Below are 72,089 nucleotides of genomic sequence, written 5' to 3' on the forward strand. Positions count from 1 at the left end.
CCTAGGTCTGTGCCTTATTTTGCAAGGTCTATGTCCTCTGCCTCCTGTCCTGTAGACAATTCCTATCCCTCCTCTGCCTGCGTTTTTGTGGCCCCTATTGTCTACACTATTGCTACTACTTCGGCAGCCTTTGCCTGCTCCGTGGCTGCCTGTGTTGCCTTGCGGATTGCCCTTACCTCTGCTACTGCTTTTTCAATGCGCCTCTTCTCAGCTAGCTATGTGATGTGCAGCTTGGCCTCATCCTTTCTTTTCTATGCTGATGTCCTATCCAACTACGCCAAATCCAGGGCGCACCACTTAGGAGGTCATGATTCTAACATTGTAAAAATTGCATCATCAGTGGCGATGAAGGGGAGATTGGTCCATTGCTGCACCGAATCCTTTCGTGCCTTGATGTAAATATTGTGCATGTCTTCCTAGAAGTCTGTAAAGCTCCGCAGATTGTTGTGCACTGTGGGGGATAGGCACGGCCTCCTATTAATCCACATCTGGATGATCGCCTCCATGAGCACCCAGAAGATCTTTGTATCACGAATCTGCTTCACATCCTTGGTAGTTCACAACGACGCATACTTTGTAGCCTCTGGTAATTCATGCTCAATGCTCAAGAACTGACTGTCCTTCAGCAGTTCTCCCGCTACTAGCAAAATGGACAAGAGCAACCACGCGTAGTGGAAGGTCTTACCCTGTTCCTAGGCTTCCTTGCAGTTGATAAAGAATTCCTCGCAAAGGAACTCGGCCCAGTTGAATTGGACCCTTTCTGCGCATTGTTCAGCCAATGCCACTACCGGCGTTGGTACTTCATCACCATGGAATTTTCTCATTACCTTCCCAGGAGTTGGGTGGCTACGCGCACCCCTTTATCCTTGATATTGCTGATGGCGTAACCCCTCTTTTTCTTCTCGAGCTTATATTTTTCTTCATGGCTTCTGTGAGAGCCAAATCACTGCTCTTTCCTGTTATCGTCACGGGGTCCTTTCCCTTACAAGGAAGCCAAGAAATTTTGTGGATGAGATCCCCCGTGATGGGAATAGGCTTCTCTAGCCATAAGTACCCATCATGCACCAAGAAAAGTAGCTACCTGATGACGAAAATAGTGATGGGCGCACGGTGAAATTGTGGTATCCATAGTAGATGAAGCAATCCAGTCTTCTCCACACTGCGCAGCCATTTTTCGTTGTTGTAATGTGATCACTAGCCCCTCCGTAGTCTGTTTCATTAGGCTCTCCATCTCTAAGTGTGGGAACTTTTTGCTATTCATGAGGTCCCAATATTTGAACTTCATTATGGGCATGCAACCTAGGTGTGAGCCCTAAAACACAATTCCATCAAGGAGGAGTAGGGTATGGAGTGCACTCTTTGTGGCATCCAGATCATTTGGTATCTCAGTTTTCCCTTTTTGCGGAGGGACGTACTTGGGAAATTTCACTGCAAAGCACACCGGCTGGATATCCTCTTCCATGTCCTTTGCTTCCTCTACCTTAGCAATGAGAGCCTGTAGGTCCTCCTCCTTGTCATCTGTCTCAATGGTGATAGCCTTACCCTTTTCTTCCATTGAGAGCTTATCGAACTGCTGATTCCTCGGGGACATGCGGACTGGTCCCACTGCCTGCTTATGTTTTTTCGGTCTTGGCGTCTAAGATGATTTCAGGATTTCTGGCATGACCCCAGTATATTTGGGATCATCGTGTACCGTGGCGTTCTGTGCAGCCTCATCGGCGGTTCCTTTTGCAAAGCCCAAACCTCTCCTGGTAGCCATCATCTTTTTTGAACTGTATGGGGTTTTTCATGAACTTAGGGGATTGAATATCGCTCGGCACTTAACACGCTGTGCTCTAATCAACTACTCAAATCTCAAGTGAACAATTGTTGTCTTGTGTCTAGCCCCTGGAGTTTTATCGTGCCTTTTGAATTCAAATTCGACCGTTCCCCCCATTTCTAGGCCATCAATGCTTTCTTGGTGGCGGATTGTCCCAAATCTTGCCCCTAATTCGCATCTTAAATGCCCACCACCCACTCCATTTGGCCTCAAATCAGACATCCCATCATGAACAGTGACACCAACAGTCACTTCCCAGCCTACCCACGTGGCAGCATAGCCCACCGTGCACGGGCACGAACCTTGTGACATGCTGATTCTGTGCGCACCTCCCTTATCACGCAACTCCAAAATAGGATTTTTATAGTCCCGCACTCTCTTTCAACTACCTGGAGCGCTGAGACTGTGCTTCCTACAGCTAGTCAGGTGGTCGCACCACCTATGTGAGGCTTCAACTCGCCTTCCAGTATAGTCCGCGGAAAATCCCCAATTGCCCTCGCGACAGCCGGCGCCGCGCGTTCTATCGTATGTAGTGCGCTCCCCTGGTTACTACGTTTGGTGAGATGTGGTCATAGCCATGGTAGCAGAGTCATAAATTCTCAGCGACAGTCTTCTAATTCAGTGGTATGATCATCCACACCTTGCCTTGTCATCCTTGGTTTATTGACGAGACATGCTTGCTTGATCTCATTTTCCAGCCTCTTGATCTCTGCATCCATCAAAATGCTTTTCTTCCTCAGTCGTACCCAGTATTTTTCGAGTTTGCGAAGTCTAAGGTTCCCTCACCGAATGTGTTCTTGAAGCCTTATGTGTTCAACCTCACATCACTGGGTGATTTCTTCGTCCTGGGCAGCATGCAATATCACATCTGCGGGCGTTATTATGTGTGGATTCCTCTGTGCATTCTCTTTAGAAATTATGGTCCCTACTCTGTTCTGCCCCTTTGGAATCATTTCCGTGGTTAGGGTTTTGCGCATGGTCCTATAGGCCCATTAAACCGTTGGTACACGCAGGTCCCAATAAGTGCGTCTCGCCTGGTGAACCTTGTTCAATACTTCACACACCCTATCTAATTCTTCTCCGTGGATAATTGGTAGCACACGTCTCCTTTCCTGCTACTGCGTTTTGTTCCGATTCTCTATTATGGGAGTGGTGTGCGCTTGTGCGGGCTGTACAGGATATGTCCATACCCATCGGGAAAGGTGGGTGCGCAAGTTGTTCCACCCCTAGTGACTGGCTCTCATTCTAAGATGGGGTTTTCCAAAGTGTAGGTGCATCATCCTTCTTCATCTGCGCCAGTCCTCAAAACTTCCTTGATGCATACCCCACCATCGTGCAGGTGTTGCGCGCAATGCCCACTTCAGAGCATCGAACCATTGTTGTTCCGGAACTGCGTCTTCAAATTTGTTTAGGAATTCATCCACCGTTGTCAACACATCATATTTGAGCAACTCCTTTGCTTTTGTTGTCACGCAGTGCAGTTATCTAACCATCATGTTGCAATCAAGTGTTGTTACTTCGTGCAGCCGAATTTTCCATCGCTCTATCTCTTTGTCTACATCCAAAGTGCAGGAGCTTTCACACTCCCACGAAATCCTTCCATTTGTAGTCGAATTTACCCAATCCTCTTCTCATGTGGTTATTTTGTAAATACAATCGAGATTTTCATCACTATCATCGTCGCGCATCGGTTCAGTGTATCGTGCTCCTTCAGCTAGATCTAGTGGTACTACTACACGTAGGGATTTTTTTTCAAAGATCATTTTGCCCTTGTTCAGATTTATGACTCCATTCATATCGGTGGACCAATCTATTCCTAGTAGCTCGGGATAGGGATTATTGTCATCAACAATCCCTATCACTTAAAAATCTGCCTATGCACTCGCACCTTCAATATCTATTGTTACCCCTTGCAATCTTCCCATGGGAAAGATCTGTTGTTGGTTCGCCATTCGTAACTGAATAGGAGACCATTGTAGCACGGGTCTACCCATGCATTCCCATGTTTGTTTTGGCAGTACGTTCATGTCCGATCCAAGATCCAAGATTACCTGATCCATTTCATACCCATTGATTTGCACAATCAACCTCATTTTCCTTCCTGTGCGCAATGCATGCTTTCCAATTTTTTGGACCACGTGTGGTTCTCCTGACCCCACGCACCTAGTGATAAGTTCATGTAGTCCTTTTACTGCCTTACTATTGCGTATCAGTTTCATGCATGTCTCTAGAAAGGTAGTGAGCATTGAAGGATCCATCCCTAGTTCTAGTTGATCCTTACGACCTGAAATGGAGGCCTCCGTGAAGCTCTTCTTAGCTTCCATGAATGTTTCCTTCGCGCATTCTAAATCAAATTCGGGTTCCTTTGTAGGAGCCTTGTGAACCCACACACTTTCTTCTGACTGCTTCCCTTTATCATCGCCAGTGGTCATACCACTCCTAAGCATCATGTTTACATTCAGGGCTTCTTCGTGTGGCTCGGACCTCATTATCCACAAATTCTGAGTCGGAGGGGGCTGAAGTACCCCTTTTCCATGCAGTCTCGCTATCAATGTAGGTCAGTATTTTTCCTCATGATCAAATTGAGTATATTACAAACATGGTGTCCTTGTCGTGTTTGTGCAATCACGGGCATAGTGCGCTGGCCATCTGCAATTATAACAAATTAGTTGTCTACAACGCCTTCTTGGTCCCATTCTACCTCGACCTTGACCATGCCCCTAAAATCCAGTGTGTGTCATTCCTGCATTTGGGTCAAGGGCTTGTGTTTCGATCTACACCCTGTAGGCAGGAATCTAATCCATCATTAGTTCGTAGCTTCTACAAGTGCGTTCATCATGGCCTACTGACCTATAGAAATTACAAAACAATTGATGGGACGTCTGCGTATACTTTTGTAATAGATGACAATTATCCGTAGTGTGATTTCCTCCTATCTAACAGATCACACACCATAATGCAGGCATCGTGCTTGGTCCTGCCTGTGCCTCAAGTATTAATGGCATCGACCCTCCTCCTGCCAAGTAATTCGCAAACACTAGACATTGGTCTTTGTCATGTCCTTGGCCTTTGCATTTTATGCACCATACCTCCTTCCGCGCCTTTAGCCGAGGTGTCCTGTCCTATTTCAAGCTCTGCATCTCCAGACACAGATTTTGTAGTTGTGTGTGGATTTGTTGGACTCCTAAACCAGAGTATTGTATAGGGGTCTCTGCACTCTCATTGCCATCTCCAAAGCTTCGGCTTGGGTACAAAGTTTTTGCTGTCACAGTTCCATCCTTAAGTGTGGTGTTAGTGATGCTACAAACCATGCATAGTGTCGTCCATCTGTCAATGTCATATTAGCTTCGTGAATCATGCACTTTATTTTTTGATCGAGATCCCATGGGGTCTTGCCTAGGAGCATCGCGATCTCCTTAAACCTGATGATTGATTGTGTTTCTGACTTTGGCCTACTAAATTCCCTATTCAGCGCAGTCTAGATTTTTGTGATTCCTACGTTTGGATGGTCGTTAGAATTCTTGATGTACCATGTTAATGCGGGATCCTGCAACACACTTACTAGCGTAGCCTTTTTTATATTGTCATCCATGACTCCTTGTGCTTCCCACACCACTCTTACCATAAACCAGAATTGGTTTGGATCTTCGTTCCCTACTCCTCTGAATACTAGTAGATTGATCGCACTCACCATACTAAATTGTGGTGGTGGTGGAGTGGGGTGGGCGGAGATGGAGGTGAGGAGGGCGAGATGGGTGGCGGTGTAGGTGGAGGTGGTAAGCACGGAATTCACTGCCTTATTAAACTGACCACGCTTCTCGAAGAAACTTTCACGAGCTCTTCCTCGCTTTCCTGCGAGGGGGAAATTAAGGGACTGGTTTCCAATTCTTCACTACTTCCACTTCTATAGATATTCCCACTTCACGTAGTCCCAAACATTAATTTATTCACATAACCTGCTTTTCACACAATAGCATCTTAATCCAAGTGTTCAAATATTTTATATAATTACCTCGCAGCCCCTTGAGGAAACATCCCTCCGCCTCACTGTAGCTGACGGTCATGTCTACCGTGAACATAGTGATAAATTCTCCTGTAATTCGGTTGAGCCAATGGTCCACAGCTTGTGCGATATTATCTCCTCACGCTTCTAGTCTAGGCACTACTTATGGAGCCCACATGATTTGTTTGTCGAGCCTACACCTTCCCTGACTGTCTGCTAGCTTCGCGATCCACTCATTGTGCTCAGAAGGAAAGGATGCAAAGAAAATTTCGTGGATTTCCATATACAAGTAGCACTCCAATCATTGTTCCTTAGATACTTGTGGATTTCTGTTTTCTTGTGCCGTGAACTCGTGAATATTCTTGTCCAACCACCCTTCAATTTCTTTCTTTTTTGGATTCTAATGGCGCAACATCATACATCCCTTATGCAGATCCAAATCCCAGCAATGGAACTATTTTTTGGCTTGTATGGGCCTGAACCAGGCTCAGAAGTGATTTAGCCAAATAATTCCCGGTACTACTGGCCCTTTTGACAACAATCCGTAGAGTGTGGACTAAGGTCTCACCCAAAGTAGTATGGGGGGGGTGCTAGAACCAGGTTTTCGCACCCTCGGGATGTCTAATGAGCTCTGGTGATCTACGGTTTGACCTTGTGCGCATGTTGCTATGCACATCTATTAGTCCCTCGTAGCCTGTGATGTTGCCTTCGCACAGCCCTACTCGGGGCGTGATCTGTATCATTACCCAAGTTCCTTACTATTAACCTGTTATTATCCAATTACTTAACCTATCTGTGTAATTCTAGTGATAATTAATAGTATATCAAACATTCATATAAGTGTGCGCGATAAAAAAAACAATATAAATGTATAGAATGCAATATACAAGTAGATGCACAGAAATTGGAATCAACTTCTCTTTATTATTCTTCATTCAAGGTTACAAACTTGACACCACCCTATGCACTCAGCTGCAGGGGTCCGCGCACTCTACCAGGCCTCTGTGCACTCAGCTACAGAGCCTCTTCCTACTACTATGACCCACATACACTTAGATTCTTACTCTATGCTCGAACCATTCATATTCCTCTATATCATTTTCCTCCACTCTTTTTACAACTTAGAGCCTCGCTCTATTTATACAATCCCATGGTCTACGGACCATGGGTAGGCTGACATGACATTACATTAGATTACAAAACTTAGGGCGGAAAACCTTATGACTCAACCTATACTTCGCGCTCCGCGCCCACAATTCGCGGAGTCTTACAATACATTTGACCAAAACCTGGGCTTTGAGCCCTAAAACATGCTATGGGGGGGGATCCGGTGCCCAATAGTGTTTGAGACATAGGGTTTGAGAGTGAAACAGAGGTCAGAAAAATTATTGTAATCAAGCCGAGAGGGCCAAAACTTTGGAAATTCTATTTTGTTGAATAAATGATTAAGTGTGGTGTTGCGTGTTAATCCTGGTGCAGAAATTCATTTGTATCTCTGTATCGGTGTTCTGGAACGTTATCGAGTATTTTTCTATGTTTAAACACTTTATTTATAAATCATAGTTGATTAGTGTTAAGGGTTAATCTTATGCTTAAGCACTAAACCTTTCCTTAAGCATCTTTCTTAAAATTATGAATTAACCACGTGGGTAGTATTCGAAAAGTGGTAAGCAGTATCTCGCGTGCCCTAAAGGCTGGAAATGGTATTTCTCATTTTCATGTGATTAACCTTAGCGGGCGACACGTAGCATGAGAAAACCACTTTTCTCGCATGCTCTCGACCTAATATCGGTCGTGCAAGAATCTGCGTGAGATTGTGCGACAACCGTTCGATTGGACGGGTCACATTGACGGTGGAGATCTTGTGGGTTAGTTGGTGAGATGACGATGTGATATCCATTGGATTTAGATAAGTGAGATCAACGGCACGGATTGAAGCACTTGATAAAAGGATAAGTCAACGAGGGACCGAAAGTGATTGGTCAGATAAGCGGGACCCTCAGGGGGGAAATCCACATACATAATTTGTTTGTGCGCATCTGGTTGGTTACAAAGTTAACCAGTAATCTAATTCTAGACTACCACCCCATTTTCGTCAACCTCATGCGTCACTACCATGGATGGTCACCCAGTAATCATTGGGAGGTCGTGATTGGCGACACTCGATGCTTTAATTGGTCGTAGGTCTAGATAAATGACCATATATAATGGAGTAGCCATGAAAAGGTTGATTCTTAACGTACTGGCCCAACCTATAGTAGAATGACCTCCTTGGGTGAGGGATCCATATGAGGAGGATATTATACATTGTCTCTTAATTATTTAATAGTCTAGATAGTTGAGAGAACCTATTAGGGATAATTTATTGGAGCAATTTATTTCCTTTTCAAACGACACTTAACTATTTGAATTTCTCTCCATTTATGCTCACATTTTGAGTGTTGATTACATTTTACTTTCACTTCTCTTATTTTTTAATAGAATATGTTATGATTTGATTGTGTCTCTATTTAAATGAGTTTGTGCACATGGGGTTAATATGGGAGTGGTTTTGTTTGCACAACTAAATAACCATATTCGCTCAAAAGAACTAATCAATCACACCATAGCAATACTTAACCAGTGCTAAGGAATCCACCTTGAGATTGGCTAGAGAGAGGTTCTAAACTAGAATGAAAGTGTTGTAGGTAGCTAGACAACCTAGTAAAGAAACTTTTGCATAGAAATAGTGTCACTAAGTGAAATAGTGTCGAGCCTCTTAATTGTGTTCATTTCTCACCTACAGTCACTATTGTTGCCCCATTATTTATTTTATATCTCTAGTACATTATACAGGCTTTAAGTAGTATTTTAACTAGTTAGATAAGACCAAAGGTAGTGTGAATGGCCTGACTCCTCTTAGGATAGATTTCCTCTTACTTTATTCTACCTCCATGTATTTCATTTTTCCCTCTTTAGTGAAAGCATGAACACTAACCAGCTCTAGAAAAATATTTCTTATGGATTAGCAATGGTAAATCAACACAAAGAAGGGTTACTTTAGAGTATTTTCATTTTAAATTTTTTCTTGTTGACTATTTGGTTTTGATTGTTAATGATAGACAGTTGATTTTTGGAGCCTATAGCTTAGTTTAAAATTTAGATTATTAGGGTTTTATGTATAGGATCCTTTACCTGCATTGATTGTGCAAATAGTTCACATGACTATGATCCGGGTTGATAAAAGGGAATTTTGATTCTCATTAATTGTCCCAAAAATCTAAATCCTCAAGATGTAACTGAATATTTTTGGTGATGATGATCATGAGAGTCTTATTTTTTCCTTCCACTTGTCCATTAGCCTGCGGATGATATTGTGTGGTAACTTTTTCCTTGATCCCATATTTCTCTAGTAAATCCTTAATGAGATTATATGTAAACCAAGTTCCTCCATATATTAGTAGCTCTTGTGGTATCCCAAATCTAATGAGGATTCTTTCATGGAGAAATTTTGCTACTACTTGGTTAGTTGCAAGTGGAAGAGCATTGGCCTCCATACATTTCATGAAAATTTGTGCATACCAAGTTGTAGGAGTTATGGTGAGAAGGAGGGTTGATTGCCCTAATGAATTCAATGGCACATCTATCAAAGGGTTCCAATACTAGTTATAGTTGTAATGAAATCTCATTGGATCATATAGGTCTTCCCATGCTTTAGTAGTTGTTTCACTTTTTTACATACTCCTTGACATCTTTGAAGATGGTGGGCCAATAGTACCGCCGATGAAGTACCTTGTACCCTATTCCTTTATCAATAAATTGGCCTCCAGAAGGACTATCACGGAAATCTTTGATGATCTCATAGATTTCATCTTCTCTTACTGTTGGGTCCCTATAATACTAGTGATTACCCCATTACTATTGTAGTTATACCCCTTATTTATATTGTTGTGCCCCTATTACCCCCATATTGTTATTTCTGTGCCCCATAGAATCCCTCTATTGTTATTTTTGTGGCTTTATATTATTATTGTTAGGTCGGCTGGATTATATTGTGACTCCTTAGACTCCTATATATAGAAAGGAGGTTTTGTCATTTGTATCATCCAATAATTGTTCATTTATGTAATGTAAAGGAGGTTTCCCCCTCGAAGAGGCTGAATTCTAAGGCGTTGATCTATCTTTTCTATATTTTCTTGAGCTGGTTTCATAACATTTGGTATCAGAGCTTTGGATTCTAGGGTTTCGCTGCTCCAAACAGGTCATCGTGGCATTTTCGCTATAAATTTTTCTTATGACGTTTCAGAAGTCGCAAAAAAAACCCATTTGATAAGAAATCACGCTGAACCTTGAGTCTGAATTTCAGAGCTTTTCGTGCAATATTTGCGGAGATATGATCTAAGGAAGTTGGTCTTTTTTGTAGACTCCTGAATTACATTCAAAACAGGTGACCTGGGGAAAATCGTAATAACTTTCTCTCTGGGGACTGGATTGAAATTTCGTAAAAAGGTACAAAAAGAGGACGGACTGTAGTTTCTTGTATGCATGTTTCAGATCCAAAGGTTGAAACAGTGACACGTGGCACGTCGTACAAGTTCGCTCTACTGAACTAGTCTAAAAGCAAGTCACTGTGGGAGATTTCACATAACTCTTCCTTGGAGAATCCAATTTGGGTCAGACTTGTGGCATTGGAAAGAGGATGCAAAAGGCTACTATAGGTTGCAATTTCAAAACTGGATGATCCGAAATTACAAGATATACATCAGATTCAATATCAGGCTTCTATAAAGTGAAAAAAAGTGTGTAGTTTTTTTTAAATTTTTGTGTAAGCTTGGTTTAACAGAATTCAAAGGGCATAGTAAAACATTATTATCGGTAACTGATGCCCCAAGGAAAGAAAATGCAAACACCTAGTAAGGAACCTGAAAGCTCTAGCATGACTCATGAAGAAGAGGAAGAAATGCTACATGATATATCAAAATTACAAGAACAAGTGCAACAAATGTCACGCTCACAAAAGCTAACAGAAGCTAAGATAAATGGCGTGGAATCTAAGATAAAGGGCATGGAAGCTAAGATGGATGATTCGAAGACAGATTTGAAGAGAGACATGGCAGATTTGAAGATAGATTTGAAGACAGACATGGAAGAATTGAAGAAGTTGCTACAAGAAAGGGTCACTAATGGTGAAAAGGTAGTAAAGGAAACTCATGATGAGAACAAAAGAAATGTTAATCATGATTCCATAGATGCTAATGTTGGATCGAAGAATCACCATATTCCAAAAATCGATATGAGGAAGTTTGATGGCAAGGATCCCGCCACATGGATATTACAGATGGAGCAATTCTTCGATCTCAATAATGTGCAAAACGCACAAAAGGTACGTATGGCAACTTTATATTTGGAACCAAATCAGTTTGTATGGTATCAATGGCTTTGCTCTCGTAAACAATTTATCACTTGGGCAATTTTTACGGAAGAATTGATAGCACATTATGAAGATACAAAAAGCAACACTTTTTTTAGCCAATTGATAAGTCTCAAACAAAAGGGTTCAGTAATGGAGCACATTGAGGAGTTCCAAAAATTGAACATAAGGGTAAAAGATATTCCAGAGGAGCATAGGATTGATGTGTTCATAGGGTCTTTAAAGGATAATATCCAACATGATGTTCGCCTTTGGGAACCTGATTCATTAGAGAAGGCATTCAGGTTAGCAAGAAAAATGGAAAGCAAAATTATGGCAACCAGGAAGCATACCACTCACAACTATAAAGACGGAAGTGTTGTTGCCCCTAGTCTTCCACAACCTATAAGGTTGACACCACAACAATTGGAAGAAAAAAGAGCAAAAGGGCTTTGTTACAGTTGTGATAGCAAATACACTAAAGGTCATAAGTGTGCTGAGAAGAAATTATTCTACATAGATTGTGAAGAGGAAGAAGAAAAGGAGCAAGAAAGGTCAAAAGAAGAAGATATACTCCAGGAACAAAGCCTAGATGAAGAACAAATAAATCCGACCATATCTTGTAATGCATTGGCGGGAATTACCACTCCTCAAACCATCAAGATAGAAGGACAAATCAAGAAGAAAAAGGTAATAGTGTTGATTGATTCAGGAAGCACCCACAATTTTATTCATTGTAGGGTAGCAAAAGAATTGAATTGCTTCCTATATCCAGCACCAGAGTGTCAAGTGATGATTGCAAATGGAGGAACAATAAATTGCTCTGGAAAGTGCCATAATATCAAGCTATCCATGGGAGAATATGTATTGACTAGCCCAATGCTTTCCATTCCAATGGGAGGTGTTGATGTTGTACTAGGAGTCCAATGGCTACAATCCTTGGGTACAATAGCTTTTAATTTTCAAGAACTTTTCATCAAATTTTCTATGGAAGGAAAGGAAGTTGAATTAAGGGGTATTGCAGGGAAACCAGGAAAGATAATCAGCTCTAATGGCATGACAAAGCTTCTAAAAAAGGAGCAAAGAGGTGTAATTGCACAATTATGTTCGCTAGATGTTTCCACATTGGAATCATCTATTTCTCCAGATCTCCAAAAAGTCCTGGACAATCATTCCAAGGTATTTGAGACTCCCAAAGGTCTCCCACCTATGCGTGATCATGATCATGCTATTCATCTGATTCCAGGAAGTGTTCCTCCAAACATCAGGCCGTACAGATATCCCTATGTCCAAAAAAGTGAAATTGAACGTATGGTTGCAGAAATGCTAGAGGCTGGTATAATTCAACCGAGTCAAAGTTCTTTCTCAGCTCCAGTAGTATTGGTGCACAAGAAGGATGGATCATGGCGCATGTGTCCGGATTATAGGGAGCTCAACAAGCTCACTATTAAAGATAAGTTCCCCATTCCTGTTATTGATGAATTACTGGATGAATTGCATGGATCAATTTACTTCACCAAGTTGGATCTTCGTTCGGGATATCATCAAATCAGAATGAAGATTGAAGACATTCCGAAAACGGCATTTAGAACTCATGAGGGTCATTATGAATTTTTGGTCATGCCTTTTGGCCTTACCAATGCACCTTCAACATTTCAAGGTTTGATGAATTCAATTTTCAAACCATTCCTTAGAAAATTTGTGTTAGTATTTTTTGATGATATACTAATCTACAGCAAGTCTTGGAAGGATCATGTTGAACATGTTGACAGGGTGCTACAACTATTGGAGGAGAAACAATTATATGCAAAAAGATCCAAATGTTTCTTTGGAGTCCAGGAGGTGGAATATTTGGGTCATATTGTATCTCATGAAGGAGTTAAGGTAGACCCTAGCAAAATTAAAGCCATTAAGGAATGGAAAATCCCCACATCCATAAAGCATCTGCGAGGATTTCTTGGGTTGACAGGGTATTATCGCAAGTTTGTTAAGAATTATGGGAGAATAGCAGCACCTCTAACAACATTATTGAAGAAAGATTCATTTTCATGGACTCCGGAAGCAACAAAGGCCTTTGAACATCTTAAAGAGGCAATGTGCCAAGCACCGGTCTTAGCTACACCGGACTTCACAAAAACCTTTATTGTGGAATGTGATGCTTCAGGAAATGGAATTGGTGCTGTTCTAATGCAAGATGAAAGACCCATTGCTTTTGAAAGTCGTCCAATCAAGGGAAAGTTTTTAAGCAAAGCTATTTATGAGAAGGAAATGTTGGCAATACTCCATGCACTTAAGAAATGGCGACCCTACCTAATGGGAAGACACTTCAAGGTAAAAACGGATCATGATAGCCTTAAATACTTTTTAGAACAAAGATTATCCTCTGAAGAGCAACAAAAGTGGGTCACAAAGATGTTGGGTTATGACTTTGAAATCATCTACAAAAAAGGGAAGCAAAATGTGGTGGCAGATGCACTCTCAAGAAAGGATGAGGATGTGGAAGCATTGTTGTGTGCCATTTCTATTATCCAACCAGATTGGATAAACGAAGCAAGGGAGGAATGGAAGAATGACGAAGAAGTGTGGGCACTTATTCGAAAGCTACAACAAGATTCCAGTACTTCTGATACATTTAGCTGGAAAAATGATTCGTTATGGTACAAAGATCGCTTATACCTCTGTAAGAATTCCCAGCTAAAACAAAAGATTCTTATGGAATTGCACACTTCTCCCTTAGGAGGGCACTCAGGATTTTTAAAAACTTACCACAGGGTTAAGAAGGAATTTTTTTTGGATGGCCTTAAATCAGATATTCAAAAGTTTGTGGCGGAATGTTTGGTTTTCCAGCAAAATAAAGTTGAAACAATTAAGACACCGAGTCTATTACAACCTTTATCCATTCCAAGCCAACGTTGGGAGGAGGTTTCAATGGATTTTATCACAGGTTTACCCAAGTCTGAGGGAAAGAGTGTCATCATGGTGGTAGTTGACAGACTTACCAAGTATGCACACTTTTGTGCATTATCACATCCATTTAAAGCCAGTACAGTTTCTACTGCATTTATGGAAACAGTTCAAAAGCTACATGGAAACCCAAAGATTATTGTAAGTGACAGAGATCCCATTTTCACTGGAAATTTTTGGACAGAATTATTTTCTTGTCTTGGTACTCAGTTAGCTCATAGCTCATCTTATCATCCTCAATCTGATGGGCAAACTGAGATAGTAAACAAATGTTTGGAAGGATATCTTCGTTGCTTTGTATCTGATAAACAGACACAATGGGTCAAATGGTTGCCTCTGGCTGAATGGTGGTATAACACTTCCTTCCATACAACAACAAAAATGACCCCATTTATGGCACTTTATGGGTATCAACCACCATCCATCACATCATATTTAAGAGAAAATTCTAAGGTTCAGGCAGTGGAACATCACATCGAACATCAACAACAAGTCCTCCAACTCTTAAAGGATAACCTCGTGTTGGCACAAAATAGAATGAAACAACAGGCAGATCAACATCGCAGTGAAAGAAGTTTTGATGTAGGTGATTGGGTATTCCTACGGCTACAACCATATAAGCAAATGTCCCTAAAGCAAGCTAAGAAGGATAATAAATTATCACCAAAGTATTATGGTCCATACAAGGTGTTGCAAAAGATTGGTACTATGGCATACAAATTGGAGCTTCCTGCAGCTTCTCGATTGCACCCAGTTTTCCATGTTTCATGTTTAAAGAAGGTTATAGATGACAAGCTCCCAATTCAAACAATATTTCAAGAACTTGACGAGGAAGGAAAACTTATATTGGAACCAGAAGAAGTCACAAAAACAAGAACTCGACAGCTACGAAATCGATCAATTTCAGAGTGTCTTATCAAGTGGAAGAACTTTTCCGCTGAAGATTCCACATGGGAGGATGAGAATTTTATGCAGAAGTATCTAGAACTACTCAAGCGTTCAGGACAACACTTTTTTGAAGGAGAGGGGCATGTTGGATCCCTATAATACTAGTGATTACCCCATTACTATTGTAGTTATACCCCTTATTTATATTGTTGTGCCCCTATTACCCCCATATTGTTATTTCTGTGCCCCATAGAATCCCTCTATTGTTATTTTTGTGGCTTTATATTATTATTGTTAGGTCAGCTGGATTATATTGTGACTCCTTAGACTCCCATATATAGAAAGGAGGTTTTGTCATTTGTATCATCCAAGAATTGTTCATTTATGTAACGTAAAGGAGGTTGCCCCCTCGAAGAGGCTGAATTCTAAGGCGTTGATCTATCTTTTCTATCTTTTCTTGAGATAGTTTCATAAGTTGTAGGAATTATGGTGAGAAGGAGGGTTGATTTCCCTAATGAATTCAATGGCACATCTATCAAAGGGTTCCAATACTAGTTATAGTTGTAATGGAATCTCATTGGATCATATAGGTCTTCCCATGCATTAGTAGTTGTTTCACTTTTTTACATACTCCTTGACATCTTTGAAGTTGGTGGGCCAATTGTACCCCCGATGAAGTACCTTGTACCCTATTCTTTTATCAATAAATTGGCCTCCACAAGGACTATCACGGAAATCTTTGATGATCTCATAGATTTCATCTTCTCTTACACATCTCTAAATAATGATATTGGGGCATTTCTCTCCTATCTCAGTTCTGCAACATTCAAGGCTGACTTCCATCGAGTTTACATTCAAGCACGAAAGGATCCACAATAGAAATGACATGAATTTCCATATTTGGTGATGGAGACAGATGTATAGGAGGTGATCACGCGATGGCTAGCAGAGAGGCATGCCCCCTAACACTTAGATGCTCGAACAAGTAAGGGCACGAGAAGTTCAGCAACACAGAAGAGAAAGGAAGCAGCTAAGGAGGTTGTGCAGAACCTGGTTGTGCAAAGAAAGAAGGAAGCCATAAAGAAGGCTAGAATGGAGAAAGATCATGCTACCAAGGAGCAGGAAAAACAGGAGGAGTGCGTGTCACAAAGAAGTGGAAAGTCACCTTCGCCAAAGACTGAGGAGGAAAAACTGTCAGAGAAAGGTGGTGGAGGAGATGAGGGGCAGAGCACCCCATTCATTCTAAAAAAGTGTGGCAAGGAATAGTAGGGAAGTTCCAAGAAGAAGCAGAAATTGGACAAGTCGTAGGGTGATCCCATGGTCTTGACCTCGGGCGAAGTCGATCTCGATGCAACATTATTCTCTTACACATCTATGAATAATGATATTGGGGCCTTTCTCAGCATTGAATCCTATGTTTATCTGGTTATCCATTTCCCATTTTTCTTAGGTACAATAACAAGAGAAAAGACCCATTGACTATCATAAATTGGGTAGATAAAATTGGTTGCGATAAATTTATGTAGTTCCTCCTTTACTACATCTTGGGTTGGCGAATGGGCCTAGAGCCTTCCTTAATATATATAATGTGTGCAAAATTCCGGATGGATCCCCTTCATGTATGAGTAATCCAATTTAAGGCATCATTGTACTTATGTAGCACCTTGATCAATCATTCATTTATTTTTCGTTCAATTCTCGTTTGATGTTCAAGGTTCCTCGAGGGCCAACTTCAATCATTTTTATAGTGGAATCTTGATGTTTTTTGGCTAAAGGATCATACTCTATGGGTGAAATGATTGTTTAGGTAAGATAATCTTATGTCTCTGGGTGAAAAATATAAGAGTATGTGTGTGATTTGAGGAATAATAGGAGGCTATCAAATCATTGATTTCATCATCTATTTTCTCATGAATAGCCAAGTATTGGTCCATAGAGAGAGATTGTCAAACTTCTCCCTTTTCATCGCTATCCTTATCTTCAGTCCAAATAGGTATTTTTTAATCTATGTTAGGCTTGGTAGGAGGATAGAGGGTCAACTATTTTGTAGAGGTACCATGTGATATGGTCATGCTTTTGGACCTATATCCAATGTAAGCATCAGCAGTAGCCAACCATGGTCTACCCAGAATCAAAGGATGCTCGCCAAAAGAGGTTTATGGTTACAAAATCATGAAATTTGTAGGGTGCTCCCATGAATCCACTAAAAATACTACATCCTCTAATATCCCTCCTAGTTTGATGGTGGGTCAATCAGTGAGTTGTAACAAAGTGGGGATACGCATGAGATTAAAGAGTCCTAAGGCTTCCATAGTTTCACATGTCATGACATTAATAGAAGCAACCAAATTGATTAATGTCTTAGGAATAATAGTGTTGTTAATATACACATTGACCATTGGATTGTTAGTTTCAATGTACTTTCCCACCAGGAGCCCTCCCATCATTAGTTTTGACAGTTTTTCCATAGCATGGATAGTTTTAGGGTCTTTCTTATTTCTCATGGGTTTCCTCAAACATATTTTCCTAACCATTTTAGAATAAATGGGTACATATTTGATGGCATGAAATAGCCATATTTTTATACACATGTTTCTAATTTCCCCCAAGAAATCAAATTTAGGCTCAGTAATAGGCTTCTCCTAGCTTAATCTTTTAGGTTAAGTTATAATTTAGGGTTTAGGATGTTGAGGTTTAGTGGTTGTATCCTATTATAATTCTTCATTCTAAACCTCTTTGTTTAGATCTCTGATACAAACCCAACATTGGTTTTTTGTTCGGGTCCTCCCTAATCATAGATGAATATCATTGCAACCTATGGATGATATAGAGTAGGTAGGATAGGTGGTTTCAGTCTATGAAATTTGAGTTATCTTCTCATTATTTTGGTTAGGGATCAATTGTGTAGCCTAATTGAGGTCTGAGAGGGTTAGGTGTGGGCACTTGCAATTTTGGAGGAAGGGGTTGTGTAGGTGGTTGTATGACAAATTTTTGGGGTGCTTCATAAGTGGTATTCCTCCACCCTAATTTCCAAAGTTGGTTTGGAGGAGGAGGATCCCATGATTGTGTTCGAAAACTCCATGTTTATGAAGTGTACTATGTAATATCATAAGTCCAACACAACTTATTATAAAATTGAGATTGATCTTGGACCATACCTTCAGGTTTGGGCTGTCATGATTTGTTTGGAGTAATGTGTTGGAAATAATACTGAGAGGGGGGGTGAATCAGTATTATCAAATCAATATAACTTTTTCATTTTCATACTCAGATTCATATACGCTACTTCAGTTAAGACAAACTGCGTGTATACGCAACTGTGTCTAATGCAACAAGCGTATATCAAGTAAACTTATGATTCAGTTAGTTGATCCTTAATGAGTGCATCAGAACATTATTAACCATATGAACTGTAAATAGGAGCAGTATAACAAGAACAAATCATCACACATAAGCAACACACATGAACACCATGATATAAGGTGGAAACCCAATGTGGGTGAAAACCACCTGCTGCAATTCGTCTCTATCTTCTTTTAATTAGAAACTTATTTTTACAATGATTCTGTACTGGTGCACTCTTATACCAGTACGCAAGTTGCTACCTGTAGAAGGCTACAACCTTCTCTCATTCTCCAGACTCTCCTGGAAGGGAGCTACAACCCCCTCAGCTCTTGTACTAGCTGAGGTACTAGTACGTAGGTGTTGACCTACAGAAGGCTACAACCTTCTCTTTTCACTTCCAGGGACCATGTTTCATAAATTTTCAGACTGGATCTATAAATACAAAACAATCACCACTGCAATACAATCATCAACTATACCTACATCATCCATCTCTAAATCACCCAATTCTGAATCACTGAAACCCTGTCATCAAAACACAATTACCAGAACACAGACCAGAGCCCAAAACTCTGCAACAACCACTAGAACCAACAACAACCTAAAACATCAAATCTCATACTATATGCGCTACTTGACTGTGTCAAACCAGCGTGTATGCGCCCTTTCACTAGAGAGAACCCATGTGCAGATCTAAAGATAATTACTTATACCTTCGCTGCAATTTCCAACTTCAGATATACCCAAACAATAAGATATAAAGGATAAAACATGCGACAGTACTCAGATCTACTCATGATCATACCATATACTGATAATACATTTTAGTCTTCAAGATCCCGGTCCATCAACCTTTATCAACCGCATAGGAGCCTCCTTGATTCAGATCGAGCCAAGCATCACAAACCTAGTATATTAGATCTCACACTTCATCAAATATTCAACACACACTTCCACCCCCTTGGCCTAATGATCTTCTCCTTATATAGGTTTAGGCTTCTCTCAATACCATGGTCCAAAACCATGTAGAACCAATACCTTGGACCCAATACCTGGGGTCAACACTTCGGACCAAATACCACAAACCAATACCAAAATACCATGGACCAAATACCACGGACCAAAACTTAGTTTTCCAACATGTACGCGCCTTTCCTTCTGTGAACCTGCGTATGTACGTATACGTGCCTTTTGTTCTTCGCACCCACATGTATACGCACTTTCATCAAGGTTAACCTACATATATCACTATCTTGACCTGTTGTACTAAGATCTATCCTCTGATTGAGTTGCCACCAAGGACATCACCTATATCATACCTCTGAGTGAGTTGCCATCAAGGACAACACCTGTATCATAATGCCAACAATCTCCCCCTTTGGACTTGATGGCAACCACCACACCAAGTCACTCTCCCCCTTTGACATCAAGGGCAAAGGGCAAACTAAGAAGTTCTCTCCCTCTATTGTCCATACCTTGAGTACCTGCTGAAATCTCTGATTAGGCTCCCCCTTTGTATATGCCAAGATGTACCAATCTATTCCTGCTCCCCCTGAGCACATGCAAGGTCTTTATAACAAAGACCAGAAATCCATTCAAGACCATGATAGTCATTAGCCACTATCATACACCATATATGATCTGCACCATAAGCATCAATATCCAATCCTGTAACCTGCAATACCATTCTTTTGATCAGCCAGCAAGATGTATGGTTTATCCACATAAGCATCATCACCAAAGACTTCTAACCATAATGCCAAAAATGCATTATTTGAAGTATATGCTTCCCCTGAGCCTGTGCCAACCATCATATACCATGACCGAACCATTTCCTGAGTCTGTTCTGCTGCCTTTTTCTTCTTAGCTCCATATACGCGACTATGCAGCCTTTAGCTCGCGTATATACGTGACTTATCTTCATTATATCAGTGTATGCAAGATGGAATACTAAAGGTCTACACTTTCAGTTTCCCCTATGTCCGTTATGTCAGCTAACTAAGTTTTGTCACACCTTTCTGTCTCTAATTTTGTCTTCTTCAATTCTGGAATTGTAATGATGTATAATCCTCTTGCTTTGGAGTTTGAATTTTTCTCCTGCATTCCCTTGCTTTATGTCCAAACTTGTTACATGCATAACATCTTACATGTTTCATGTTCCTTCTATTGCAATCAATTGCTTTGTGGCCAAACATATTGCAAGCAAAACAATATCCTTTGAAGTACCTAGAATGTGATGATCTTGTGTGATGGTCTTGAACCATTCTACTTCTACATCTGGCTGCAACATGTCCAAGATTATGACATACATAACATTCAACATTATTCAATGGAGGAAATAATCGTCTATCACTTCCATAGTTAGGAGTAAAGGATTTTCTTTGAGGAATTTCTTTCCTTGGCTATTGATGAGGTTTTCCTCTCATCTCCTTGTTGAGCATTTCAGAATTCTCATTAGAGTTCCTTGCCTCACCTTGTGAGCTAGATTCACCTTCAATAGATTCATAAAAGCCAAGAGCAGTTTTGATAGTAGGGGATCTTTGACTACAAAGAATGTCATCCAAAATCTTAGTACTATCTTGAAATCGTAATAGTTTATCCTTTTCTTCTAATTTACTTCTTAAGATATTTACCTCAACCTGATGTTGTTCTACCTTTTCTAGATACTGCTTCCTTATGTTTTCTTCAAATTTTCTTCCTTCTTCCACTTGTTGCCTTAATTCGATCACTTCATGTTCTTGTTCTTCCAGAGCATCTTCATTCTACTTCTTTGATTCTTTAAGATCTTCTTTTAGAGAGAGGATCTTTGATTCAAGTCTCTGAATTGTTATGCTCTAATCTTTTACTATATCCTGCAATTGCTCCCTTACTCTGGTTACTGATTCCAACTGTTCTTTTAATCTGGTAACTTCTTCTGGTTCTATGTTCTTATTTTCATATGCCATGAGAAGTCTAATGTCTTCATCACTATTGGATGAGTCATTCCTTTTATCATGGATATAATAACTTCTATTAGACATCTTTCCTTTGTTATGAGGGCATCTAGCAGCGTAGTGACCAACTCTACCACATGAAAAGCATTTGAAAGGTAGCTTACCTTTGAACCTTCCAGATCCTCGTTCAAGATTCTTGACAAAATTTACCTCATCTTCTCCTTCTGGATTGTATCTTGATTCATTTGTTGACACTTCGAATGCGCTTCTCTCATATCTGATGGTCCTCCTTTTCTCATCTCAAAAGTAGTTAAGATTCTGTGAAGCCGCGTCATAGTGATTTTCTATAGATCCTCCTTTTCTTCTATGGCAAAAACTTTGGAATCAAATTTAGCAGACAGGGATCTTAAAACCTTTTCAACTAAGTCAACTTCCTTAAATTCTTCACCTAGATTCCTCATACAATTGACAATCTCATCTATACGCAGGAAGTAATTAGTTATGCTTTTATTACTATGCATCTTAAGATTTTCATACCGTATTCTAAGAGTTTGAAGCTTTGCTCATTTTACCTATTCATCTCCTTCGTATCTTAGAATGATTTTGTCCCATATTTCTTTGGCTGATTTGAACTGCATGACCTTGAAAAATTTTGATTGTGACAAACTTCCCAATAAGACAGTAACCTCTTTTGCATTGAGTTCATATTGCTTTCTCTCTGTTGTATCTGCAGGAATTGTTCATGGATATGTGTATCCTTCTTCCTTGATTCCCAAAACATCCATTCCAAGTGACTATAGATATGTTGTGGTTCTTATCTTCCAGTGGACAAAGTTGCTCCCATCAAAGATTGGTGGCCTAATGGATGCCTCTCTTTCTTGATTACCCATTCTGATGGATCTTTCCTTCAAGCGATCAAGCTTCTTCTAAAGGACCTGCACTGATTACAATTGTTGGAAATAATACTGAAAGGGGGGGTGAATTAGTATTATCAAATCAATATAACTTTTTCATTTTCATACTCAGATTCATATACGCTACTTCAGTTAAGACAAACCGCGTGTATATGCAACTGTCTGTAATGCAACAAGCGTATATCAAGTAAACTTATGATTCAGTTAGTTGATCCTTAATGAGTGCATTAGAACATTATTAACCATATGAACTGTAAATAGGAGCATTATAACAAAAATAAATCATCACACATAAGCAACACACATGAACACCATGATATAAGGTGGAAACCCAATGTGGGTGAAAACCACTTGTTGTAATTCGTCTCTATCTTCTTTTAATTAGAAACTTCTTTTTACAATGATTCTGTACTGGTGCAGTCTTATACCAGTACGCAGGCTGCTACCTGCAGAAGGCTACAACCTTCTCTCATTCTCTAGACTCTCCTGGAAGGGAGCTACAACCCCCTCAGCTCTTGTACTAGCTGAGGTACTAGTATGTAGGTGTTAACCTACAGAAGGCTGCACCATTCTCTTTTCACTTCTAGGGACCACGTTTCATAAATTTTCAGACTGGATCCATAAATAAAAAACAATCACCACTGCAATACAATCATCAACTATACCTACATCATCAATCTCTAAATCACCCAATACTAAATCACTGAAACCCTGTCATCAAAACACAGTTACCAGAACACATACTAGAGCCCAGAACTCTGCAACAACCACTAGAACCAACAACAACCTGAAACATCAAATCTCATACTGTATACGCTACTTGACTATGTCAAACCAGCGTGTATATGCCCTTTCACCAGAGAGAACCCGCGTACAGATCTAAAGATAATTACTTATACCTTCGCTGCAATTTCCAACTTCAGATATACCCAGACAATAAGATATAAAGGATAAAACATGCGACAGTACTCAGATCTACTCATGATCATACCATATACTAATAATACATTTTAGTCTTCAAGATCCCGGTCCATCAATATTTATCAACCGCATAGGAGCCTCCTTGATTCAGATGGAGCCAAGCATCACAAACCCAGTATATTAGATCTCACACTTCATCAAATATTCAACACACACTTCCACCCCCTTGGCCTAATGATCTTCTCCTTATATAGGTTTAGGCTTCTCTCAATACCATGGTCCAAAACCATGTAGAACCAATACCTTGGACCCAATACCTGGGGTCAACACTTCGGACCAAATACCACGGTCCAATACCAAAATACTATGGCGAATACCACGAACCAAAACTTAGTTTTCCAACATGTGCGTGCCTTTCCTTTTGTGAACCTGCATGCGTACGTATACGCGCCTTTTGTTCTTCTCACCCACGTGTATACGCACTTTCATCAAGGTTAACCTGTGTATATCTCTCTCTTGACCTATTGTACTAAGATTTGTCCTCTAATTGAGTTTCCACCAAGGACATCACCTATATCATACCTCTGAGTGAGTTGCCATCAAGGACAACACCTGTATCATAATGCCAACATAATGAAATACAATTTCTCTTGCTCCTCTACTTCTTCATATACAATATTTAGATTGGGCATAGATGGAAAGCTATCGATGCAATGGTCCTTCCCACATATGGTGCAAATCTCCACTTAATTTGCATGACATTATTTGAGAAGATGTATTTTTTTGAATTTTTAATAGAAGATATCTAGAGATACTTTTACTTCCTTCTTATTATTTTTAGACTCCAATAAATCCAAATGATAACCTAAGGAACTAAGAAGGTCAAATTTGAAGTTCTCCAATACATTTCCCAACTCATCTTTGGTGACTCCATTTGCAACAGCCTTAATATTTCTTACTCCCAAGTTCCTTTGTGTTAAAATATGTAACTAGGTTTGGTATTGATAATGACATGTAATCATGATTTTATGTATTTGGTGAAGAGAGAAAAATAAATTTATTATTTTCATTCTTGAGGCATTGGTTTCATGCTCAAGGGAGATTTATTTTTAGGTCAAGTACCCATTGAGTGCTTCTAGGGCTTGTCATTGAGTCCACAATTCAATGGAGTAATTTTCATGTATGAAAGACCCTTTTGGGAAGGTTACATATTGTAAAGAAAAATTATTTGAGTCAAAAGAAAGTCGAAAGACCCTCCAAGACCTCGTTAAGGAACAAATATCAAGTTGAACTACATGAAGGGACAAGTCATCCTAAAGATAGAAATTTGTGCCCCCCAAAATCCTATATATAAGAAGGAACTCAACCTCATTTGGTGACACTCTAAAGCAAGCTAAAACTCCTTAAGATAGAAGCCGAAAAAGGAGGAAGAACAAGAACAAGAAAAAGAACAAGATTGAAGTTTTGGGCCTCTCTCTCTCTCTCTTGTGTTATGGTTTCTACAGTTACTGGGAAAGATGAAATTTTGAAGTTGCGTCGAAGTTGTGAAGCTACATCTAGGTCAAAATTGTGAAGTTCCATTGAAGTTGTGAAGTTGCATCAAAGCTTTGAAGATGCATCAAAGCTGTAATGTTGCATTGAAGTTGTGAAGTTGCATCAAAGTTGTGAAGTTGTAGCTAGGTAAAAGTTGTGAAATATCAAAGTTGTGAATCTACTGGAGGGATCGAAGTTACAGTAGAATTTATTGGACGAAGTAGCAAAATAATCTGCTAGAGGGGTTGAAGTTGCAGAAGAATTTGTGGGGCAAAAGATTTTGTTGGAGGTTAAAATTGTAGGAGTTGCTGAGAAACTTCTAGAAGGAAATATCTTAAAGGGACTTGGTATTGGAGGGTCTTGGTCAATGGTTACATGTATTGGAATTCGTCAATTGAATATTCTATAAGAAGAGAAGAATTATTTTGTGTTTTTCTCTCAAGTGGATAGGTTTTGGCCCTGGTTGATCGCCTATATCTTGTGTCCTTTTGTCTCACTATTCTTTATGGTTTGGTAGTTGTTTGGTGAAAATAACACAATAATAATTAAGGTGAAAAAGAGTCTAACTAAGATAAGAAAAAATACATCACAAGCAGTTATCAAAGTAAGATAAATCACATAATCTAGTTTCCCTATATTTCTCAACATGGTATTAGAGCTAATGTGAATATATCAAGGAAAGGCAACTTAAAGAAGGACACTCAAGGGTCGAAGCACTAGAATATCATCAAGAGCATCATTCATCAAGAAGGACCATTCATCTCAAGGATCATAACATCCCAAATAAAGAAGACCTCAAAAACCTAGCTCATCCAAATATGGGTTATACACTTGAAGCATTCTTGAGAAGCTCACATCATCATCACAAAAGTAAGATTTATAGTACCCTGCCTCTACTTAAGGAAAGACTACTCATTGAAGCATCTTGAAGCCTCTGCATTCAAGGGAAGAAAAAAGAGGCATTGTCATCATCATCAAGCAATCAAGTCGATCTCCCTCTCTTTGAAGTATCACTTTTGAAGGAAGACATATTCATCAAGAAGACATATTCTATTATCAACATCATCATCAAAATCAAGAAGGAATCAAGTTGAATATATTTTCATCAAGGAGCATCTTCACTTGAAAAGTAAGTACCTTTATATCTATGAATGAATTTTCTATCAAAATTACTTCATTTTGCAAGGAAAGCATTAAATTGGTTGGGTCATCAAACTTTCTTGCTTGGAAGAAGAGGACAAGTTTGATCCTCAAAGAAAATGAAGTCATTGAACATGTTAAGGGATAAATTACTAAGCCTCCAAAGGAATAAGCTCAAGCTCTAGAAAAGTATATGAAACGGGAAGTAAGGGCTCAAAGGATTCTCATTGATTCCATCAAGGATCCCCTCATACCTTATGTATCAAAGTTGGAGACATCAAAAGAAATATATGGCAAGTTAATAGAATTGTTCTCTGTAAGTGCCGCAGGAGAATTGATATCTTTGAGGAACGAGTTGTACAAAATAAATATCTCAAAGGAAGATGTAATAGCCCCATATTTTATGAAGGTATCATAAATAATAGACCAACTACAATATTTTGGAGAAATAATGTCTGATAAATAAATGACCACCACAGTGCTTAATGCACTTCTAGAGGAATGGGGAAACTTTACATCTAGTGTCTTTGGAAAGAAGGAATCCACCCCAATCATTGTGTAAAATTTAAGAAACCATGTTGAAATCAAAGAGAAATGTGGGACAAGGTGAACAAATTCAAGTATTTTCTTCCATGGCTAATAGAAATGGAAAGTTTCAAAATTCTGGTTCTCATAAAAAGAAGAAGAGTATGTCAAAAGTCCAATATTATGGTTATCAAGAATATGGGCACTACAAGAGAGATTGTCTGAAGTTAAAGAATGAAAACAAGAAGAAAGAAATAAATGAATCTCATATCACAAAAGAAGTGGAAGAACCTGATGAGAAGAAATCCAAAGGGATAGAAATTCACTGTTAGGGTTTCTCCAATGCATAGCAAGGAGAAGTAGGAGGCAAAAAGATCTCCACCATGGAATTCAAGATGAGAAGTATTATGACGAGATGCATATTAGTATAAGATGGCATCATAATAGAAGCATATTGTTAAATAAATAGCTCATGACATCATTAGATAAGCTTGAAAGAACAATTGAAGTAGAAGTCTACAAAGATGTCACAGTTATTTTATCAAGGAAGTAGCTCTTGCAACCTCAATGAAATCATATATAGTAAATATGATTGAAATAAAGTCATATAACATGAAAGAATGAATTCATCATAAATTATCATCATGAGAAATGAGCATTTGTCGGATGAGGATACTCCAGATCCTTTGTTGGAATCTTCATTAGAAGGTTCACCTCTCTTGGAGGAAGCAAGTTTTTCACAGAGAATTTTTCCTTGTATTGGATTCATTGTTTAGAAGGATGATGGTATGTGAAAAAGGAATGTAACATGTTGAGATGGTTGAAGTACTCTCAATCAAGAAAAGGAAGTTTTTGAAGGAATCCTAGATGGCCAAAAGAAGGAAATACGTATGTGTGCATGTATTTAATTGAGTCATGTTGTCATATGGTTGCATGGGTAAATTCTCTATCTCATGAGAATGATCAAAGAAAATGGATCTCCCCCTTTGGAAATATGCATGAAGGCATGGTTCACATATTGGCTAGATGAAATCAACATAGCATGTCCTCATATGGAATATGAGGTGGTTGAAAAATATGAAGGAACTATGGACAGAAGTTCCAGGGGAACAATATGTGAAAAAAGAAAGAATAGATCATGAAAGATGCAACTATGGTCACATAGAAAAGAAAATCAAAATCTGATTGGCCATGACATCTCCATGGAGAAGTCATGAAGACCCTGATAATGTATGTAAAGAAAGGAGACCATTGACATTGAAAGTCTTGGAGATGTGTTTATGAATGTGTAGGATGTTGATATTACAAACAAGATGTCATGATGAAAGGCAATCACAAAAGGTAGCTTTGACTTGATGTTCATTTTTATTTTTATTTTTGAACAACATTTGGATGGATTGATACAGGGCTACCGAAAGAGAATTGTAAATGACACCTAAAACTAGCACTCATGTGGTTGGATGAAATATCATAAAGGAAACATGACTTGGAAGAGGTAGTTGTATGAATAAAAGACATATGTGGATTAGAATATCACTTTCTGATAAAGAAAAGGACGGCATGACTGGCATGGTCTGTGAAGGAAAGTGATGGATGGCTAATTCACTATGAAGAAGTCACAAAATATGGAGGCTCCATAATGTTGAATATAAACTTCATGACATCGAAAGAAGGAGCCCCACAAGTAGTTGATAGTCCCATGATCTCCACCTAGAAAATAAAGTTGTTGGAAGAAATTCCCTGGTTAAGAGGGAGCTTACACATGTCCCTAAATAAGAGGGATCTTGGGTACATTCCTTTTACAGGAATGGGCACATTCCTTTATAGTAATGGGTATATCCTCCCTAGTTGAGATGGAGAAATAGAAACATCATTCCTGTCTTCACTTTGGGAAGAAAGAATGGAGGATTGGGTAATAATATGGCAGTCAATACTCATTCAGAATGAGGTAGGGCATCCAAGGTAAGAGTAGTTTAAGAGGACCGTATTATTTGAGGACTAGGAATCCAAGATAAGAATAGTCCTGGAAGGACATACTCTGTGAACACTCGAGTGGGGTATGTACCTTGAGATACAATGATGATGGTGTCTATAATTCATTACTCACTAGAATTGTGCTCTGATCTTGTGGAGAGATGGAGTTGTTATTCAAGTCCTTATGATGTGACAATACTGGATGATATGATGCTAAACATATGGCTAACCATTCTAACTCTTATTATCATAATTCTTCAGATTGAGAATGTCCAAGTACATTGTATAATTATGAATACCTCCCTAATTAAGAGGGAGTGTTGAAATATGTAACTAGGTTATGTATTCATAATGACATATGTAATCATGATTTGATGTATTTAATGAAAAGAGAGAAATAAATTTATTATTTTTATTCTTGAGGCATGGGTTTCATGCTGAAGGGAAATTTATTTTTAGGTCAAGCACCCATTGAGTGCTTCTATGGATTTTCATTGAGCCTACAAGTCAATTGAGTCATTTTCATGTATGAAAGACCCTTTTGGGCATGTTACATATTGTAAATAAAAATTATTTGAGTCAAAAGACCCTCTAAGACCTCTTGATGGCGCAAATATCAAGTCGGCCTAAAAATAATAGCTCATACCCCTCAAAATCCTATATCTAAGAAAGAAATCAACCTCATTTGGACACACTCTCAAGAAAGTTCGATATCCTCAAGATAGAAGTTGAAAAAGTATGAAGAAGAAGAAGAAGAAGAAAAAGATCAAAGTTTTGGGCCCCTCTCTCTCTTGTGTTAGGGTTTCTGCAATTATTAGGAAACACAAAATTTTGAAGTTTCATCGAAGTTGTGGAGCTACATCTTGGTCGAAACTATGAAGTTGCATCGAAGTTGTGAAGCTGCATCGAAGTTGTGAAGCTACATCGAAGTTTTGAAGTTGCAGCTAGGTCGAAGTTGTGAAAGATCAAAGTTGTGAATCTGCTAGTGAGGTTGAAGTTGCAATAAAATTTGTTGGATGAAGTAGCAAAGGAATCTGTTGGAGGTGTTGATGTTAGAAAAGAATTTGTTGGAGGTCAAAATTGCAAGAGTTACTAAGAAACTACTAGAAGGAATCTCGTCAAGGGACTTGGTCTTGGAGGGTCTTGGTCAAGGGTCAAAGGTCTTGGAATTCGTCAATTGAAGATTCTATAAGAAGAGAATAATTCTTGTGAGTTTTCCTCTCTAGTGGAGAGGTTTTGGCCCTATCTAATTGCCTATATTTTGTGTCCTTTTGTCTCACTATTGTTTATGGTTTTGTAGTTATTTGAAGAAAAGAAAACAATAATAATTAAGGTGAAAATTAATATAAGATAAGAAATAGGACATCAAAAGAAGTTATCAAAGTAAGAGAAATTACACAATCTAGCTTCCCTATATTTCTCAATATGTTTCCTACTTTAGATGCTCCTCGACAATATCTACTATAGATCTCTATGATGTCATCATATTCCAACTAAGAAACATCTCCTCCACCCATCAAGTTGAGGAAATTCATGTACTCATCCTAAATTCCTCTCAACAACAAAACTCAACATGTTTCAAGGGTTAAGTCTTCTAGTCTTGCTTTGTGCAAGTTGAAATTAAATCTCTCGACATAGTCTTGAAGACTCTCATCTTCTTCTTGGGTAATTTTGAAGACTTCCTCCCTTATTTCCTTAGCTTTACAATAATCTTGGTATTTTTCCAAGAATTTATGCTTCATATGTTCCCATGAGCCAATGTTACCTTGGCTAAGGCCCATGAACCAACATGATGCTTCATTTTTCAATGTAGTAGGAAACAATTTCATCCTTTGAGCATCAATTACATAATTTTAGCTTCAATGAGGATGTTGAACTCAAAAAGGAAGGTATCAAGATCCTCCTTAGATAGACCAGGAAATTTCAGCAGTACTGGATGAGGAATATTCTTTATTTTAGCATATGAGTTTATTTCTATGATGGGGAATCCAAAGACATTAGATTCTTCTTTGACAGTCTAATGTGCCATATTTTCTAAAGTATTATCTTCTACTTTTGAGGGTTCCTTCAAAAATTCAAGAGAGATGATGTCTTTAGGGTTGTATTGATCCTCAAAAGGACACCTTTCACTTTCTAAAGGGAGTCTGATCACTAACATTTGGTAACATTTTGGGCTCATTTGGCCTAACTACCCTTGCTCAACCCTTCATTTTTCATAACTTATGCATCATTTTTTAGTATATTTATGTCATTTGTACGAATGAGGGCAGTCACTATTCCTAGGTGGCTAACACGTGCTTATTTCAGGTTTTTTGACATTTAATGGAGCAAAACCATGCAGATGAGGGCTAGGAGACAGCCAAGATGGGATTGAGATTTTGTAGGAAGGTTGTCCACAGCATTGAATGGCCTTCCTCGTGATCTTCACCCCCAACTCCGAGCTCCAACAGCCACCACCACCGAGTTAGAAGGTAGCCAAACGGATTTTGAGGAAGCAGCAGATCACTCTTAGTTTGGTCAGCCAAGCCCCACTGATTTAGGAGGCCAGCTTGGGGCCTCAAGATGTATAAATGATAGGGCTTTAGCCTTCGAAGAGGAATTTTAAAACCTTGTTGCACATACTGAACTACGAGCTGATAGCTCTATTTTTCTCTTTTGTAAGCCATTAGTGGCATGTTATTTGACTTATGCTTGTTATCTTTTAATGGAAAGCAGGCAAATTTGAGTTCAGTTCTGAGTTCTTAAAGGAGCCATAGCTCTCGGGGTTGGGCCCAACCTGAGAGCCTAAGGCCTCCTTCCTTTGTATTGTTATCTTTCTTTCAACATTGTATTTCTTTTCCTTTACATGCATTTGGAAACGCAGTTTGCTGAGTAGATTTCTTGGTTAAGTAGGTTAGTTCTATGAGACAGAGTTGCTTCAGCAGTTTAGAATAGAATAAAGAGATTGGAGTTAATAAGAGTTCCAAAAAAGGGTTGACTGCACACTCATTTTCACCTCTTTCTAGGGGCTGGAATTGCAGACAGTGTGCCCACCAAAAACATTGTTTTACATGTTCATGCAACCTTTGGATGCAACATTTTCGTTTGTACAAGTGTCCATGCATTAAGATCTTGTGGAATAATTCTTTGCTTCAGTACCATGCATGATTTTCCTTAGAAATAACGTTGTTGTTCTTTGGTTTTGTTAAACAGTTAGAATAGGTTAATGAAATTTCGGTTATGTGCAGGACGTGGATGATTTGTTTCGTTTACACTGTGCAGTACTACTCCCTCACTCCCTTATCCTTCTAAGCAGTGCCTAGGCCAACTACTCATCTCCCAAGTAGACCCCTTGTCTCCCAACTCTTCTATTACCCACGTTATTCTACCTTTTCGGCCTTCCATTCCCTCTACCCTCCTTTAGACAAACCAGCTTAGCACACCCCCTCTTCATCTCATCTCTCCGTCCCTAAGTCATTACAAACCCCTCTCCTACCTCCCTATCCATCCATGCAGCCTCTTCCACTCATCCATCACCCAAAAATACGATTGTAGAACATCCTGTAGGAATTACTGAACTTCCTGTAGAAATTCTGAACATCCTGTAGAACCCCTGCAAACTTCCTGTAGAAGCTCATAAACACAGTTGCTTGGCATCCAAACTTTGTGAAACTCTCTGAAAGGATGCTAGGGACTCCTTAGACCCTCTCTGAGCCTTCCTGACCTCTTCCAAGCATTCCTCCCCTTGATCTATCCCTGCACAGTCAAAACCCAGTTAGAAGCACATGCATAATAATTCCAACGACTTGAACAAAAATACAAAAATATTTTTTCCTCAGATCAAAGTAGTCTAGACACATGCATCTCACCTTCCTAGAAGTAATGGCATCTCTTTCAGTAGTTTGCATTCCCACCTTTGCATCAGTAGGTTAGCTGGTAGAATTAGGGTTTGCTAGGGTTTGCATTCCTTGTTGGCTTTCAGTTCTTTCTGCAAGTAGGTTAATTTCCTTTGAGTTAGCTTTCATTCATCAGTTAAGAAGCTTCTTCTAAGAGCTCATAGAAGTTGGCTTGAGCCCCTAGCGGACTTGTGCCAACTGACCAAGTGACAACTGCAACAAGAGCTAGTACTTGTGCATACAGCACCGTCGCTTCCAAGTTTGTTACGAACTACCGGGTTGATAAAATTAGAGAAGGAAGCTCCAGGAGTTGTAAAATTATTGCTACAATACTGGAGCCCACCATCCTTTTTGGCGTCGTTGCTGGGGAAGCGTCAGAGTATTAGTGATTGTTGCTTTTCTTCTACTTTTCCTACTCTCGCCTTCTACTAAGTAGTTTATTTCATTTCCATTCTGCAATTTCCTTTCTGCAAAAGTAGCATAGACATTTCCTGCTTTCATAGATTAACATTTCAATTCCGCAATTTCAATTCTGCAAGCGTAGATTAGCATTTCAATTCTGCAAGCGTAGACTAGCATTTCAATTCCTGCAATTTCATTTGAGCAAAGTAGATTAGTTCTTTCCTGCTTTCATTTCAATTCTGCATTTTCATTTCAGCAAGATAGTTAGTTGTAGATCAATCTGTTTCAGTTTTTGCAAGTACCAAAGAAAAAAAACAAAAGCAATCAAAAGTCTTTCCATTTCATGCCTCGTAGAAACCGAGATAAAATAGGCAAATTCTTACCCAACACCCCCACCACATCACTAAGTCACCCTTCTCTCTTCTTTGGTGATAGTGATCCAGAAGAACCTATAGGTGAACCTCCTGAGATATACGAAGATCCTATAGCAGAAGAAGAGTTAGAGACCACTCCATCTGAAGCTATGGCTAACAATAGGGGAGAAGATGAGAGAATTGAAGGTGCCTTCCCCATCCGAGAGACCAATGGAGACATGAAAATGAAGAACATCAGTCCCTCCGCTTTGCCTCACTTCCATGGACTGACTACTAAAGATCCTGATACCTTCCTGTTTGAGTTTGCTGTCCTTTGTAGAACCTATGACTATACTGAAGATGAGCAGAAGCTGAAACTCTTCCCCTCAACCCTTAAGGATGTAGCATTACGCTGGTTCATGGGCTTACCTGGGAACAGTATCACCACTTGGGCTCAGATGCAGCAAGCTTTCAATACCAAATACCGGGACTACTGTAGGTCCAAGGAAACCAAGGAAGAAATCTTTCGGATGACCATGGGGAATGATGAGTCCTTAGAGGATTATGAGGAAAGGTTCCAACTTAGCTATAAACGGGCCAGGTGCACACTTGACCCTGAATCCCTCAAGTTGGTCCTGCTCCAAGGAGTCCCTGAAGACCTCTTAGATACCCTTCACATGCTAGCTGGAGGAGATATTTACCAACTGCCTTATGAGGACATAAAGACCGTGTTTAGAAACCACTCTAGGGCAGCCCGGAAAAGAGGTAGAGGAAACCTCCTCTCAGCTGGTATTCCTTTCTCCAAACATGAGTTTGCAAATCAATTAGAAGATCTCAAGAGTGAGGTGAGACAGACCATCGCCATGCAACTTGATACATTCCGAATCCAGCAGAAGAAAGAAGAAGCTGAGAGGGCCTTGGCTATCTTCTGCCCTAGGTGTACAAGGAAACACCCTAAGAACGAATGCCCATTACATTCGGTTGAAGTATGTTTTGTTTGTGAGGAGGACCACCCCACAAACCAATGTCCAACCTTACCTGGGCTTAAAGCCATGTATCAAGGGACAGAAGCCCCCACTGAACCTCTCTATTTCCTCAACCAAAGGAGGCCACAAGGACCTAGACCTTACCAGCAGGGGATGCAAGGGACACCCCAAGCTTATTACAGCCCCAACCATTCTACTCCTATGCCTTCCTGGGGTCCCCCTGCTCATCCTTCCTGGTCTATGCCTCCTCCATGGTCTTACCCACCTCAGTACCATACTCAACCCACTACTCATTCGTATCACTCACATGCCCAGCCACAGCCTCAGTGGAATGCACCTCAATCGGGGTGGAGGCCCCAGTACAATACTCCTCCCGCCATCTTGCCTCCACCACCAATTCAACCACAACCATTACCTCCTGCTCCTCTAAGGCAACCTCAAATGCCTGCTCAACCGAACCCGAACCCCAACAATAGACAGGCCCAACAGGTATATACTGGGGAAACATCATGCCCTACCTATGCTGTGGAGATCCAGGAGATCAATCTGCGATCTGGAAAGACTCTTCCGGATCGCCAACCTCCTCCCCCAGAGGACGAGGAAGATAAACAGGAAAGTGAACCAAAGGCTATTCCACCCTTTCCTGAGAGACTAACGGCCACCACACAACCCAACCCAGAGGAGGATGAGCTTTTGGGAGAGCTCAAACAGCTGTGTGTAAAAACACCACTTCTCCAAGCCATCAAAGATGTACCGATATACAACAAGCTGGTTAAGGAAAAGTGTTTTAGGCACCCAGGCAGGCGAAAAAGAGATGCTTCAACCATCAATGTCATAGGACAACTGTCTGATCTTATGTTGGGACAAGTTATCTGCCCAAAGTATTTGGATCCTGGGAGTCCTGTAGTGGATGTCCATATCAATGGCACCATCATACCTCACACCTTGATTGATCTGGGGGCTGCCATTAATGTGATGACCAGAGATACCATGCTCAAACTCAACCTTCAAGGTTCCTTGAGAAAGACCTCGACAGTCCTACAACTAGCAGATCACTCCACCGTGACTCCCGAAGGGATTGTAGAGGATGTCTTGGTCTCTGTTGACTCTTGGGAATACCCTGCAGATTTCTTGGTTCTGCAACCAAAGGCAAAGCTCACTGGATACCCTCGTATTTTGGGAAGGCCTTGGTTAGCCACTGCAGATGCTTACATAAGCTGCCATGCAGGAAACATGACCATCAAAAATGGTCCTATGTCCAAGCACCTAGTCCTGTACCCTCCTGCCCAACCCTTATTAGAGCATGACTTACCACTTTGGTTGGAGGAAGGAGAAGAGGATGAGGTGTACTCAGCACCTTTGTGCACCCTAGACACCACTAAGGGAGAGCCCCCAACCGAGGATGATTTGATTGAGACCTTGATCCAGAATCCACCTCCCAGTGCACTGTCCTTAGAGGAATTGGTAGAGGATGCCCAAGCCAGCACCTTAGTGGACCTTTGTGTGACCAACCCTGTCACTCCCAGAGTCAAAACTGTGGAGTTCGGCCCTGAGAGAACGTTAAAGATCAGCTCCTCCCTATCTCCTTCCCAGGAAAAGGAGCTGTGCAGTCTGTTGGCCAGTCATCTAGATGCTTTTGCTTGGAGTTATAAGGAGATGAAAGGAGTTCATCCTTCGGTCTGTACCCATCACATCTACATCAAAGAAGACTGTAAACCGGTTAGGCAACCCCAAAGGGGAATGAATCCAGCCCTTAAGGACATCGTCAAGGAGGAATTACAAAAACAGTTGGATGCCGGACTCATTTACCCCATCTCGGATAGCGAATGGGTGTCCCCTCTGGTGTTGGTTCCCAAGAAAAATGGGAAGTGGAGAATCTGTGTGGACTATCGTGAACTGAACAAAGCTACCAAGAAAGACCATTTTCCTCTACCTTTCATAGATCAAGTGTTGGATGGACTGGTAGGAAAGAAGTTTTTTTCTTTCCTAGATGGGTTTAGCGGGTACAACCAGATCCAAATCAGCCTGGAAGACCAAGATAAGACCACCTTCACTTGTCCTTGGGGTACCTTTGCTTACCGAGTTCTTCCCTTTGGATTATGCAATGCTCCTGCCACCTTCCAGACAGCCGTCTTGAGCATCTTTTCTGAGCTGGTCCATGATGCGGTGGAAATCTATATGGATGACTTCACTCCTTATGGGTCCAACTTCCAGGAAGCATTGTCCAATCTGGGAAAAGTCCTAGCCAAGTGCATTGAGATGAACCTGTCCCTTAGTCCTGAAAAGTGTGAATTCTTGATGACTGAAGGGACCGTGCTAGGCCATACCATTTCTTGCCAAGGGTTACAGGTGGATCCTAACAAAATTGCTCTCATCAAGAAGGTTCCACCTCCTCAGAAGGTAAGAGATGTTCGAAGTTTCTTGGGATTAGCAGGGTATTACAGGAGATTCATTAAAGACTTCAGCAAGCTAGCCTCGCCATTGTTTGGCCTCTTGGCAAAAGATGTGGAGTTTAAATGGACTGATGATTGTTAGAGGGCTCTGAATGAATTAAAGGACAAGTTGGTGTCTGCCCCAATCTTGAGAGGTCCAAACTGGGCCCTACCTTTCCACACCCACACTGATGCCTCGAACAAAGCCATAGGGGAAGCCTTAGGACAAGTTGAACAAAAACTTCCATATGCCATTTACTTTGTTAGCAAAAACTTATCCAAGGCAGAACTGAACTACACTGTAACTCAGAAAGAATTCTTGGCCGTGGTCCATGCACTGAACAAGTTCCGACATTATATCACTGGCTATCAAACATTTGTACATACTAATCATGCTGCAATTAGATATTTAATGAATAAACCAGATGTGAATGCTCGTATTATTAGATGGTTACTTTTGTTGCAGCAGTTTGATTTGACTATCGTTGACAAACTAGGTAAAGAAAATGTTGTTGCTAAATTTTTGTCTAGATTGGATTTATCTGCAGATGAGGATGGAACAGTGGATGACCAGATGCCCGACGAACATCTGTTTGTTATTTCAGTACTCTCTCCATGGTTTGTTGATATAGCAAACTACCTTGTTTCAGCATAGTTCCCTCCGCACCTATCCTCAAGAGAGAAGAGCAGAATCGTCAGAAAAAGTGCCTCATTCACTTGGATCGGGGGCAACCTGTTCAAGCTTGGCCCTGATCAGATCTTAAGGCGTTGTGTAAGGGAGGAGGAAGTCTTTGATATCCTCCTCACCTGTCATGATGGGCCTTGTGGAGGAAATTTTGCAGCAAAGAGGACTGCCTTCAAAATCCTGCAGGCAGGCTACTATTGGCCCACGCTTCATCAAGATGTCAGAAGGTATATCAGCCAATGTGACCGATGCCAAAGGATGGGGAAACCGACTCAAAGGGATGAGATGCCTCTCCAACCTCAAGTGACTCTTGAGCCATTTGAGAAGTGGGGTATGGATTTTGTGGGTCCAATCAACCCTCCTTCGAGGCAAAGGTCTTACATCATTGTGTGCACAGACTACCTGACAAAGTGGGCAGAAACCAAGGCAATCAAAGCAGCGACAGAAGAAAAGGTGGCCGAGTTCTTAAGAGAAAACATCTTCTACAAATTTGGCTACCCAAGAGAGCTAGTCACCGATCAAGGAAGCCAGTTCACCTCCAACTTAATTGAAGACCTGCTAGCTCATCACAAAATCAAGCATAGGACTTCCACCCCCTATCATCCTTAGGCAAATGGGCAGGTGGAAGTCACCAATAGAGCACTAGAAGGGATCTTGACTAAGGCGGTGAGCAGCAGCAGGAAAGATTGGGCAGATCGCCTGGTTGAGACCACATGGGCTTACAACACCACTTGGAAGACCACAACCAGCTTCACACCTTATGAGCTGGTCTATGGGAAGAGAGCTTTGCTGTCAATTGAATTCGAATACAACACTTTGAGGATGGCAGCTCAGCTAAACCAAGATCTCAGCCATGCCCAACAAGAAAGGTTATTGCAGCTAAATGGATTGGACGAGCACCGAATGCAGGCCCTTCTCCACTCAGAAGTGGTTCAACTTCAGAGGAAGGTGTGGCATGACCAACACCTCAATGACAAACAATTTCAGCCGGGAGATTGGGCGCTGTTGTATGATTCCAGGCATAAAGATTTCAAGGGGAAGCTGAGAACCAGATGGCTGGGACCATATGTAGTGGAAAAATGTCACGACAATGGATCTGTTCTCATTCGGACCATTGATGAGGAGGCCATCCCTATGCTTGTCAATGGGCATTGACTGAAGATCTACAGGAAACCTCTCTCAAGACAAGAATTCATCAAAACTGTGGAAAAATCAGTGCTGGTCATAGAGAAGGGTTCTGCCTCTGTTTTGGGCACACCCTGAAGATCTTAAAAAAAAAAAAAAAAAAAAAGATCCTTAGGTGAAAACCTTTCTGAGGCTCCCAAGGCAGATGGTAGGGGTGAAAACCTCATTGAGGCGCCCCTGCTGTCTTTCAAAAAAAAAAGGGGGGGGGGGTGGTTTGAAAAAGACCCTTGAGTGAAAACCTCTCTGAGGCGCTCAAGGCAGATAGTAAGGGTGAAAACCTCATGGAGGCGCCCCTGCTGTCTTTCAAAGAAAGAAAAAAACAATAAACAAAAAAAACAGGGACAGCAAGTTCACAATGTGGCAATGCATGCAGGTTGCAGGTATTCTATGAAGGAAGAGAGGTCCCTCAACTGAAAGACAAGGGTCCTTATTATGCCACTAGGTGACCTCACCAGCACCCCCTCCGAAAACACTCATCTTCTCCAAGGTATGGGCACGATTTGATCACATATTAGTCTTCTACAGGAAGCTACAGGACTTTCTACAGGAAGTTCTGTATTTCTACAGGAAACTTCCTGTAGAAGTTTTGGACGGCCCAGAACTAATTGTGTGGGGAGATCTAACGACCGAGGTCTAGCATGGAGGCATGCAAGCTACTATTTTCTCCATCACACACTGATGTCGCCTCCTTCTACCACCCCAGTTGCCATGTAATGAAAATACCTGCACAATCAAAACAGATCATTGAATTATCAGAGGAAGCGCTTCTCAAATGTAAAAAAGATGCAGAGATACCATGCAATACTTATCAAAGCCATCCGAGGGCCCTGCGTTCATGGCTGAGATGCCACCGTCTCCACTGTTCAGCATGCACCCGAGGAGGAAAAACTGCTACAGGACATCCTACAGGAATCCCGTAGCAGTTCATCCAGCTAGAGTGTACACCATTAAATCGCCTGCAACATGCAATAATAGAGCGGGCACATGTAGCCGAGTCACAAGCTTCGGCATCAGCAGCCTGCGAAGAGGAACCACCGTGCCTGTGCATGAAGCAGCAACGAGCAAACCTAATCACCGTCGTCCTGAAACCTGGAAAATCATGTCGCGGCCGCACAGGTAAGTGCCTCGCCCTTTCTTTCGTCGAATTACATGAATAATACTATGAAATGTTTGCAAGTGTGGGAATGAATGGGTTGAGCAGTCAAATGGCCATTCAACTCCCCACGACGACCAGTCAGCTAGTCTAGTCGGATTTGGAAAGTGGTGGTCGTGGCAAGCAAACCGGGTAATAGACACGTGAGAAGTGTCCAGTCGGGGGGAAGCGGTGTTTTAAAATAAATGACGACGGCGGATCTGCGGGGAATGATGCAACAGTCAGGGAAAATTGCAGTGGAATGAGTAGGTGACGTCGTCCAATGGTCCGGCAGGGATAGCTCACCCCCGCGCCACTAATTCCGTCGGATTCAAATCCATCGGCTAGATCGCCACCCCACGCATTTATCATCAGCCGTTTAGAAGTCGAGTGAGCGTCTGAATTCCTCTGAAGCTCGTTACTCCAAGTCTTCGGCCTGTTCGAATGTCTGGTAGCGGCACAGAAGGCGAAGAACCACTGCAGTGCTCTCCAGAACCCGTGCGCTACTTCTACAGGAAAGCTACGCTACAGGAAGCTCACTGCCATGAGGAAAATTGGTCTCTTCACGTCAAAGGTGGCGAATTGGAAAAGGTAAGCCTGAACCTATTCCTTCCATGAAATTGGTTTCGAGGGTGGCGGAGTCGACGTTCTCAAAAACGTAAAACTACAATCTGATCATAAAAATTGCAAGCGTTGTCTTCCTTTTGCATGAATTGTCGTCGAAGTGTATGTGGGGTTCTCTACATGAGGTGATTTTTAAGGCTCATCTGTAGATAGTCTTCGCGAATTGTGTGCGTGGCAGAGGCGTAGTTCTACGCTCTGTCCCAAAAGGCTAGTTTTTGATATGCACCCGCCACCTCCAGCTAACGTAGCAGGTTTTCACCATGCCGGGTGGATTCATCAGAAAGGAACCGACCGACTCAAAGAAACTAAGGGAGAACCCTGAGATGGTAGAGTTGTTCACTCGTGCGCAATGGATGTCGTTCTGTGACAAACTTCAAGGATATGATGACGAGGTGGCAGAGGAGTTCTTGCGAGCTCTGAAGCCAAAATCAAAAATGCTGGCCACCGTCAATTTCCGGGGTTTGAGTCTCAGACTCACCCCACAGTTCATCAGCCGAGTCACTGAGCTCCCAATGGGGGTACCGTGGGACAAGGAGGAGAGGAAATTAGGCCAAAAGGCTAAAAAGGAGTTCTTCCCACCAGAGGAGCAATTCTCAGAGGATAAGAACGGGGTTCGCAGAACTAGCTTACTGCCACTCTAGAGCGAGGTCAGCCTCCAAATTATGAAATACATCACATGCGAAGGACGGTTCAGCATTGTGTATGGGTACCATTTCCGGCTACTCACAAAATTAAGGCATCAGATGGACCTACCTGCAGAAAACAAACTAGGTATTCCCTACTTTCTACTGCAGTCTATGACAGAATGTGCCACCAAGTTAAAAGAAGGCACGCCAGACCAGGTAGCCCACCATGGGCTCATTAAGCTCCTCGTGGAGGATGCACTTCACACATACAAAGTCCCTCTCTCGTGGGAAGCCTTCCGAAATCTGACTAAGGATGGCGATATAAAAATGTTGACCGGAGAGCTTAGTTCCTCCAGCAGCGAGGAGAAGGAGTCAGTACCCACAAAGAAGAAAGAAAAAGGCCAAAGACCCACGACCAAAGCACCGAAGAAAGAGAAAAAGGAGAAACAAGAGAAAAAGGTTGCCAAAGAGAAGGATGACACACCCATGTTGACACCCAAAGAGAAAAGGTTACAAAGTAGGGTGGACAAGACTGAGCAGGTCCACGTTAGTAAAGGCACCTCGACAGCAGCCTCGACCAAGTCAAAAAGCAAAACACACTCAGCAAAACAAACAAAAACGGTGCCACCTGTTTCTACAGGAAAACCAAAACCGGCTTCTACAGGAAGCCAGAAATCAGCTGATAAAGGGCCTTCTACAGGAAGCCCTGAGAAAGGAAAACCCAAGGAAAAGAGAGCCGACATTCTTGCAAGGGAGGCAGCAGCCATTCTGGCTGCCCTCAGTACACCTCCTAAGCCAAAGGAAAAGAGAAAGAGGGAGGCCCCTCTATATTTCAAAGCTAGGAGAAGTGTGAGAATCAAAACGGGCAAGCCGCAACCTCCGTCCAGCAGCCTAATTACTATAGAGGATGCCCCTACTTCGCCCAGGGAGAGGTCCCCCTCAAAGATATCAGTCACCTATGAGAGGGGGAGCCCGAAGACAACCACGTGGAAAGAAAGAATGGACAGGTTGGCTTCACAAGCCCGGCTACAGGATGCTGAGGCCGCTCTACAGGAAACCTTGGCCCGGCTTAAGGAGACAGAAAGGATGGAAGGAGAGGCACCCTCATCACCACCGAGGGAAGACGAAGTAGAGCCACCAAGGGAAGAAGAAAAAGAGCATATTCCGGAGCCTAGCCCCCAGCCAAGTTTAAGCTCATATTATAACTTCTTAGAGGCTGGAAAAATTATACCACAGAAATTCATTGTGCCACTTTTCTTTGCGTTGGAGGAAAAAAGGGTACGAACCCACACATGGATGAAAATAGCTAAGTCAAAAGGTGTGGCAGACATAGGCCCCTTGGAGGAACAACTCAAGGAGGCAAGGAAGGAATTAGCTATGGCTAAACACGTGGCAAACTGCCAGCGGGTGTTCCTACAGGAAGAGAACGAGAAGCTTAAACTGCAGCTACAGGAGCTGAGGAGAGGAACGGGCACATCCTCAGGGGACATCACAGCAGAACAGCAAGGCAGAGAAGGACTGCAAGTCAGTCTTGGGGAGCCAACCTCACATCTACAGGAAACAGAACTGCAAGCACAAATTGAGATACAAGCGCTCAAACAGCAGTTGCAGCAAAAAGCGGCACAATTGGCCTGCATGGCCAGTTGGGCCATGGATGCTATACAATGCAGACAGCCGGCCAAATCCTATGGCCTGTACCTAAGAGACCAGTGGCTGCAATTTCAAATCAATGCATTAGCGCAAAGGGGTATCTCCCAACTCCAAGACCCGCAGCAGTTCATAGAATTATGCAATACCAGTTCATCAGAGGATAAGGCCAAACTATCGGAGTTTTATCTCCATAATTTGGCCCTTCCTAATGTGACTTCATGGGATCCAAACACGGTCTTAGGGGATATGCAGTTGATGGCACTTGCCTCATGGTTGAACTATGAAGACAAGAGAGCAACAGAAGTCAAAGAGGTCATGAACCGAGAGCTGAATGAGCCATTACTAATTAGAGCAGAGCCAGGGGATCCAACAGCATTAATATCGGCACACCGACACTTATCCACCGACCCTCCAGCTTTATTGAAATATATGGATCAGCAGGCCCAGGCCATAGCGCATTTCGAGGATATGGAGAGACTGTTAGGGGACAACTGTGCTCAAGCTTGCACCCGCCGATGGAACACATTGGCTCACAGTCTAAAAATCAGGGAATATCACACTCCAACTCGAATGAGGGAAGCTCTAGTACGGGTGCCCCTCTATAAGAAATCCATGCAGAACCTCCAAGCCAGCTGGATTGGCCTCAAGCTAAGCCCACCTCTGCTGTTAGGATTGATGGAAGGCAGCACAGAGAAAGATGAGCATGAACAGTGGGAAGAGGTGGAAAGAAAGGCTGGGTTCCATGTCAGTAAGGAGGACACTACTGCAGAAGCCTGGGATGTGAGGGTGGAAGTAAAGGCAATGAAGGACGAGGAGCTGGATTAGTTGCTCAAGGATGAGCAATCATTTTAGTTGGGGGGTGATGATGAGCCCCAAATTTGGTAACATTTTGGGCTCATTTGGCCTAACTACCCTTGCTCAACCCTTCATTTTTCATAACTTATGCATCATTTTTTAGTATATTTATGTCATTTGTACGAATGAGGGCAGTCACTATTCCTAGGTGGCTAACACGTGCTTATTTCAGGTTTTTTGACATTTAATGGAGCAAAACCACGCAGATGAGGGCTAGGAGACAGCCAATATGGGATTGAGATTTTGTAGGAAGGTTGTCCACGGCATTGAATGGCCTTCCTCGTGATCTTCACCCCCAACTTCGAGCTCCAACAGCCACCACCACCGAGTTAGAAGGCAGCCAAACGGATTTTGAGGAAGAAGCAGATCACTCTTAGTTTGGTCAGCCAAGCCCCACTGATTTAGGAGGCCAGCTTGGGGCCTCAAGATGTATAAATGATAGGGCTTTAGCCTTCTAAGAGGACTTTTGAAACCTTGTTGCACATTCTGAACTACGAGATGATAGCTCTGTTTTGCTCTTTTGTAAGCCATTAGTGGCATGTTATTTGACTTATGATTGTTATCTTTTAATGGAAAGCAGGCAGATTTGAGTTCAGTTCTGAGTTCTTAAAGGAGCCATAGCTCTCGGGGTTGGGCCCAACCTGAGAGCCTAAGGCCTCCTTCCTTTGTATTGTTATCTTTCTTTCAGCATTGTATTTCTTTTCCTTTACATGCATTTGGAAACGCAGTTTGCTGAGTAGATTTCTTGGTTAAGTAGGTTAGTTCTATGAGATAGAGTTGCTTCAGTAGTTTAGAATAGAATAAAGAGATTGGAGTTAATGAGAGTTCCAAAAAAGGGTTGACTGCACACTCATTTTCACCTCTTTCTAGGGGCTGGAATTACAGACAGTGCTGCCCACCAAAAACATTGTTTTACATGTTCATGCAATCTTTGGATGCAATATTTTCATTTGTAGAAGTGTCCATGCGTTCAGATCTTATGGAATGATTCTTTGCTTCAGTACCATGCATGATTTTCCTTAGAAATAACGTTGTTGTTCTTTGGTTTTGTTAAACAGTTAGAATAGGTTAATGAAATTTTGGTTATGTGCAGGACGTGGATGATTTGTTTCGTTTACACTGTGCAGTACTACTCCCTCACTCCCTTATCCTTCTAAGCCGTGCCTAGGACAACTACTCATCTCCCAAGTAGACCCCTTGTCTCCCAACTCTTCTATTACCCACGTTATTCTACCTTTTCGGCCTTCCATTCCCTCTACCCTCCTTTAGACAAACCAGCTTAGCACACCCCCTCTTCATCTCATCTCTCCGTCCCTAAGTCATTACAAACCACTCTCCTACCTCCCTATCCATCCATGTAGCCTCTTCCACTCATCCATCACCCAAAAATACGATTGTAGAACATCCTGTAGGAATTACTGAACTTCCTGTAGAAATTCTGAACATCCTGTAGAACCCCTGCAGACTTCCTGTAGAAGCTCATAAACACGGTTGCTTGGCATCCAAACTTTGTGAAACTCTCTGAAAGGATGCTAGGGACTCCTTAGACCCTCTCTGAGCCTTCCTGACCTCTTCCAAGCATTCCTCCCCTTGATTTATCCCTGCATAGTCAAAACCCAGTTAGAAGCACATGCATAATAATTCCAACAACTTGAACAAAAATACAAAAATATGTTTTCCTCAGATCAAAGTAGTCTAGACACATGCATCTCACCTTCCTAGAAGTAATGGCATCTCTTTCAGTAGTTTGCATTCCCACCTTTGCATCAGTAGGATTAGCTGGTAGAATTAGGGTTTGCTAGGGTTTGCGTTCCTTGTTGGCTTTCAGTTCTTTCTGCAAGTAGGTTAATTTCCTTTGAGTTAGCTTTCATTCATCAATTAAGAAGCTTCTTCTAAGAGCTCATAGAAGTTGGCTTGAGCCCCTAGCGGACTTGTGCCAGCTGACCAAGTGACAGCTGCGACAAGAGCTAGTACTTGTGCATACAGCACCGTCGCTTCCAAGTTTGTTACGAACTACCGCGTTGATAAAATTAGAGAAGGAAGCTCTAGGAGTTGTAGCATTATTGCTACAATACTGGAGCCCACCAAATATCTTCCTACATTCCAACACGAATCTCTTTCCCTCATCATCATGTTTCATCCATGAGGAGCACACTATCAAGCTTGTTGTATTTTTTCCCAATTCCTGATCCTTGTAAAATTTTAGTTCACATGCCATCAATATAGCCCATGTATGCTGCATGCCACCTATCCACATAGTGTTGGTTTCCTCTGCACAACCTCTAGTTAGCTCCAAGGAATACTTGGATCTCTAGTGGGATGTTGCACCAATTCACTTTTGGCCTCATTTCGTAGTCCTTCTTGTTTTGCTTCACCTGAGTGCTCAGACTTCCTATAGATGCCTTTGCCTTCCTCATGGAGTCTACTATTGCACGATCAAAAATTTTCTAATGTAGCCAACATTAACCAGGTGTCATATGAGTCCTCTATTCCCAGTTGCAAGTGCTCCATCAATGCCAATAATTCCCTCTAGAGGTTTGTATTAACCAAGAAATATATGTATCAAGGTGGAAACCCTTATCTTCATCATAAATCATGATATGATGGTGCCATTGTTGTATGTGATAGTCGCTATTTGGGTCCTCCTCCTTGGTTGATCATGGATTTGGAACATAGATCTAGATGGTTCATTCTGGTATAATTCACTTCATTACCAATAAGGCTTGAATCTCCATGAGTCTCTTCTATCACAAATCATAGGTGCAATAAATCTAATTGATGCATACGACACATCCACACCTCTACTTTGAAAACTCATCTAATAAACTAAGAGTTTCCAAGCGTTATTACTATCAAATCCCAAAATGGACACAAACTGCAACAGGATTGGTCTCCCCGTGAGTCTATTCTAGAGAATCTATGTATCGAATTTTGGTTGGTCGCACTACCTCTGATTCTTCTTGGCCTTTGGCCTCTTCTCCGCCTTTTTATTTTCCCTCTCCACACCTCTTCACTGCAAGCTTTTTTCCTCTACTTGGGATCCACTAGCTACTCATCTTACCATCCATGCATCTTTTGTTGGAATAAGGAATTACTAAGAGGGGATGAATCAGTAATAGTGAGGTTCGTAAGATTTAAGCTCAATTCTTCAATTTCCTTTTAATTTTGCCTATTACTTGTGAGAGCATTCATACTACAATACACACACACACACACACAACAAACTAACCCATTTACATGAGCACACATTCCATCAATTGAGAAGCACACACATATTGATATAGGTATTTTTACGTGGAAACCTAAAGGAAGAAAACCACCAATTTTTTTGTTATTATGATGTAAATTAAGGACCCACTTAGTTAGATCAAGTTATTTGTGAGAACCCACTCACAGGAGGCCCCAACCCCCTTAAGATAGCAAGCCACTACTTTCTAAGGGGCACAAAGCCACTACATTCTCTAGCCATTGTTCTACTTTTCATACAACTTTCAGACTAAAAACAAAGGGATAAAAAAATGCTCAAAAATATAAACCCGATTTACTGTTGCACCAACTCCTTCCCTTCTACTTTGTAGTTCCACTTTCACTACCTTATTTTTTTACTTCTCTCCAAGCTATAGTCTCTGCCCTCAGATCCACTATAAAAATAGTTAACTATTGGCACTTAGCTACCAACTCCTCACACACTCAGCCTCAACAAAAATGTTGTGTTCTCCTCATGCTCAATGGAAATTTTGGGTTTTGTTCCTCTTTTGCACAATGGTCAATGTTGTCTCTATTTTCTCTACAACACATTTCTCGAAAGCATGCTTCTACATGGCTCTCCATGTCATTATTCCATCAAAGTAACATACCACTACAATTGCATTAAACATAATAATGGGCACCTATGGATTCTCCATACTAAGAATTAAATCTTAGTTGACCTGCACACTCAAAGTGTTTCACTCATGAATTATTTTTGAACACATCACATGGCTCTTTGTTCCTTCTTAGTTTCCCACAATGCTCAAATCGTACTCCGAGTATGTCTATCCTTCATGCTTTATCTGCAACAAGCCATCATAGTCCATAAATTCATTGGTGTAATTTCCTTGAGCCATCTTCTTCATTTAATTCCTCGTGGCATTCAATTGAGAACAAAGGAGGCTTGCTTTTGCTTGTGATAGATTTTGTAGTCACTATTAATCCATCCACCCACCTTATTATGTATAATTAACTTAGATATAGAATCATATGTCCTCTAAATATTATGCCTTGGAGCTTCTGACTCATCCATAATTGTGATGCATTGAAAAATATGGCACATAGGCCAAAGAGTTTCCAACTCGTCCAACTCACAGAAGAGAGCATGAACTCGGAGGCCCGCATCCTTGTAACCTTTTATAAAAGGAAAATCTTAAAAATTTTGGGCTATAGCCTCTAGTTATGGCCCACAATATCCATTACCATATGCCCATGGTGTTATTTCTTTTGTTATTAACACATTCCCCTTAGTCACAAAAAATCGTGAAATCACCGCAAAACCAAGTCCTAGGTGTGCTTTTTGACTTTTGACAGACTGTCAAGTGTTGGAAAAAAATTCATTGTCATGCTTTGTTACTTGCCATTAAATCCCAATGCTTTATCCTTTTTATTCTTATTAGCCCTTGAATAGTCGGATCCTGAATGCCTACATTCCCATAACATTTATAAAATGAATTTCCTACTCCTTATGGGCTTCCAACCTAGCCCACTTGTCTGTGTCATTGGTAATGACACTCCTCTTCCTTTGCTCTTTATTATTGGAGGTTTTGGGCTTGTCCCACTTTCCACCTATTGGCATCATGTACACCACACTGGCCTTTTCCTGTCAGACCCACTCATATATATAAATATATAGTGCTATGGAGTCAGAGCCTGGATGCTCTCATGCTCGTAACCATTTTGAAATGAATTCCATATGCCTTACGGAGTTCCAGGTTCTTGTACTTCTGAGCCTCTAGGATTCCAGCCACTGTTCCCACTACCCCAACTCAATTCCATCCCGTAACTCTTTTTAAATAAACCATCGGGCTTCCGGGAACTGTTCTTATGGCTTTTAATGTCCTTACTTTGACAAGCCATAACTTTTGATTCAAAGTCCCATTTGCAGACTTCAACATATCATTGGAAATATATTTCCAAGAAAATTCAAACTATGCCACTTTCATTAGAATCTGAGCTGACCTCGTGAGATATAACCTCCTCCAAATTCTGATACTCCCCATCCATCATAGTCATCTTTGTATGGCTTCTCCATTAAGCATGCTACTATGATATTTCTCTACAAAATACTGCAGCAAACATGGGCCCCCTAAACAGCATGTTCATCAACACATCCAGGTGGATATTGGTGTCCACCCACCTATTCCACTTGGAACTCCACCATTGTTTCTTTCATTTTCCTTAATTAAGGCACAATTTACTATTTTTAACTATTTTTCGGCTCCTCAAATTTCGAAGTTGTTTTGAGGCCCTAAACATTTTTTTAGAAAATGGGAAAACATGTAGCTTATGATAAGGGTTTGTAGTTGAAATTTTTACTTCCTAGGTAGATATTTCCAACGAGGTATTGTACACAGCAAATGGAGATCGTATGCCAAAGTTACAATGCTCAGAAGTTGATGTACCAATTTACCCCAACGAGGCCCACAAACTTTTGGTGCTTCATCTCCTAGGGTTAGGATTTTTGATATTTAGGGTTTTCCATTGTTTCTCAATAATAAATAGGCCTTATAGCCTTATTGTAACATATTTCATAAGGCATGTATCTGCCACATCTCTTCTCAGAGATAAGCTACCTTCGCCTGAGCTAGTTTATTTCCATTCTGCACGTAAACATTTTTCAGTACTTTGTTATTAATGAATTGAAGTTTTATTTTCATTGTATCTTTGTGTTTTCTTAATATATGTATTTCATTTCATTCCTGAATAAATTTGGATCAATGGTATCAGAGCAGTCTTCTCTTTCTCTATTTTTTTGTGAATGTCCCCAACAAGGTCAGGGTATAAGGTGTTGGGACTTGAATTGGTTGAACCCTTGCAAGACTATCCACATTGACGCTTATGGTCTCTAGTAGGGGAAGAAAAGAAAGTCGAGGGAGCAAGAGATCCTATCAAATTGTTGCTTGAAGAATCCCTTCAACGGCAACGAAACGAGGTGATGGATAACTTTTCCCACATCCTTCAATGGATGTAAACAGGCAGCACATATTCATTTAGCAGTCACTTCAGAGGCATCACCCCCTTCAAGGTACAAGTTAACTTTGACATCCCTGTATTTGTAGGTGAAATAGACACAAATGTCATACATAAATGGTTATATCTATTGGAATGATATTTTTGGTTCATGATTTTTCTAATAGGGAAAAGATTACTTTTTCCCTCCTCAAAGCCTCCCCTCATGTCAAGGACTAGTGGAAAACCTACTATAAGCAAAGGTACGAGAGGGAACACTCACTATTTTTAGTCACTTCCACTTGGAATTATTTGTGAGACACCATCAAGGAACAATATTACACTGTCAGAATCTATGAAGATAAGTAGATAAAGTGGACCACACTGCGGTAGAAACAGTACCAAGACGTGTCAGAGTTCACAAATAATTTGCATACCCTTCGCATAAAATTAGGTATCAAGGATTTTGATCAACATCTAGTACTCAATTATTGTGGTTGTCTACACAAATACATCCAAGACAAGATGGAGTTGCTAGACATATCTTCACTGGGCATTTCCTATCGATATGTTGTCAAGATAAAGCAAAAAATTAAATAGAAGAAGAAAGTCTTTAGATCTGTGAATCCAAAGGAAGGGAAAGGTGCTACCAAATCATAGAAGAAAGGAAAAAGCCAAGGCAGGGTGACCTAGGATATCCCATTGAATCCACAAGCAAAGACCAACACCACGAAGATAAAGAAGGACATAAGAAAATGGTGTGAGTTCCATAAGAACCCCACTCACAATGCAAGTGAGTGTCGAGCTAAGTAATCACTAGTCACAGAGCTGAAGGTTTTAGAGTCAGATGCATGTTCTGACTCTGAGTCAAAACCTAGCAAGGGGAATGACAAAGGGAAGTGTATTATTGATGTGGAGCCTGACACCATTGTTTCCACCACCAAGGTCCATAATATTGAGATTGAATATTCAGAGGAGGGGGAGTGTCTCTTCCACTCATAGATGTGGGTGAAGGGTTCTCCATGCAATTAATTGTTAACAACGGAAGCTAAAATAAACTCATTTCAGCAAATATCATGAAGCGCATAGGCCTACCAACCACACCACACTCGCATTCATACACCACTAGGTGGATTCACTAAGGATGAGATCTTTGCATCAGCCAACAGTGACGCCTTCCCTATAGTATCAATCCCTCCACAGATTAGGTATTGTGTGATGTTCCTCCTCTTGAAGTTTGTGATTTATTTTTAGGCCAACCATACTGTGGAAGAATCATGTTGTGTATGAGTCTAAGCCTCGCACTATTACTTTTAGAAATAATTTATATAAGATACCAGAGGTAGCCCCACCCACTGCCACCCCTTTGATCTCTGCTAAGTAATGTAGTAAGACCATCTCCCGGACTGGGAAATTTTTTTTCTTTCTAATTCGCTCTCAAAGTAAGGGGAATATCATGGTCACATCCATAGCCCCCGAGAAGGGTTCCTCCACGCAATAAAACAAAATGGATAAGGTAGTGGAAAAATATAGGGACATCTTCTCCTCACCCACGGGGGTACCCTTACACTATCAGGTCAAGCATTTGATCGCTCTGACTTCCAAAGCACCTGTACCTAATGGGTCGATATACCACTGTTGTATTATGGGAAACAAAGAGATCAAGTGGTAGATCCAAGATTTTCTACAAAAATGGCACATCAAACCAAGTTCCTCACCCTGTGGGAGCCCCATTATACTTATACAGAAGAAGGATGGGACCTGAAGGCTCTGTATTGATCATCGGGCACTAAAAAAATCATTGTCACGAACAAGTATCCAATCCCACAGATTAATGACCTTCTGGACTAGCTCAAGGAGGCCAATTATTTCAACAATATCGATCTAAAGTCTGTTTATCACCAAGTTCCAATAGAGCCCACAGATGTATGGAAGACTACCTTCATATCCAAGGAAGGCCTTTTTGAATTATCGGTCATGCCCTTGGGGTTGAAAAATCCCCTGCTAATTTTAATAGGTTTATGGATGACATCTTATGGAGCTTCACCAACTCGTTCATGGTTTTTAATCTGGATGACATCCTTATATTTAGCAAGAGTTTAGAGGAGAACTTGCAACAAATTTGGCAAGTCCTTCAAACCCTACAGAAGTGAAAAATTTGTGCCAACTTGGAGAAATGCACCTTTGGCATGAGCGAGATCCAATATTTGGGTTACATCATAGATGAGCAAGGTTGTACAACCACAACCACTCTAACAAAGCTTCACATCTTCTTGGGCCTGAAAATTTTTTATCGGAGGTTTGTGTTATGATTCTCCCATATCACTTTCCTTTGAGTCAGAGTACCAAAGGGCAGAGCGAAAGCAAAGTTTTCCTTGTCTCAGTCCCAACAGAAGGTGTTCATTGAAATAAAGCACTGCCTCTACTCTACACCTGTACATTGCCATACCTGCAACAGCCATTTGAAATTGAGATAGACACCTCTAACTATGTTATTGGTGCAGTCCTCACCCATCACAGGCATCTAGTGGCCTGTCATAGTGAGACATTTTCTAATACAATTTGGAAGTACACCACCTATGATAAAGAGATGTATTTTATCATGTAGGTGTGCAGGGAATGAAAACATTACATTCTAGGGAAGGAGACGATCAACCACATCGATCACTGACCTTTTCAGTTTATACAGACACAAGGGAAGCTACAAAACGATCGTCATCAGAAGTGGTATACATGTATACAACAATTCCACTTGAAAACTAAATAGAAAAAGGGAAACACCAATCATGTTGTAGATTGCCTCAACTGCCCCATATTTGCAGCACTGACTATTGTTCTCATCTCTTGTGGCCACGAGACCTTTGGATGGCCGCAACTGTACAAAAATGATCCAAATTTTTCCACCACATATTAGATGCTAGTGGATGGTCAGAAAGTTTCTGATTTCTACCTCTATGATGCATTATTATGCTACCTGCACCACCTTTATGTTCCTTCAAGCTAGTGTGTCAAGTTGGTTTTGGAGAGGCACTATATTCGGGTTGTAGGATATTTTGGTGTGGATAAAACTCTAGTTGTACTCCAGAAGTATTTTTATTAGACAAAAATCTGATGGGATGTTGGAAAATATATCATATCCTGCACTTCCTACGCCATTTCCAAGCCAATCATCAATAAGAAAGGCCTTTACACTCCTCTGCCTACTCTCGACTAGCCCTAGGAATCCGTATCCATGAACTATTTGTCTAGCCTCCCTTCTACCAAGCATGGTAATGACTATGTATTTGCAGTCATGGACAAATTTTCTAAGATGCCTATATTGGTGACTTGCAAGAAGAGTATCACAATAGAAGACACTGCCAAACTCTTCTTTGAACGAGTGTGGGCACATTTTTGGATCATGCATACCATTATATTAGATTGAGATAGTAGGTTCCTTGGCACATTCTAGTCGATCCTTTGGATACTATTGGACACCAATTTCACCAAGTCGATTGCATTCCATCCTAGACTAATGACCATAAATAAGTCATCAACGAGATTTTTGTCACTAAATCTTGCACCATGCATCACAAGTGCAGCATGAGACAAGAAAGCTCCCTAGAGACAGCCTCTGGGTAGATTGTAGACCAGTGCCTAGGGCATCTTAAATAGAGGAGTGCTTGTAAGTTTATATGTGAGGGGGTTGTAACACTCCAATTGTCATGTAAAAAGGTATGAGGGGGGCTTCGTTCATTCCTCCAACAGTATGAGTTATATATTTCAGGTATTCCCTCACCCACACAACTCCCAAAAGTATCACATAGAACAACGGAGGCTGACTACTTCAAAGGGGATTAAAGCTTAATAGAATTTTTTGAGTAAATGAGAGAGGATTAGGGGAAAGAATAACTCATCATATAGAGCCCAAAACATCTAGCATTCCATATTGAACACATTGAGCTGCAAGAAATGGGAAATTCTACACTTGTTTGAGATACAAGCAGAAATAATAGACTGAAGAGAGGATGGGTGTTATGATTCTTATAGAGCAGTTTAAAGATATACTTCAGACCTTCATACATGAATTATGCATTAATAAATCAACACACATGGATCTGTAAGGAAGCATGAAATAATTTCTAGCAGCTATTGTAGCACACATGCAAAGAAGAAGATGAACATAATGGAATTAATAGAAGGAAAAACATACTATAATGCTAAGAAGGAGGAATCACCACCATTTTTGTGATAGTCTAAAGATCTGCCTGTGTAAAGTAATACAATCTAAGATAACATTCATTCACTTACAGAGTTATTAGCCAAAATATGGTATCACAAAGTTCACCCCTCATGGGTGAGAAATTCCGGAACCTATGTATAATATTGCTTCCCCCTATTTATAAGAAGAGGGGGAGCTGGAGTAGTTGTTACAAAATATCTCATCCAAAGGCCAACTATCTGTTGTACTAGCTACCTCGGCCTATTATAGCTTCTTCTCCCTAAAAATATTATAATCAGTATCTGATCCCTTCTTAGAAATAAACAAGAATTAATGAACAGAGAAATAAAATGGGGAGACAAAGGAGGAGGTGTCCCTCTGCTATCCCTGTGAAAGCTTTAGATCAAACCAAGTCCCTATTGTGATGCGTTCCACTTGCTACTCGACCAGTTTCTTTCAATTTTTCCTTAACTGCCTAAGTGACCTATTCGGTGGAGTAGGGAGCAGAGTGGGAAAGGCGTGTGCCCAAGCAGTCCTTTTCTATGTAGAGGGATGGCACACCATGTCGTACCATTAAGAATTATTGAGTTCCCCCCATACTGATCTACAACAGCACCATGCTCCATTAAATTCCTTAGCTGCCGACCCATCCGCCCATTTAAATCTTTGTGACAGTGCTCTCTGCGGAACACGGTCGCGGGCCTTTAACATTAAAAATAGATGGACAAGTGGGAATTTTTAATTTCCCCTTTGGCCCCTATGCTTTCAGTTTATTTGTTCATGTGATCGGGGGCCTGAACCAAGTGCTTAGTCCTTCGGGTGCTGAGTATCTCAACTGTCACATGGGGGCCTTCTCCTTTATATCACAAATCTAGATATCAGTGCTTTAAACCTTGCTTTACCCTTTTCCTTAGAGCGGGCCGATAGTCCAAACGTGAGGTCCATATAGACCCTGCCCTAGTCATTTATTGCATCCGAGGAGGAGTCTCGCACACCACAACCACTCTGCACCAATGTCTTAATCTTTTTCCCCTTAACAGTTTCGATCGTCGATCTGCGGGGTGATGTCATCACTGCCACGTGTCACCATGCCACATGTCACTCTGTGAGTGGTGACATGTGGCACCCAGAAATGACCCCATGTCACCCTTGAAAATGCATAAACCATGTGACACATGTCCTCTACCACGTAATCAATCGTACTACCACGTCACTGTTGATGTCAGCTATCCTATCAGCTTAGAGGACTAATCAGAGGTCACAACATGGCCCCCTGGAGGAGAGAGAAAAGGTCCTTCCTGACCCTATTTTGTAAGCCTTTCTTGTGTTAAACTTTTCAAGCCTCTCTTGATGATACACACTATATCGTGATATCAGCCCTCGCATGGTCTATCAAGTTTGGAACTCCACCAATATGACTATATCGGAGGATGCGGGGTCATCGGGATGTGGGAACCTGCCACATGGAGGAGAGAGAAAGGGCAGGCCTGACCCTTGTTTTGTCGGCTATTTCCTTTGTATTTGCTTTTCTCGGCCCCCCAGGGACACACCACTTTATCGCATGATCAGTGGTTTGTGAGTCTTTTGAACTCTGAACTGTGCCAATCTGCCAATCACCGATATCGTGGGATTGCAATATCAGCCTTCGGTGCTGGGAACTGCCAATAATCCTTAAGTGTGAGCCCCGAGACTCCACCGATAACTGATCGCTGATACCACGTGGACTGCGGGATAGTGATATCGGCCTTTAGTGTTGGGAACTGCCGATAATCCTTAAGTGTGAGCCCTGGGACTCCACTGATACCACATGGAGGAGAGAGAAAGGGGGCCGCCCACCTTGGTTTTTCCCTACTTTCCTTTGTTATCTCTTTTCGGTCCTTCCATGGTGGTGCAACAATATATTGCAAATCGAAGACTTTTCATTCTTTCACATTGTGAACCTTGCCAAGAACCACCGATAATAGTTTTATTATGCCTCGAGAACCCTTCCGATGTTCGATTGCAATTTAATCCGGACCCCAAATACGATTTACCTCCATACTTAGTCATTTTTCTTTATTTTCTGGCCTTTTCCAAGGTAATCTTCAACAGGGTCTAACTTCTGATCTAGGAATCCTTTTCTGGACCTCTATATATCGTTGGAAAGCTCTTTCTGAGAACTATGCAATGGGAAGGGTCTGTTTTGGCTTTGATAGCTTCCATGGCCTAAAAAATAGCTTTAACTTCATTGATGTTTGGCACTTGAGGCAACTGATATCTTATGAAGCAGAGAGTGACAACATTGGCTCCTACTGGGGACAGTACCTTGCTAGCAAGGTGCTAAGAACCTGCAGATCAGCCTCCTTCACTATTGGGCATGGAGTCAGTAGTAAATTAATATTTGTAATTAACAAAATATCCATGGGACTTTCCTCCCCAATCTAGGATGCAGACATAAAAACTATAACAACTGAAAGGTAAATGCTCAGTTGGTGAGCTTATTTATGTACAATCCTAATTATGAAGATTACTTAATTCAGATAAGAAAGTTTAGCTCTCCAATAGAACCAAGTCCGCATAAGAGTATTGGACCATGTGTCTTCATACTGCTGAAAAAGAAAAATTAAAACAGGCATGCAACATGAAAAATATGCAAATATGGAACCTGATACATGCTCATGAAATGACCTCTGGTGTTGACTAAAGAATATGCTTATGTACTCATCCACAGGGTCCTGGAATAGAAAAGGAATGTTTGCAGCAACCTCTTCTTCACATACAGTTTGTTGACCGATGTCTTTTTAGTCATGGCAGCCACAAACACCACTTGGCTCTTTGGCTTCTTCACAAATGAGCCAGGAAGGGGAGGGTGAATTCTCTTCTTTGAGGACTTCGAGTTTAAAGAAATTTGTATATAGAAGTCCCTTTCTCTTGTCAGCTGGCCTGGGAGGCTCCTCGAAGGAAGTGCCTTCGTTTTTGGTCATGTCCCAATGATGTATTTCTATATAATCAAAGAGAAATTTTCTTGTGCAACCTAGCCATCATCGAATCGGAGAACTGCTTGCAACAATAATCCATATCAGCATCATTTAGTGTTACATCAATCTCATCTTCCTCTTCTTCATGTGTCCTGGCTTCTTGTTCTTTGTCATAGGAAGAGGAATATTGTCGTCAAAGGCCTCTATTCTTTAACTCCAGTTCCATCAGTCTATATAAGGAGTTCTTTATTATGCTAACCTTCTCTTCCATTGTCTCGTCCATTTCTTGACAAAGGTAGCTGTAAGAGTGTTTACAATTGATATTCAGAAAATGGAGTCGCCAAGATGTTTACCATAAAATTTGACAGTGGAGTTGCCAAGATGAGAGATCTTCAACCCACACTTCCCTAGCTCACCTAATAGGGGAAATGTAAAACTTTTTCGTACCCAGGGAAAAATATTCTAATTCGTTCCTCAGTAATGGCACCAGAAAGATGTTTTCACTAAATCTTGCACCATGCAGCACAAGTGCAACATGAGACAAGAAATCTCACTAGAGACATCCTCTGGGTTGATTGTAGACCAGTGCCTAATACATGTTAAATAGAGGAGTGCTTGTAAGGTTATATGTGAGGGGGTTGCAACACTCCAATTGTCATGTAAAAAGGTATGATGGGGGCTTGATTCATTCCTCCAAAGGTATGAGTTATATATTTCAAGTATTCCCTCACCCACACATCTCCCAGAAGTATCACATAGAACAACAAAGGTAGATTACTTGAAAGGGGATTACAACTTAATAGGCTTTGTTGAGTAAATGAGAGAGGATTAGGGGAAAGCATAAATCATCATATAGAGCCCAAAACATCCAACATTCCATATTGAACACATGGAGCTACAAGCAATGGGAAATTCTACACTTGTTTGTTACAAGCAGAAATAATAGACTGAAGAGAGGATGGGTGTTATGATTCTTATAGAGTAGTTTAAAGATATACTTCAGCCCTTCATACAAGCATTATGCATTAATAAATCAACACATATGGATCTGTAAGGAAGCATGAAATAATTTCTAGCAACTATTGTAGCACACAGGCACAGAAGAATATGAACATAATGGAATTAAAAGAAGGAAAAACATATTGTAATGCTAAGAAGGAGGAATCACAACCATTTCTGTGATAATTTGAATATCTGCCTATGTAAAGTAATACAATATAAGATAACAATCATTCACTTATAGAGTTATGAGCCAAAATATGGTATCACAGAGTTCAGCCCTCGCGGTTGAGAAATTCTAGAACCTCTATATAATATTGCTTCCCCCTATTTATAAGAAGAGGGGTAGATCGAGTAGCTGTTACAAAATATCTCAGCCAAAGGTCAGCTGTCTAATGTACTAGCTTCCTCGGCCTGTGATAGTTGCCGCTACCTAAAAATATTACAATCAGGATCTGATCCCTTCTTAGAAATAAACAAAAATTAATGAACAAAGAAAGAAAATGGAGATGTGTTCCACTAGCTTCTCGACTGATCCCTGTCGTAATGTGTTCCACTAGCTTCTCGACTGATTTCTATCAATTCTACCTTAACTTCCTAAGTAACCTGTTCGATGGAGTAGGGAGCGAAGTGGTAAAGGTGTGTGCCCAAGCGGCCTTTTTCTGTGTAGAGGTATGGGGCACCATGTCATGCCATTAAGACTTCCTGATTTCCCCCCATACTGATCTGCAGCAATGCCATGCTCCATTAAAGTCCTTAACTGTTAGTCCATCTACTTATTTATATCTCTATGATAGCACTCTCTGCGCAACATGGTCACGGGCCTTTAACATTTAAAATAGATGAACAGGTGGACGTTTTTAATTTCCCCTTTGGCCTTTATGCTTTCAGTTTATTCATTCATGCGATCAGGGGCCTGAACCAAGTGCTTATCCCTTCAGGTGCTAAGGCTCTCAACTATCACCTGGGGGACTTCTCCTTTATATCGCAAATCCACATATCAGCACTTTAAACCTTGCTTTACCCTTTTCCTTGGAGTGGGCCAACAGTCTGGACATGAGGTCCATATAGACCCTGCCCTACTCATTTATCGCATCCAAGGAGGATTCCCGCACACTGCAATTGCTCTGCACCAATGCCTTAATCTTTTTCCCTTTAACAGCTGTGATCGCAATCTGCGGGGTGACATCATCACTGAAACGTGTCATCCTGTGAGTGGTGACACGTGGCACCAAGAAATGACCCCATGTCACCCTTAAAACACTAAAACAAGGTGACACATATCCTCTACCATGTCATCAACCGTACTGCCACGTCATTACTGATGTCAACTTCCCTGTCAACTCAGAAGACCAATCAGAGGCCGCCATGTGGCCCCCTAGAGGAGAGAGAAAAGGGCATGCTCGACCCTGTTTTTTAAGCCTTTCCTATGTTAAACTTTTTAGCCCTCTTACAGCAATACACACTATATCACTATATCAGCCCTCACATGGTCTAACAAGTTTAGAACTCCACCAATATGACTATCTTGCGGGATGTAGAGTCATCAGGATGTGGGAACCCACCACATGGAGGAGAGAGAAAGGGGAGTCCCGACCCTTGTTTTCTCAAACATTTCCTTTGTATTTTGTTTTCTCGGCCCCCGACGACACACCACTTTATCACATGATCAGCAGTTTGTGAGTCTTTTGAACTGTGAACCGTGTCAATCCACCGATCGTCGATATCGCGGGACTGTGGGACTATGATATCAACCTTTTACACTAGGAACCACCGATAATCCATAAGTGTGGGCCCCAAGACTCCACCGATAGCCAATCCCTGATACTACGTGGACTTTGGGACTGCGATATCATTCTTCAGCGTTGGGAACCACCGATAATCCGTAAGTGTGATCCCCAGGACTCCGTCAATATCTGATTATAGATACCATGTGGAGGAGAGAGAAAGGGGGTTGTCGACCTTGGTTTTTCCCTGCTTTCCTTTCTTATCTCTTTGTGGCACTTCCTTGACAGTGCAACAATATATCGCAAATTAGCGACATTTCATTCTTTTAAGCTATGAACCCCGTCGATCCACTGATATTCAATATCGCGAGACTGTGATATCAGCCTTTAGTGTTGAGAACCATCGATAACAGTTTGTCTATGCCCTAGAAACCCTGTCAATGGCTAATTTCAATTTACTCGAACCCCGATTGCGGTTTACCTCCATACTTAGTCATTTTTCGTTTTTTGTTGGGCTTTTCCAAGGTAATCTTGAACAGGGTCTAACTTTTGATCCAGGATTCCTTTTTTAGACCTCTATCTAATGTTGGAAATCTCTTTCCAAGCACTACACAATGGGGAGGGTCTGTTTTGGCTCTAATAACTTTTGTGGCCTGAAAAATAGCTTTGACTTCACTGTTGTTTGGAACTTGAGGCAACTGATAACTTGTGAAGCAGTGAGTGACAATAGGGATGATAGTGCACTTATTTGACATGTTAAACTCCAAGAATACATGAACCTTGGATGAGAACATTCCCTATGTTCAACATAGCTATAACAAATCTCTCCATAGTGTTGGGTGTGGAGCTTGATTATCTTTTGTATTCAAAGGTTTCAGCCGGATGTATACCCTAGGAAGACTGAACACCCCTCCATGCAGGGGGGGTGCGAGGGGGACTTTTCCCCCCCGCAGGGGTCCGGGGGGGCTAATCCCCCCCGACTGGGGTGTCCTGGGTCTAGCAGTGCACCGGTGAGGGTTCAGGGGCAGCGCCCCTGAAGCTAAAAATAGATGTAAAATTGCCTTGTAAATGTCTAGTAATTTCTAGTCAATCTGGGTCGTTCATTAGGTGGATGATTTGATGGTAGAAGTTATGTTTAATTTAGGGTTTTTTTCCCTAGAAGGCAACCCCTCACTATATATGAGGGAATTGCATTGTGTCTATGTATATTTGTATTCTGAGTGAGGAAGAGAGAGGAGATTGAGAGCGAAGAGGGTGTTACAACAGATCTGTTGTAGGTTGTATCTCTTCAATTTACTAGATAATATAATAAAAGAAAGATTGGCTGTTTCTCCGTGGACGTAACCCAAACTGGGTGAACCACGTATATCTATGTCTCTCGTGTTTTATGCATTTTCTGTGTTTATATTTCTACAATATTTTATGTGTTCCATTGCTTCGTAATATATAATTTTCTAACAACTAGTATCAGAGTCGAAGGTCTATTTGGTTGATAAACTCGCAAGAGAGAAGGGTTCCTGGTTCGAGTGGGAGAAATGGAGGAAGATGGTAGGTTTAGGGTCAAAAAATTCAATGGCCAAAACTACCAGTTGTGGAAGATGCAGATAGAAAATTATCTGTATCAAAGAGATCTGTACCTACCATTGAGCGGAAAGACAAAGAAGCCGATGAGTATGAAAAACATAGAATGGGATATTCTGGATAGAAAGGCACTTAGAACAATACGATTGTGCCTAGCGGCATCAGTAGCATTTAATATTTCAAAGGAAACGACAACACATGGTTTAATGTCGACATTGGCCAAACTATATAAAAAACCCTCGGCCTCAAATAAGGTATTTCTTATGAATATGTCAAAAGGTGGATCTATTGTAGATCATTTAAATGATTTTAATACAGTTACAAGTTAGTTAAGTTCTGTAAGGGTAAATTTTGATGATGAAGTTAGGGCTCTATTATTTCTATGCTCATTGCCAAAAAGTTGGAATGGTTTAGCTATGGCCATTAGTAACGTTGTCTCTAGATCTAGTACTTTAAAGTTTGATGATCTTTTCGATGCACTCCTTAGCGAGGAAATGCGACGGAAAAGCTCTAGTGAGACATCAGGTAATGCTTTGACTGCAAAGACCAGGGGAAGAAAAATGGAAAGAGGAAAGAGCCCAGGATATTGTAGTAAGTCAAGAAAAGGTGGATCCAAGTCTAGATCGGGGATAGTGTGCTGGAAATGTGGGAAGAAAGGACACCTGAAGAAAGACTGCAAGTCTCGGAAGGGAAAAGAAGGAGATGCGCAGCAAGAAACTAATCATGAAGCGAATGTAACAGGTGTTGTGTTGCAAGATGCTTTGATTGTTTCATTAGAAAATATTATTGATGTTTGGGTGGTAGATTTAGGGGCCTCATTCCATGCCACACCTGATAGGAAACATTTTCATGATTATGTTCAAAGAGATTTTGGATAGGTTCTACTGGGTGATAATAAACCATGTAAAATCGTTGGAATGGGTACAATTTTCATAAAACAGCAAAATGGAAATCAGTGGCTATTGAAGAAGGTAAGGCATGTTCCAGATCTGAAGAAAAATCTGATTTCAACAGGGCAGTTGGGAGGTGAAGGTTGCATAAGTACTTTCACAGATAAAACCTGGAAGGTCACTAAAGGATCCTTGGTAATAGCGAAAGGAGGAAAGGTTGGTACATTGTATTTATGCAATGGTATTTCTAATTATGTTAATGCTTTAACCTCTACAGGAGAAGATATGACATTGTGGCATCATAGTCTTGAGCACATGAGTGAGAAGGGGATGCAGATTCTTCACTCAAGAAATTTGTTGCCAGGTTTGAAGCATGTTGATTTAAAATTATGTGAGAATTGTGTTTATGGAAAACAGAAGAGAGTCAGATTCCTTAGAGTTGGGAAAGAAAAGAAGAGCGAAAAATTAGAGCTTGTGCATACAGATGTATGGGGACCTGCTCAGGTATCATCTCTTGGTGGCTCTCATTATTATGTTACTTTTATTGATGATGCAACCAAAAAAACCTAGATTTATTTTATTCGAAAAAAATCTGATGTATTTGATACTTCCAAGAAATGGAAAGCTTTGGTTGAAAATGAGACAGGGAAAGGTTGAAGTGTCTTATATCAGATAATGGAGGTGAATATTGTAGCAAATAGTTTGATAGGTACTGTTCAGAGAATGGAATTCGCAGAGAGAAGACAATTCTAGGAACACCACAAGAAAATGGTGTGTCAGAAAGGATGAACAGGACAATCATGGAGCATGCAAGGTGCATGAGATTGCATGCAGGATTGCCTTTACAATTTTGGGCAGATGATGTAGACATTGTTGTTTATATAATAAACAGAGGGCCTACAAGTTCCTTGGATGGTGGTATTCCAGAGGAGGCATGGACAGGTAAAAAGGTAAACTACTCATTTTTAAAGACTTTTGGTTGTGAAGCTTTTGTCCATATTAACAAAGAAAATAGAACAAAGCTTGAGGCAAAATCAAAGAAATGTACCTTTATTGGATATGGTGTTAATGATTTTGGTTATCGCTTATATGATTATAAAAATCAAAAAATCATTAGGAGTAGAGATGTAATATTCAATGAAAAGGTCTTGTATAAGAATCAATTGCAGGAAAAGAAATAGAAAAATAAAATGGAGAATACAAAGTGCTTGACGATATCACAAGAAAAGTGATGGTGCCTGAAAATCATAATGATCAACATCCAGAACAACAACCACAACAGCAACAAACACTTCAAACACTTGAAAGTGGTGTTAGAAGATCTACCAGGATAAGTAGACCCCCTGAACGATACTCCCCTTCATTATATTATGTATTGTTGACTGATTCTGGTGAACCAGAATGTTATGAAGAAGCAGTGCAAGTAGAAACCCGGAAGAAGTGGGAGCAAGCCATGAAAGAAAAGATGGACTCCGTAGCACATAACCAGACTTGGGACTTAGTCTAGGTGCCTGCAGGTAAAACAACATTGCAGAATAAATGGGTTTATAGGCTGAAGGAAGAATATGGAGGAAAACAAAGGTACAAAGCTAGACTTGTGGTGAAGGGGTTTGCACAGAAGAAAGATTTTGATTTTGATGAAATATTTTCTCCTATTGTTAAAATGACTTCAATCAGAACTATTTTAAGTCTAGTAGTAGCTGAAGATTTGCATCTTGAGCAGTTAGATGTAAAGACATCCTTTCTCCATGGGGATTTGGAGGAAGATATATATATGTAGCAACCACAAGGATATGAGGTAAAAGGGAAGGAGGAACTAGTGTGCAAGTTAAAGAAGAGCTTGTATGGCTTAAAATAGGCTCCAAGGTAGTGGTATCTAAAATTTGACAGGTTTATGTCTGAACAAGGTTATACTATGTGTCACTCTGATCATTATGTTTATCTCAGAAGGAAAAATGATGGTAGCTATATTATATTGTTATTGTATGTAGATGACATGCTTGTTGCAAGTTCTAACATGCAAGAGATAAATGTGCTCAAAAGAAAATTGGCAAACTCATTTGCAATGAAGGATTTGCGTGCTGCAAAACAAATCCTTGGTATGAGAATAACTAGAGACAGGAGGAATCGTAAATTAACATTATCTCAAAGTGAGTACATAGAAAAGGTCTTGAAAAGGTTTAATATGCAGAATGCAAAACCATTTGGTATACCTTTGGCTAGCCATTGCAAATTAAGTAAGGAGGCATGTCCCAAGACTTAGGAAGAAATGGCTCATATGTCTAAAGTTCCATATGCATCAACAGTTGGAAGCTTAATGTATGCAATATTCTGCACAAGGCCTGATATTGCACATGCAATGGGAGTTGTAAGCAGGTACATGAACAATCTAGGAAAAGAACATTGGATGGCAGTGAAGTGGATTCTCAGGTATTTGAGAGGTACCACAAATCAAGCATTATGCTTTGGTGGTTCAAACATTTCTCTACAGGGATATGTTGATGCAGATATGGTAGGTGACAAAGATAGCAGGAGGAGCACTACATGATATGTATTTACTGTAGGTGGAATAGTTGTCAGCTGGGTTTCAAAAATCCAAAGTGTTGTTGCACTTTCAACAACAGAAGCAAAGGATGTTGCTGCTACAGATGCTAGTAAAGAAATGATTTGGTTACAAAGATTTCTGGATGAATTGGGTAAGAAGCAGGAGTTGGGCAGGTTATACAGTGCCAACCGGAGTGCCATACATCTTGCAAAGAACTCTGCATTCCATTCCAAGAATAAACATATACAGCTCAAGTACCATTTCATATGGTCAGCACTGGAAGATAGATAGTTGAAGCTGGAAAAGATACACACTAGCCAAAATCCTGCAGATATGTTAACAAAAGTTGTAACCAGGGAGAAACTGAGAATCTGCTCAGTTTCAATTGGTCTTCAGGTATGATGAAGAAGATGAGAAATAGTCAGGTCCAAAGTGGAGTCATTGTCTAGCAAATGAAGCAGCGGTGGAGTTGCTATAATCAGTCTCCAAGTGGGAGATTATTGGGTGTGGAGCCTGATTGTCTTTTGTATTCAAAGGTTTCAGCCGGATGTATACCCCAGGAAGATTGTACACCCCTCCATGCGGGGGGATGCGGGGGGGGGACTTGTCCCCCCCACAGGGGTCCAGGGGGGCTAATCCTCCCTGGCTGGGGGGTCTAGGGGCCAGCGGTGCCCCGACGAGGGTTTGGGGGCAGCGCTCCCAAAGCTAAAAATAGATGTAAAATTGCCTTGTAAGAGTATGGTAATTTCTAGTCAATCTGGGCCATTCATTAGGCGGATGATCTGACGACAGAAGTTATGTTTAATTTAGGGTTTTTTTCCCTAGAAGGAAACCCCTCACTATATATGAGGGAATTGTATTGTGTTTATGTATATCTGTATTCTAAGTCAGGAAGAGAGAGGAGATTGAGAGCGAAGAAGGTGTTACAACGGATCTGTTGTAGGTTGTATCTCTTCAATTTGTTGGATAATATAATAAAAGGATTGCCTGTTTCTCCGTGGACGTAGCCCAAACTGGGTGAACCACGTATATCTATGTCTCTCTTGTTTTATGCATTTTCTGTGTTTATATTTCTACAATATTTTATGCATTCCATTGCTCCATAATATATAATTTTCTAACACATAGCTCGACTAGTCACAAGCCCTTTCAAGTGGGCTTGGGATTTTAACAACTGTGTCTGAGTGATGTTATCATGCCTCATGCAACTACACAGATAGAATCCACAGATGTAAAATCTGAGATTGATAAAGCAACCAGGTTTATTGAATGCATCCAACACATCCTCTTGTAGGTTCATGACATCTTGGAGAATTCCAATGCCAAGTACAAACAACAACATGATCAACATCACATGTCACACAAGTTTCAGGTGGGTGACAAAGTTTGGTTGCATTTGTAGAAAGAATACTGATATGGGTCTTACACCATCACCAAAGCTACGGGAGATAATTATTTTGAGCTCATCATTCCCCCATTCCTTGGTCTACACCTAGTGTTCAATATGGACCACCTTTGACCATACTTTCCACCATTACTTGACACATCAAACATTGTAGAACAACTCACACTGATAGAGATAAACCCAAATTGCATGGAATAAGCCAAAATTGTGTATCATGGACATCAAAATTAAGAACACTACTCAATAGAAGATCCAACTGTATTGAGTTGTCAAAGCTGGCGAACTCCTACACAAGGGCAAGTGGATAACCAGGGATCAAATGCAGCAGAAATTTCCCTGTCTCATGGAAGCACCAACATAATGGGGACGATAACTTTCTTCCTAACGGGGAGGACTGATCCAGGTGGATATTGGTGACCACCCACCTATTCCACTTGGACCCCCACCATTGTTTCTTTTAGTTTCCTTAATCGTATCACAATTTACTATTTTTGGCATTTTTTTGGGTCCTGAACTTCCGGAGCCGTTTTGAGGCACTAAACGACATTTTTTTGGAAAATTGGCAAACCCACAAATTTTATTAAGAGTTTTTTGGTCGAAAGTTGTATTCTTCAGATAGATATTTTTAACAAGGTATTGTACAGGTCAAACAAAGATTGTATTCCAAAATTATGAGCCTGGGAAGTTGATGTACCAATATAACCCAACGGGGCCCACAAACTTTTGGCACTTCATCTCCTAGGATTAGGTTTTTCGATGTTTAGAGTTTTCCCTTGTTTCTAAATAATAAATAGGCCTTCAAGCCTCATTTTAACATAGTTTAAAAGGCATGTAGCCGCCACATTTCTTCTCAGAGATAAGCTATCATCATTTGAGCTAGTTTATTTCTATTTTGCATGTAAACAATTTTTAGTACTTTCTTATTAATGAATTGAAGTTCTATTTCCATTATATCTTTGTGTTGTTTTCATACCTGTATTTCATTTTGTTCCTACATAAATCTGGATCATCAATGCCAACATTTGTTGCCTCCAACCTCAATGCTAATATGGTTGACATCAATGCCAACATATTTAATGCCACCATCCATTCAAACAAAACCAACTACCCATTATCAATCCACTCTTGTAAAAGAGACTAGGTTAACCTTGGCCACAAAGGCATCCCTTTGAACCAAAACCTACACCTGACTCACCTTCGTCTTTTATACCAAACGTAAAAAAAGTACCCAAGAGAATTAACAATTCCTGAAAGGAAAATAAATTTTCTAAGAGGAACATTAACAATAACCAACAACAATAATAAAGCACATTATGAAAACATAGCAACATAGTATTTACCTTGTGAAAACCCCAACTTTGAGGAAAAACCCAACTAAAAAAACTCCATTAGTCCTTGGCCAAAATGCTCACCAAGCGAGCCAAGTGGACCTTTGTTGCTCACCTCTTGGCCCCATTACAATGAAGTCTTCCAAGTCTTTTAAAGGCTCCATTATATGTAAACCATGGGAAAATTGCCATGGGCAACCAAAAAACCATGGGCCCTGTTAGTTTCAGTCTTTCCAGCCTTCCTCCAGTGATCAAATATTCTCTTACAAAGTGGTCTCAGGGTGCCAAGGTCAAATTTTGTCATTTCAATGAGTCTTCAAGCAAAATTTGGTCACTAGGCATTAGGTCTAGGGTTTGCTTTAACTCCTTCTAAAGTTGTCCAAATGTCGGTCCATGTCACCATTCAGCTGATTTTATCATCATTCATAGGGTTGTCATTATCATGTCAGTGTCTAATGAGTCATTTTACACCTTGTTCATGCTTCAGTTGCGCCCAGGCAAGGTCATTTCCCTCTCCTAGGGTTTTGAAGCCAATTTCTCTTGGACGGTCAAATCATCGGAAAAACTTGTATCCTGATGTTCATACACCTTCCCCTATCCTTAAATTACCTTATTAAATGCTTCCCATCCCTTAGATCCGCCAAATTCCTCATGTTTGCACAAAACCTAGTTTCTAGCTACAACCTGGCAATTTTCTAGGTTGGGCCTGTGTTTTGCCCTTTTGGACCCCTTCCCCTCACTCAATCTCTGAGATTCCACTTTCCCTTGCTTCCTAACATCCCTCCCTACTTCAAAAAATTTCCCCAAGAATTTAGAAGCCCCTTATCCCATTCATTTCACTTCATTTCGGCAAAATCCCTTATTCCACACATCGGGATAAGTTTCACTCAAAAGATGTTTCAGAGCAATCACAGATGAATTTTGGAAACCTGAGAGAGTTTTTTCTCCATAACATGCCAAAGAATAAAAACCTCCTTCACTTTTTGCACAGGTGTCATGGTTTTAGAGAAATGTCAAAATTACAATCGCAAGACCCAAGGAGGTTGGCCAAGGCACTAAAACGACGGAAAAGGCCCGATCCACTCCAAATTTTTGCCAAAGCCTCTTTTACTGAGCATGGTACTTGATTGGGGACTCCCATCCCAAATTTCAAGAAATTTGGAGAAAATTTTGTCAATTGTGAATTTTTTGTGCCAAACACAGGTTTTCTCCACCAACGGGTCGCGTGCCGTACGCGACCCTTTCGTTAGGCAACTCCATTTTGGGAAAACTCAGCATTTCTGGATTTTTCATGGAAAGTTACACTTGCTCAGCCATTGCCAAGAAATTTCACCAAGTTTTGGGCCTCCAGAAAGTCAAAAAACAAGCAAAAAATGACTTTCTGCCACCTTTTTGACACACAGGAAGCAGTCTTGGGAGATTGCAATTTTGGAGGAGCAAATGACCACCAAATTCCGAAATTCCACTTGGGTTGGAAAGTAGACATCTAGATATTTCCAACAAGTCCACTTTTTCCTCATTTTGACACCGGGAAGTACCTCAAAATCAGCTGCAAAGTAGCGCGACCCGTTCAGGAAGAGGGCGCGACCCGTTGGGTAGTTTTCACAGGAATTCATCTACAGCTCAGGAATTCGCCCAGCTTTGACCAGTTTTGACTTGTGATGGGATTTTTCACCCTCTTTGATGTAATTAATGTATTTTCATGTTGACATGACACTTATTTTACCTATTCTAGAAGATTCATTCATGAAATAGCAAACATTTAATGAATGAATTGGTTTCCTAGCTTATAGAGGCAAGTTGTTTTGACTACCTAGATTTTAGTGCTCAGTTTAGAATTGGTTGAAATAGCTCCTAGAAGGATGATCTCGACCCCTAGAGGCAAGGAAAGGTGTTAGCTTGCCTATATTATGTATTTTCTTAGTCATTTTCAGAGGTTGGAGAGGTTGGACTCTTGAGGGAGAAGCTACTATTGTATTATTCATTGTATCTCTGCAATTTTGGCAAAGGAAGAAAGACCAGGGTTTTGCAGTCCTTTTTGGGATTTCCGTGGTTACATGTATTGATGGTGTGTTTCTCTTTGTACTTGTAAGTTTTTTATATGATTCATCTTCTTGCTTTTCCTTCTGCAAATTAAGCAAATGAAGTGTTAAAGTAGAATTCATGATTGCCATGCTCTGCTTTTAAGTTTTCTTAATATTTATGTTTTCATCTGTCTAAAGAGAACTCTTGAAGGTTTCTTGCTCTCTTTAGCTCTTCACCGGTCATTTCTATCCATTCAATTAATTTAAAGGCATCAGTACAGTCTCCTACCTTGCCCCTAAGAATCCCCTGCAAAAACTGTATCCAATCCCTGCACCCTGAATTGCCTTTCCCCAATTGTCCACCAAAACCCTAAAAATCCCAAATCAAACCTTTTTATCAGTTTACTAGCCTAAAATCAGTGTTCTTATATTGGTTATCTCTGCCCGTTGAAGATCATTGCCGAGATAGACCGGAGAGAGCCCTCTCCTGCCCCGTAGGGCTAGCTACGAGGCTAAGTGGTTTGATGTTGCCTTGAAGTTTACCTTTCTCAGCCTGAGGTGAAATTTCAAGCGATAACATATTGGCAACCATACTGGGGAAGAACAAACTTGTTTGTGGGTTGATGTGTTTGTTTCATAAGTCTTAGACGGAGCTTGAAGTTATGCCAGGTAGCCTTCAAAATGCTTTTGCTTTGCATAAGCGGAAGTAGATAAACGCTGCTTCAGTCAATCTCCGTCAGCTTGTGAATACAGCACTTAATTTGCATTTTACCCCAGTACATGTATCAATTTCAGATCTGATTGTTGATAGTGAACAACGATCAGACACTGACAAGGCTGAATCATTCACCTGGCGACTCTTTTCACTGAAGAATCCAGCCACCTGTGCTTCATGGTGACTTCACTGCAGAGAGATCAGTAGCTTTGAGCTTTTCAAGATGGATCGGATTGCAAGAAGATACGCTCCCTTGAGCCGAGATCACATCCCTGGTTTTCCAAATAAAATTCCAAAGGTAGATTGGTCAAGGAATCTGCCTATATTTAATGATGATGGTAAGAAGGATGTTGCTCTACATCTAGTTAGATTTCACATGCATATTCGCAAGTTGAAGGTTGATTTTCCTGAAGATTGCTTGATGAAGATATTCCTGGCCACTCTGGAAGATAAAGCCCAATCATGGTATGAAAGTTTGCCACCTGCTTGTATTTACTGTTTAAAGGATTTTCATGCTATGTTCATTGAACGATATAAGGACCCTTATCCATCATTAAATTTAGTTCAAGACTGTTGCAAACATGCTTCAACTTTTATTGAAAGCCTTGAGAAATATTATGAAGATGATAATTTTATGGACGTTGAGATTATGGAGGCTCTGTATGAGAATCCATTTCAGCAGCACACAGAAATCTTAGAGGATACTTGTCAAGATCAGCAGGTTGGAGATGGCCATATGGCTGAAAATGATGAAAGAGAGGGTTCTATTTCAGATCTGCCCACAGAAGAAGACAGCGTGCAGGGTAGTCAAGATTCAATTCCAGAATGTGATGCAGTCAAGTCAGCTATTTCAGATCAACATTCAGATCATGATGACCAAGAATACCTTGTGCTGAATCCTGAAAAGGAGAATTTTGTTGTTGAGATCATAGACAACGGTATGGATTCAAATGTTCTCAATCGTGCTGCCAGTCTATCATTAAAACCGAGTCTTCATGAGGAGGTCATTCAATCAGCCCATGAACAGCAAGGTGAGATCTTTGCTCAAGCAAGTGAAAAAGTTTCTTTGAGTGAATTTGTGGCAGACAATGTAAATGATAATATTGTGCTTGATAATATTGAAGAATGTAATAAGGAACTTGATAATTTGGTTGTGATATTATATGAATATGACCTACAGCACATTCACACCATAGAAGAACAAAAAATTCAGGATTTCCATTCAAATTCCTCTTCATATGTTTCATGTGCTGAAATGCTTTTCCAAGAAGAGATCTGCCCATCCATTTGTTCAGAGTTTTTTGGAGCCCATGAGCATACTTTCACCGAAGCACATGAGGAAGGCAGGTCAGAAATTGAAACAAAGGACACCTTGATTTTTCAGCAGGAGGTGGCAATGGCAAATCTTCATGTTTTTTACGATCCTCTAGCAAGTTTGTTGCAACCAGCAGTGAAAGTGTTTTTTACAGTGTTTTGTTGCAGCCATGGTCAACTATGTTTTTGGATGCCCAGTGATAGGTTTGTACTGTTGACCAGAAGATCTGATCAGGAGAATCAATCAAGAAGGCATCTGCTTGATTGGTTGCATTGGCATTTTGATATAGTTTGATGGTATATTGTCTTGTAAGAAACAAGGTGGTTGTCATCATGATTTCAAATCTTGATGGACTGCTGCCCTTCAATAAGCTTTGTAAGTTCTTGTTTTCGTTAAGTCAGTCATGAGTCATTTATGAGTCAGTTTTTAGTCATGTTGGTTTCATAATTGTGTCAGCTTGAGTCAGGTTTCAGTCAATAAATGAGTCAAAGTCTTGTGTTGTTTGCCGAAATAATGACTCCATTGCCCAATGGTTGGAAAACATTGGTCTGCTCTCCCAGAGGTCAAAGGTTCTTGGCACCTCCAAGGAGCTACCATCCCCATTGGAGCCAATGTTAGTGTCAGTCTTTCCAGCCTTCCTCCAGTGATCAAATATGCTCTTACAAAGTGGTCTCAGAGTGTCAAGGTCAAATTTTGTCATTTCAATGAGTCTTCAAGCAAAATTTGGTCACTAGGCATTAGGTCTAGGGTTTGCTTTAACTCCTTCTAAAGTTGTCCAAATGTCGGTCCATGTCACCATTCAGCTGAGTTTATCATCATTCATAGGGTTTTCATGTGTCTAATGAGTCATTTTACACCTTGTTCATGCTTCAGTTGCGCCCAGGCAAGGTCATTTCCCTCTCCTAGGGTTTTGAAGCCAATTTCTCTTGGACGGTCAAATCATCGGAAAAATTGTATCCTGATGTTCATACACCTTCCCCTATCCTTAAAGTACCTTATTAAATGCTTCCCATCCCTTAGATCCGCCAAATTCCTCATTTTTGCACAA

Source organism: Pinus tabuliformis, chromosome 4_1 (assembly GCF_031772625.1).
Source record: "Pinus tabuliformis cultivar Carrire ecotype Pingquan chromosome 4_1, CPIR1, whole genome shotgun sequence".
Lineage (NCBI taxonomy): Eukaryota > Viridiplantae > Streptophyta > Pinopsida > Pinales > Pinaceae > Pinus > Pinus tabuliformis.